Here is a 72,089-nt window from a genome sequence, read left to right as displayed (position 1 = left end):
AGAAGGGTCAGAGAGTGTTACAGTAATTGAACGAGCTGTAGGGGATGGGACAGGCTATCTGGAGAAGTAGACAGACGTGCAGTGTCTAAAGCAGGTTACTGGAAGATACAGGGAGATTTGCAGGAACTGAATAAGGCAAAGGAAATAGAGAGTTGATAGTTCGTTTTTGACGGAGCTTTGTCGAGTCTAAAGGGCTTTTTGTGAACTGCTAAGAGAGATAGAAAGACTTCAACGAATACAAATTGACAGCCAGGAAGCGTTTTAAGGTACTGGACACTGCTGGAGTTACAGAGTTAGAAGACTTATAATACCTGGGGGGATATAGATCATTGGAGCACTGTTGGTATTCAAGGACCCTCAGGATATGTAGAGGTGCAGATAACGGGAGCATTCCGAAATGGTGGGATTGTAGGGGCTGGACGAGGTGAGGTGGATAAGGAGGGTGAAAAGTGCGAATGAAACACATCCAGCCACTGTAATTCATAGAGATTTAAGGAGGGGAACCTGTGTTGTAATTTGTAACCGTGATATGGAGGGATACAGATATTGAGAGGTTACAAATTTAAAAAGGAAGAATGGTGATCAGAAGTTTAAACAAGAATAAAAACAATTTTCAAGATCAACAGCGCAGACGCGAATGGAGGAGGTGAGATATTGTGAGGAACTATAAGAGTTGTACGTAGAGGAGTATGTCATCCATAAAGGGAGAGCTGCATTGTCTGTATGCAGTTACAGTGGCACATGTGTGATACGCTACAGACATGAGGAGTGTTGCAGCGCCTGCTGGAGGTTACACAGATAACAACAGTTCCAACGGCTGGTGAAGTCACTCAAGAAGGAAGCTCACCACCATCTTCTCAGTGACAACTCAAAATTAATAAAAAATGCTGACTCAGCCAACAATGCACATGTACATGAATGAATGAAGGAAGGAATTTGTAGAAAAATCAACAAGCAGCACTGAGGTCACTCAGGAAGGCGCTTTCAGCAGCCCTTCACAAACCCGGAACCACTATTCCCTGGAAGGGCAGGAGCTTCAGGTGCATGGGAACACCAGAATTTCCAAGGAGCCCTCCAAGTCACGTTCCATCCTACCAGCAATGTGTCTGTCCTTACACCCAAAGGACTGCAATGGGTCAGGAAGACAGCTGACCACCACCTTCACCAGGGAATTACAGATGGGAAAGTAATGATGGCCGAGCAACTGATGACCACGGTACATCATTGAATTTTAAAAAAGGGAAATTCACAGACTGTTCATGTTCTCTTTGCTTCCTCCATACAACCCACATTCCCAGCTAATTTTGTGTCACCAACAAATGTGGAACATTAGATTTTGTCCGACCATCAAACACATCAAATCCATTTGAACTTAGTTGGATGTTAAGCACTAATCCATTTTCTTCCACTTAATTTTCTGTCCATTATAGAATTCCCAATCCATGCCAGTACATTCCCTCCAATCCCACATGTGCCAATATTGCTTATCCACCTCTTCACTGGGACCTTGTTAAAAGGTTTCTGAAAATTCCAATAAACCATTCCTCCCTTTTATCTACTCTGTCGTCTACAGCTAGACAGGAAAACAAAGCCAGCAGTGTTTATGAAATGACATCTCGCTTTGAGAACAACCTGCTGGCACTGTCAGAAGACAGCGAGCAGATATAAAGTAGTCAGCCAGTGACAAGTGGAGTTTCACAGGGGTAAGCGTTGGGACCACACTAAACATGCTGTACATTAACAGTCTGGACAAAGGATGTGAGGGGGTACGGGAAACAGATTTCCCAGAAAGATCCCAGAGATGAAATGCTTGTCACATGAGGAGCAATTGGAGATTCTGGGTCTACACTCGATGAAGTTTAGGCAGCGGTGGCAGAATATGATTCAAACGTACAGAATACTGAGGGACCTGGATAGAGTGGACGTGGGAAAGATGGTTCCATGATTCGGAGAGACTCGGGCCCAAAGAGCGAGCTTCAGAGTGAAGGGACGCCCCTTTAGAATAGAGATGTGGAGCAATTCATTCAGCCAGAGGGCGATAATCTGGGGAGCTCACTGCCTACGGGGGGCTATGGATCAGAAGTAATTCAGTGTATTAACTCAGAGATAGATAGGTTCTTGTCAGGGATGTTGTGTTGCAAAAGAACAGCATCACAGGCAGCATCCGAGGAACAGGAGAATCGACATTTCTGGCAAAAGCCCTTCATCAGGAAAGGAGTGATGAAGGGCTTTTGCCCGAAACATTGATTCTCTTTCTCCTAGGATGCTGCCTGACCTGCTGTCCTTTTCCAGCACCACACTCTGAACTCTAACCTCCAGCATCTGCAGCTCTCACTTTCGCCTGATAGATAGGTTCTTAATGAGTAAGGGGATGAATGGTTACAGGGACTAGGTGAGAGAAACAATCCCACCATCATCGAATAGTGGAATAGACTCGATGGTCCAAGTGGCCTCCTTCTATATCTGATCACAGAAACCCGACAGTGTGGACAACGTTCCACGGCCACCTCTCCTAACCTGCACATCTTTGGACTGTGGGAGGAAACAGGAATACCTGGAGGAAACCCATACAGACACAGGGAGATCTCCACACTGCCAATCGCCCGAGTCTGGAATCGAAGCCTGATTCCTGTTGCTGTGAGGCAGCAGTGCTAACCACTGAGCCACCACGCTGCCTCCGTGCCATCGAGATGGGCTTACGGGACGTGTTTATTCTTCTGCTTTTGAATTGTGCAGTTATCATTTCTGCCATATCGTTTACCATACATTCCAACACTTTCCTGATTATTACCGTCACCTCTTGGTTTCAGATAGACTGCAGAAAGCTACATCACAAAGTAACTTGGAAATTCTCGTGTATAAATCTCAGAACAGTGGTTTACAGGATCATCAGGTCATAGAAAGGGCAAATGGAATGCTGGGGTTGACTCCAAAGGGAATGGAGAATAACAATAGGGAAGGCTTGTAATAACTATCGAGGGTTACAGTCAGCTCACAATGAAAATACTGTGAATAGATGTGGGCCCATATCTCGAGGGAAATGTTCTTGCATTGGAGGCAGTCCAGCCAAGGTTTGACAGACTGTCCCTCAAAATGAAGAGATATTGATGAGAAAAGCTGGAGAATGTTGAATTTGAACTCATGAGAATTTAGAAAATGAGGCAAATTTAATGACACATCGAAGATCCTTTGGTCTTCTTACAGAATCTGTACTGAGACATTGCTTCCCTGAGCAAGGATCTGTAACCGGAGATAAAGGCGAATGTAGGCACTCGGGAAGCTTACAGAGAAAATCAGGGTTGTAGAGACTGGAGGATGTTACAGAGTTGGGGTAGTTTGAGGTCACTGTTGGTAGTTAGAGATCAGACAGGTTGTTGGGATGAAAAATGTCACAGAGAGGTGCAGGGTTATCAGTCCTGAAGAAGTTACAAAGATAGTGAGGGTGGTATTTGGAGCTGTAGGGAGGGTTGTACGGCCTCGGCAATAAACTGATAAGGATGTTCGTTAGCTCTGCAGGCGTTTACTGAGTTAGGAAGGTTCAAAGGGGCTGGATCAGTTCAGAGCCAGGGAAAATTGTAAGGATTGAGGAGCCACAGATACTAAGGGTTGTAAGGCTGCAGGAGTTCAGACAGTTATTGAGGGCTGTGAAAACAGGTTTGCAGCATTCCCATCCATTACACACAGAATGCTGTATGGAGGAGGTTACAGAAAACGATAAGGTTGTAGATGTTGGATGGTATTACAAAGACAGTGACAAAGCTGTAGTATTTGAGGAGGTTACAGCGACAGGATGCATTGAGGGATTGGAAGTTGCTTCAGGTATTAAACATGCTGCAAGGGATCAATAACCTTACATCGATCAGGGGGATTGGAAGGTCTGGAGAAAAAGAACGAGAATTGCAGGGATTGAAGAATATCACAGAGATGGAGAGTAACATGAGTATGAGGAGTTATAACAAGAGATGAGCTGTAGGTAACGGAGTCAGGGAAGTTAAAGGGAGATCCGAAGGGACTACAGGTGATCAAAATGACAGTGAGGCTTCTCAGTGCAGGATGGGGGAGATTACGCAGACAGGGAGTATTTTATAGAATGGTGCAATTTACAGAGACTAAGAGATTTGTATAGAATTGAGGCACTATATCACAAGGCTGCAGTGGATGATATAGATGCTGAGGTTCTGGAGATTACGTCAATGAGAAGGCTGGAGACTATGGCAGAGCTTACAGACACAGGAACAGCAATAAGGCCTGGAGACACTTACACGGATAGAGAGCATTGCACAAACTGGAGGAGGTTCCTGCGGTGGGGAGGGTTGTAGGGGAGGGTGATGTTTACACAGACGGGAGGGGTAAGAACTGGAGAAGGTGATGGAGATGAGTAGATGGATGGAAATACTGGAGGAGCATACTTTGACATGGTGGATATATATATATATATATATAGAGAGAGAGAGAGAGCGAGAGAGAGAGAGAGAGTTACAGATATAGGGAGATTTTTGGGACAGTAATACGGAACGCAAAGTGAGAGTTGCCAGGTCAGACAAAAAGAGAGTGTTTGAGGTGATGGAGGGAGAGGAGGAGCAAACAGAGATGTGGATTGTTGCTGCAGCTGGAGAAGTACTCTGAGTACAGAGAGACTTTCAGGGCCTGGAGCAGGTTATTGAGGCAATGGTCTCCACAGTCTGTGAGGACTGGAGTACGCCTGACAGATAGGGAGTGATATAGCTGCTGGTGTAGTTATAGAGTAGGCTTGCTAGATGGGGAGTAATATCACTGGTGCAGTTACAAAGTTGGGGAGACGGGGTGTGATGTCGCTATTGAAGCAGTTAGAGTAGCCTTGGCAGATAGGGAGTGATAGAGCTGCTGGAGCAGTTACAGAGTGAGCCTGACAGATGGCTATTGACATAGCGGCCAGAGCAGTTACATAGTAGACTTGACAGATGTGCAGTGACATAGCTACTGGAGAAGATACAGAGTACGGTTGACAGATGGGGAGTGATATAACTGCAGGAGCAGTTACACAGTTGGCCTGACAGATGGGGAGTTATATAGCAGCTGCAGCAGTTACAGAGTTGGCCTGACAGATGGGGAGTGATATAGCTGCTGGAGTAGGTGACAGATTTACGGAGGGCTCTGGAGGCTGGTGTAGATTGCAGAGACATGGTGGACCGATGAACGTCAGAAGTTCATACCGACAGGGAGGTCTGTGGTTGCACGAGAAGGTAACAGAAACAGTGAAGGTTTAAGTGTTGGAAGTGGATTCAGTGTGTGGGATAATGTCACAGAGGCAGGCGCCGCCATAGTGATTGGAGGAGCACACAAACGGAGGGATGCTATCGGATATGATATTCCAGAGATAGGGAGTGTTCCAGCGGATAAAGGAAGTTACAAAGGTAGCTGGGGTTATCGGTTTCGGAGGGTTGGAGAGGCTGGAAGAGATTGGATAGATGGGGAGTATCCAATGGTCTGAGAAAATTCCAGTGATTGATGATTGTGTAGTTTACACAGATAGTGGGGATAGTGAGGACTGACAGAGATTCAGAGCCAGGGAGTGCTACACAGAAACATAGGAAAGAGGGGCAGTTGTAGGCCATTCTGCCCAACCATGAGAAGGTCAGCTCTGCAGATGATGGAGATCAGAATCAAGAGTGTGTTGCTGCATGATCCACTTTTCTTTTCCAGCATCCGAGGATCAGGAACGCAGACGTTTCGGGCCGGATGGGGTACAGAGATAAGGAGGAACTGGAAGAATTTACTACGATAGTGAGGTTTGTGGTGATGGTTTTTGCGATTGGATGAAGTCAGTAATACAGAGTGGTGTAGACACTGGATGGTTCTTCAGAAAAAAAGGAGGTTACAGAACGTGAGAACTGTAGGAACTGGGCTTGGATACAGCAACAAAGAGGGTATTTCATGTACATGGATGGTTTTAGTGACCTCGTGGTTACAGAGGTAGGAAGGCTGGTAGTGACGATAAGGGTAGAGCTATGGAACAGTGTCGTGACGGGAGAAGGTCACAGTGATAGAGGAGATTACAGACATTGGGAGGGTTATTGTGGTTTCAGGACACTGTTCACAGGGAGGGCTGCCGAGATGGGAGCAGGTTACACAGGCAGGAAAGGCTGTAGGGACTGGAGGAGTTTATTCAGATAGAGAGGTCTGTAAGGATGGTGGATAAATTAGAGGCCGTGTGATGGTGTAGGATTGGACAGGAATGTTATAGGGATTGAAGGTTACAGTGATATCATGTGCTGTACGGGCTGGAGGAGGTAACGCAAAGGATCGAGGCTATAGGATGTTACAGAGACAGGATGGGCTGGAGGTATTGTGCAAGATGACAGAAAGAGAGATTATTGCAATGATGGGAGGAGGAGATTCCTGAGATTTGGCATGTCATCCAGACTGCAGCATTTTACAGTGACATGGTGATAGTCAGCATTGAAGTAGGTTTTAAATTTGCAGAGGGATTGTAGGGAGGGGGTGAGGTTACAGAGATAGAAACTGTTCTCAGAGTTAGAAGTATTCAAGGCACTAGCTCAGATGAGTTGGACTGAAGAGTCTGTTTCCTGACTGTATGACTCTATGGTGCGACAATAGAGCATGTTGGAGTGTAAATAGAGAACATAAAGATCCCAGGCTTCAATAGCAACTTCTCGTGGTCGGCCTGCTTTCCCCTCCATTGTTCTGATGCTCGCTAAGACAGCATTGGCCTGGATTGATAACTGTGACACTCCCGATGCTGTCTCAGACAGGCTCAGTACAGCAGAGCTGAAAGTAATCCTCTCACAAAGGATGGGGATTGAACCTAGGAGCTTTATGCTCTGTGTTCACCGTTCATCACTGTATCTATGTAATGTCTTGATGGCGAATGTTTCGAACTATTTGCTCTCTGCTCTGTTCCCTGTGAATGATCTGACCTCACTGCAGGAATTATTGAGGACTCCAGATCTCCCTGCCCTTTGTCTCTCTGGTTGACCGACCATCTTCAATGTGGTGATGAATGAGACACCCAGCAGTTAGGAAGTCTATTGGGTCAGGAGCTTCCTGATTACCTACAGGAGAGAGAGAATTAGACAGAATGGGAAATTAGACTGATGCAGTCTAATTTCCCAGTCTAATTTCTAAGATCTGGGAAATCCAAGACTCCACCCCTGGCCTGTGCTGCTGCGTCTCTCTGCAGTGGAGAATTCTGTTGGCTCAGGATCTGGAGTAGCTGCAAGAGTGAGAGACATTTACAGAGGCAGCAATTAGACTCACAGTGAGGGATATCAAATGGAGAGATACTGAGTGATATCACCAGAGTGCAGGAATGATTTCAGGATCAAGCAATGGGCATGATGAAAGTTTTTTGATTCATGGTGCAGTAGGATCAGTACTCAGTGACGATTGAGCTACGAGTGGGAGAGGTGATGGCCTCGTGTTATTGTCACTAGACTGTTCATCCTGAATTTATTGCTGGTTTAAGCTATAACCATCTAACTGCTTAATATCCTTTAAGGAAGGAAATCTGTTATCGACAGCAGGTCTGGCCTACATGTGACTCCAGATGCAGAGCAAGGAGGTTGACTCTGAACTTCCCCCTGAAATGATCCAGCAAACCACTCACTTCAAGGGCAGCCCCGGGGGAGGTGGGGGGGGGGGCGGGGGCGGAGGGAATACACGCTGGCCAACCAGAGAGGGCAACATCCTACGAGTGAATTAAAAACAACTCTGCTGGGAGCAGTGTCCTGGCCAGTCATGTCGGAAGGTATATAGACAGGGCTTTAAACTGACAGAGAGGAGGCAGGGACAGGGATCAGGTGAAAGGAGCTTTCCAAATCCAAATAGAAAAGGTGAATCATCGGAACAGCATGGAATGTGGCTGAAAACAATCAGAAAGGAACAGGAAGGGACAGAGTTTAACTATAACTGTATATCAGTGAATTAGGCTGTGACAGGACATTCTGGGAATAAGTAAATTACAATGTTCTTTCTTTGGAATGAGGTCTCTGCAACAAGGTAATAGACGTGTGACACAGAGATAAATAATATTTAGTCACCAGAAAGATGTGGTTGCAGGAGAAACAAAAGGTGGAACATAAATATTCAATTCCACATATCCTTGAGGGGTCTCAGGGAATGCAGGATGGGTAACCCTGACAGTAATGGGTAACAAAGGCATGAGAGAGAACGCGTTTGGCCTCAGATGATGCAGCGGAATCAGCCTGGATGCAGATTCTGGGTAACACGTGTCAATATCATAAGCAGGAGAATGTTTTTCAGGCTGCCTGACAACGTTTCACTATTCAACACTGTTACACATTCAAATGAATTCCTGTATAATGCAAAAGCACTGCGATAATTTTGGGAGACTTCAGACTTTGTCAAAAGTGATATTCTCTAAACTCATCTTGGAATGTTTTTGTCAGTATTTCTTTCAATAACACATTGTGTAAATGGCCAGGGATGTGACTATCTCAGATCGACCATTGGGTGATTATACTGAGTGAAGGAGTAATGTCACACTGAGATATCCTCTGGGAAATTGTATTGCAGTGGAAGTCAGTGAGATGATGGATTGTTAAAGTGACCATAAAGCACACCCTACAATCACAACCAAAGCCATTTATATGTGTTTGAGAGGAGAACTGACCAAGGTAAGCAGGGGAAGCAGTGAAATGTGTGGCTGTAAATGGACAGAGGAAAACATTTACAGTCATAGAGATTTACAGCACAGAAACAGAGCCTTCCGTCCAACTCATCCACGCCACCCACATATCCTAACATAATCTCGTCTTACTTGCCAGCACTTGGCCCAAATCCCTCTCAATCCTTTCTGTTCGTGTACCCATCCAGATGCCTTTTAAATGCAATAAGTGTACCAGCCTCCACCACTTCCTCTAGCAGTTCATTTCATACACACATCACCCTCTGCCTGTAAAAGTAGTCCCTTAGTTTCCTTTTGTATCTTTTCCCTCTCACCCTGAACCTAGGCTGGTTCTGGGCTGCACTACCTCAGGGAAAAGACCTTTTCTGTTAAACCTATCCATACCTCTCTTATAAATCTCTATATGGTCTCCCCTCAGCCTCAAATAGCCCCAGCCCATTCAACCTCTCCCTGTAGCTCAAATCTTCCAATCCTGGCAACATCCCTGTAAATCTTTTCTGAACGCTTTCTATTTACACTTCATCCTTCCGATAGGGAGGAGACAAGAATTGCATGCAATATTCCAAAAGGGGTTTATCCAATGTCCTATACAGCCAGAACATGACCTCCCAACCCCTCTACTCAATGCTTTGATCAGTAAACGCAAGCATACCAAACACCTCCTTCACTATCCTGCAATTCCACTTTCAAGGAGCTATGAACCTGCATTCCAAAGGTACTTTGTTCAGCAACACTACCTAGTAATATACCATTACGTGTGTAAGTCCTGCTGAGATTTGCTTTTCCAAAACGCAGCACTTCACATTTATCTAAATTAAACTCCATCTGCCACACCTCAGCCCATTGGCCCATCTGATCCAGATCCCGTTGTAATCTGAGATAACGTTCTTCGCTATCCACAACACCTTCAATTTTGGTGTCATCTGCAAACTTATTAACTACACCTCCTATGTTCACATCCAAATCATTTATATAAATAACAAAAATAGTGGATCCAGCACCGAACTTGTGGCACTCCACTGGTCACAAGCCTCCAGTCTGAAAAACAACCCTCCACCACCACCCTCTGTCTTCTAGCTTTGAGCCAGTTCTGTATCCAAATGGCTGGTTTTGCCTGTATTTCATGAGATTTAACCTTGCTCACCAACCTCCCATGTGGAAACTTTCAAACACCTTATTGAAGTCCATATCGCTCACGGTCAGGTTGGTGGTGGGCAATGTGTGTGATGGTGCTGGTGAGTGGGGTGGGGGGGGGGCGTGACAGTAAAGGTGGTGTGGTGCAGTGTTTGTGATGGTAGTGGAGTGTGTGGGGGTGAGCGTGACCGTGAGGGTGGTGTGGGGCTGTGTGTGATGATGGTTGAGTTTGTGGGGGTGAGCGTGACGGAGAGGGTGGTTTGGGGCAGTGTGTGTTTGATGGTGGTGGATTGTGTGGTGGTGAGCGTGATGGTGAGGGAGTTGTGGGGCAGTGAGTGTGATGGTGGTGGAGTGTGTGGTGGGGAGCATGATGGTGAGGATGATGTGGGGCAGTGAGTTTGATGGTGGTGGAATGTGTGGGGGTGAGTGTGACGGTGAGGGTGGTGTGGGGCAGTGTGTGTGATGGTGTTGGAGTGTGTGGGTCTGAGCGTGATGGTGAGGGTGGTTGGGGGCAGTTTGTATGATGGTGGTGGACTGTGTGGGGGTGAGCGTGATAGTGGGGGTGGTATGGTGCAGTGTGTGTGATGGTGGTGGAGTGTGTGTTTGTGAGCGTGACGGCGGAGGTGGTGTGAGGGTATATGTGTGATGGTGGCGGAGTGTATGGTGTTGAGCGAGACGCTGAGGATGGTTTGGGGGCGTATGTGTGATGGTGAGGGAGATTGTGGGTGTGACTGTGATGTGGGGCAGTGTGTGTGATGGTGTTTATGTGTGTGGCAGTGAGCGTGATGGTGGGGGTGGTGTGGGGCATTGTGTGATGGTGGTACAGTGTTTAGGGGTGAGCGCGACAGTGACGGAGGTGTGGGGCTGTGTGTGTGATGGTGGTGGAGTGTTTTGTGGTGAGTGTGACGGTGGGTTCATTGTGGGGCAGTGAGTGTGATGGTCGTGGAGTGTGTGGGGGTGAGCGTGACGGTTGGGGTGGTGTGGGCAGTGTGTGTGAGAGTGGTGGAGTGTGTGTTTGTGAGCGTGACGGTGGGATTGGTGTGACACAGTGTGTGTGATGGTGGTGGAGTGTGTGGGGTGAGTGTGACAGTGCGGGTAGTTGGGGGCAGTGTGCGTGATGGTGGAGAGTGTGGGGGTGAGTGTGAAGATGGGAGTGGTGTGTGGCAGGGTCTGTGAGGGTGATAAAGCGTGTGTGGGTGAGCGAGATGCTGGGGGTGGTATGGGGCAGTGTGTGTGATGATGGTGGAGTGTATGGTGGTGAGTGTGACGGTGAGGTTGGTGTGGGGATGTGTGTGTGATGATGGTGGCGTGTGTGGGGGTGAGCGTGACGGGGAGGGTGGTGTGGGGTTGTGTGTATGATGATAGTGGTGGATTGTGTGGTGGTGAGCGTGACGGTGAGGGTTGTGTGGGGCAGTGAGTGTGATGGTGGCGGAATGTGTAGGTGTGAGTGTGACGGTGAGGGTGGTGTGGGGTAGTGTGTGTGATGGTGGAGTGGAGTGTGTGGGGGTGAGCGTGATGATGAGGGTGGTGTGGGACAGTGTGTGTGATGGTGGTGGAGTGTGTGGTGGTGAGCGTGACGGTGATGGTTGTGTGGGGCAGTGTGTGTGATGGTGGTGGATTGTGTGGAGGTTAACGTGACAGTGAGGGTCGTGTGGGGCAGTGTGTGTGAAGGTGGTGGAGTGTGTGGTGGTGAGTGTGACGGCGGGGGTGGTGTGGGGCAGTGTGTGTGATGGCGGAATGTGTCACACTCACTCCATCACCCAAACCCTGACCCCTCGCACTCAATCCATCACTGTCAACTTGACCATCTCAGACACACTCCATCACCGTCTTCCTGACACCCTCACACTCACTCCATCACTGTCACACTCACCCCATCACACTCACTCCATCACCGTCACCCTGACACCCTCGCACTCACTCCATCACCGTCACCCTTACCCTCTCTCACACTCACTCCATCACCTTCACTCTGACCCCCTCAATCTCACTCCATCACCGTCACCCTAACCCCCTCACATTCACACCATCTCCGTCACCCTGATCACATCACACTCACTCCATCACTGTCACTCTGACCCTGTCCGAATCACTTCATCACCGTCACCCTGACTCCCTCGCACTCACTCCATCACCGTCACCCTGACCATCTCACACTCATTCCATCATCGTCACCCTGACCCCTTCACACTCACTCCATCACGGTCTCACTGATCACCTTGCACTCACACTCACTCCATCAAAGTCACCCTCACCCCCTCACATTCACTCCATCACTGTCACACTGACACCCTCACACTCACTCCATCACCGTCAACCTGACCCTCTCACACTCACTCCATCACCGTCACCCTGACACCCTCGCACTCACTCCATCACCGTCACCCTTACCCTCTCTCACACTCACTCCATCACCTTCACTCTGACCCCCTCAATCTCACTCCATCACCGCCACCCTGACCCTCTCACACTCATTCCATCTGAGTCAATCTGTCCGCCTCGCACTCACTCCACCCTCCTTTCTTCCAGCCCATCACACATGGCTGTCAATGGTACCTTTGCTCAGGGCTCCACAATTTCTTCCCTAGCATCCCACAATGTCCTGTGATACATTAAATCAGGTCCTGGGGCCTTCCATGCCTTTGTGTTTTAAAACCTCCAGCACCACCTCTTCTATAACATGCACTGTTTTCAAGTCAAATAGAAGTACAGCATGGAAACAGACCCATCGGTCCCCAACTCGTCCAGTCTGACCAGAAGATTTAAACAAATCCATCCCATTAATCAGCATTTGACCCATTAACCGCTAAACACTGACTATTCGTATTCCCATCCAGATACCTTTTAAATGTTGTCATAGTATCAGTCTCTGTTACTTTCTCCCTCCGCTTGTTCCATACCCATGTCACAATGTGCATGAAAAAGCTGTCCCTTCGGTCCTTTTTAAACCTTTTCCCTCTAACCTCAAATCTATGCCCTCTAGTTTTGGAGTTCCCAACCCCTGGGAAAAGACCTTGAACGTTTACCCAATCCATGCTCCTCATCTTTATATAAACCTCTGTCAGGTCACCCCTCAGTCTCTGATGCTCCAGGGAAAATAACCCCAGCTTATTCAGCAACTACCCTGGCAACATCTTGTAAATCTTTTCTGAGCCGTGTCAAGTTTCACAACATCCTTCCTTTAGCGGGGATACTGAAATTGCAGAGAACTCCAATTGTGGTCTAACGTATTACTCTTGTTCCCCGAGTTCCCCAGTTTTTGTCAACAGTAAGTTCTGGACTGCAAAATGTGTTTAGTGTCTTAGCCATATCCTACAGTTCCACATATCAATTGATCTTTAAAGGCCCCTATTTTGTCTCGAGTTACTCTTTTACTCTTAACATATGTATACAATCACTTTTGGAGTCTCCTTATCCTTCTCTGTCAAAGTTATTTCATGTCACCTTTCTGCATTCCTGATTTCCACCCAAAATATATTCCTACAGCCCCTATTCTCCTCAGGGATTCCCTTGATCCAGCTGGCTAGAAGTGACATGTCCCCCTTTTCCTTGACCAGACCCTCAATAGACAGCCAGTGTTCCCGAATGCTGTCAGCATTGAGCTGCACACAAACAGGAACATGCTGGCGCTGATCGCTAAATTTAACTCACTTTAAAAATACTCTCACTTGCCATACTTCCCTTTCCCTGCAAATAGACTCCCCAGTCCTCTTTTGAAAGTTCCTGGCTGATACGATAAAGATTGGGCTGGCCCCATTTCATAACTTGCACTTGTTGACCAGGCCTGCGCTTTCCATCGCTGTTTTCAAACTAATAGAATTGGAGTCACTTTGGCGAAATGCTACCCCACTAATACCTCAGTCCCTTTCCCTATCTTGTTTCCCAAGGGGAGGTCAGATTTTGCCCCTTTCTCCAGTCGGGCCATTTATATACTGTTTGGGAGTTTTCTGGAACGCAATTACGAAATTTCTCTGTTCCTAACATTGAATCGTGGCAATGCCAATCTCGGTTTGGAAAGTTTAAAAACGCCAACCACAACAGTCTTATTATTATGATTGATATTTGACATCTCCCGACATATTTGTTCCTGGGTCTGCCATGGATTATTCAGGGTCAGTCCACTCGTATCAAAGTGATGACCCATTCTTATTTCACAGTTCCTCTAACACAGTAGGTGATCCCACAGGAATGGCCTCTCTAAGTATTGCTGTGATGTTTCATGCAATCAAAACCGACCACCACGCGTCCTTCCCCTCTCGCCACCCCTGCTGCCATTCTTGAACAAAGGACCCACATTAGATATCCTCCTGTCATTTGACACTTCACCTGTGGCCAGCAAAGTATTAAATATATCCACCAGGGCCACAACAATCTCCTCCCTTACCTCCCATAGCAGTCTAGGATACATTTTATTGGGCACTGGGGATTTCTCCAGCTTTATGCCTGTGAAAACATTTAATATCTCCCTTTATCGATCTTAATATGTTCTGGAGCCTCACCATCCCAACTGAAATCCCAGGCTACAATGTCTTTCTCTTGTGTGAATACAGATGGGAAGAATTCATTGAAGACCTCACCTACTTCCTCTGGCTCCATGCACGGATTGTCCCTTTGGTTTCTATCAGGCCTCACTCTTTCCCCAGTAATCCTCTTAATCTAACTATACTGATAAAATACCTTGTGGCTTTTCCTTTATAGTATCTGGCAAGGATATTTTGTGGTCATTGTTTTCCCCTCATTTCTAAAGACCCCCTTGCAGGCCCTAAACTTTTGGATGGCTTCGCCCGGTTTTATTACAGTGTATTTTCTTTATCAATCACGATATCACTTGATCAGTATTCGCTGGACTTTCTGCCTTTACTATTCCCTCGTCAGGAACACACTGGCTCTGAATTCTCACTGTATCACTTTAACATACTCCCACTTTCCTAATATAGACCCAACTGCAGATAGTCCTCCCAGTCCACGTTTGCCAGATCCTCTCTAATGATCGTGATTCTGATAGGAGATTCAATTGTGAGGGGGGCAGATAGGAGATTCTTTGGCTGCAGAAGACATCCCAGGATGGTGTGGTCTCTTCCGGGTACCAGGGTCAAGAATGTCTCTGATGAACATTCGAAAGGGGAGGGTTATTAACGATTGGTCACTGTGCACATCATGTGGTAGGCAATGGGATGAAGTGCTGTGAAATGAGTATCAGGAGTTAGGTGAGAGGTTTAAAAGGACGACCTCAAGGGAAGTGATCTACAGATTATGCCTAGTGCCACTTGCCCCGTTGAGGACTGAAATAGAAAGATAGGCTAGATAGATGTGTGGCTGAGGAGCTGGGGGCTGGGGTAATGTTTGGATCGTTGAGATCTCTTCTGGGGTAGAGGTGACCTATACAAGGGGGAACAGGTTTGACTTAAAACAGAGGGGCACCAGGATCACTGCGAGGGAGATTTGTTAGTGTTACCTGGGGAAGGTTTAAACTAGGTTGGCAGGGACTCTGAGTAAGAGAGGTACCATCGGCCAGTCAGGGGAAAAATACGTCAGCCACCGACAACAAATTTCCTCTTCTGGATATCCTGGGGCACAATCAAGGGAGGGAAAAGACTACTGGTTTAACGTGCATTTACTTCAACACACGAGGCCTGACTGGTAAGGCAGACGATCTCAGAGCATGGATTGGCTATGGGGACTGGGATATTGTAGCCATAACAGAAACATGGCTGAGAGAAGGGCAGGATTGGCAGCTCACTGTTCCAGGATACAGAAGCTACAGGTCCGACAGAGTGAGTGAGATGGGAGAGTTGCCCTTTTGATAAGGAGGGCAGAACAACAGTGCTTAGAAGGGATACTCTTAAGGGATCATCAAATGAGGTCATATGGTTAGAAGTTAGAAACAAAAAGGGGATGGACTCTGTTGGGACAGTGTTCCAGATTCCCAAAGAGTCGGCGGATACTAGAGGAGCAGATGTGTAGAGAGATTGCATGTACCTATAGAAATAATAATGTAGTATTGGTTGGAGATGTTAACTTCCCCTGTTGGACTGCAAGCTGGTGTTGTGTGATTTTTAACATTGTCCACCCCAGTCCAACACCGGCTCCTCCACATCATGATTACCATCGATTGGGTGAGTCCGTTTGAAGGAAAAGGAATGACTGGCAAACGGGAGGGTTTTAAAAGTGTGATCTCAAGAATCCAGGGCCAGTATATCCCTGTTAGAGTGAAGGGAAAAGCTGGCAGGTTTAGGATTCCCTATCTGCTGAGTGATATTGAGGCTCTGTTCAGGAAAAAGAAAACAGCATGCATTGGGTTTAATCAATCCATATCTTTTACCAGTCCGAAAGACACGATCAATCTGTGGAGACCCTGCAATCCTCTCAGGTCCCTGCTGCAGTCAGAATCTGTAGAACTCACTCGAATGCCTGATACTCTCCTGATCCAGTTCCGAAAAGACTCACTATCTGTGTAACATCCTCCTGTGGCTATCTCCCACCCTGTCAATGCAAGCTCCTTCAGTCTCTCCATCCACCTACTCATCTCCATAACCTTCTCTAGCTCTTACACTTCTACCTGTGTAACTGCCACCCTCCCCTACAAACCTTCCCACTTTGACTAAACTGCAGGAGGTTTAAACTTCCTTATCTGTGAAACGTTCTCCAACCATCCCATCCTACCAACATCCTTGTGCCTGTAAACTGCTTCATCCCTCCCAACCTCCCCATCTCCATGAACTCATGCAGACCCTATAGCTCTGTAACCTCTTGTGGATCTATGGTCCTCCCTCCCTGTGAAACTCCCTCCTGTCCTCTCACCCCTCCCAGTCTGGTTCGTCTGCTCCAGATCAGACCGTTGCTGTCTCTGTTACCCTCGACAATCTGAGCACACCTTCCTATTTGTGTCTCTTCATTCAGATCCCATCCTCTCCAGCTTTCGGAAACCTCTTTGTGCCATTGTGACTCTCGATATTTAGAACGTAGAACAGTACAGCACAGCCCAGGCCCTTTGGCCTCAATGTTGTGCTGACCCTACATTTTACTATCACTAATTTGCCTATCTAAGAATTGCTTAAATGTCCCTAATATATTGGACTCTGCTCCCAGTGTTGGCAGTGCATTCCACGCACCCGCTACACGATGTGTAAAGAACCCACCCCTGACATCTCCTATAAACCTTCCTCCAATCACCTTCAACTTATGCCACCTCATCATTTCCATTTTTGCAATGGGAAAAGTATGTGGTTATCCTCTCTATCTAAGCCTCAAATCATCTCATTCACCTCTATGGAATCACGTCTCATCCTTTTTCATTCCAATGACAAAAGCCCTAACTCCCTCAAATATTCTTCGTAAGATCTCCCCTCCACTCCAGGCAGCATCCTGATAAATCTCCTCTGCACCCTCTCTAAAGCTTCCACATCTTTCTGATAATGAGGCAACCAGACTTGAACGCAATAAACCAAGTGTTGTCTGACCAGGGCTCGATAAAGCTGCAGCATAACCTCATAGCTCTTAAATTCAATCCCCCTGCTAATGAAAGCCAGCACATCACATGCCTTCTGAACAAGGCTATCAGCTTGAGTACCAGCTTTGAGGGATCAATGGACGTGGACCCCAAGATTCTTTTGTTCCTCCACACTCTCAAGAATTCTGCCTTTCTCCCTGTAAAGGTTTTCTGTACAATCCTTCAATCTTAAACCCTCCCTATCTTGGTAACCTGTTCCAATCCCTCCAACACTCGTAAACTGGGAAACCTCTTCAAGTCCCGACAATCCTCCTTACCTCTGTAACCTGCCTTATTAGGATCTTCCCTCAAAATTACTGAACCCTCTATTTGCCACAGCAATACTCCTGATATCTGCATAACTCTCCAGAATGGCTGTGCACAGCTTCAGGTTCCCAGGCTGGGCGATGTGAGTTCAGATGTGAATCTATTTGCCCACTCTGTCTTTGTGCCTGATACTGACCTGGTGCTGCTCAGGTAGAAAGCACTCTCCGTGCATGTGGTAACCTCCAGATCTATGTTCCTGTCCAGAGCTCACCTCATCGAGGCCTTCCTTTGGAAAGTTCTTTATTTTGTCATTATTGTCAAGCAGCGGTTTCGCGAGATGCAGGAATTGGGGAGTTGCCATTTTGAGAGAATGAAACGTTTAACATTGGGAATTGGGAAGCCTTTAAAAATGAAAATGGCAGTCCAGAGACAGTGTACAGTATTCCTGTTAGGGTGAAAGGAAAAGCTGCTAGGTGCATGGAATACTGGATATGGAGAGAAATTGAGGTTTCAGTGAAGAAAAAGAAGTAAACATATCTCAGGAGAGAGAGTGAATCCTGAGAAGATTATAAAGGCAGTAGGAGTGTACTAAAGCGGGAAATCAGGAGGGTGAAAAGCCGGCACGAGATAGCTTGGGCAAATATTGTTAAGGAGAATCCCAAGGTTTTTTATAAAAACATAAAGGACAAAATGGTAACGAGGGAGAGAATATGGCCCATGGAAGATCAACAAGGCAGCCTGCACGTGGAGCTGCAGGAGATGGGGGAGATACTAAACAAGTGTTTTACATCAGCGTTTACTGTGAGGAGGATATGGAAGATGTGGAATGTAGGGACATAGATGGTGTCAACTTGTGAAATGTCCATATTACAGAGGAGGAGGTGCAGGATGTCTTGAAATACATAAAGGTGGATAAGTCCCCAAGACTTTATCAGGTCATAGAATCATAGAGATGTACAGACTGGAAAAAGACCATTCGGTCCAACCCGTCTTCGCCAACCAGAGATCCCTACAGAACCTACTCCCACCTGCCAGCACCCAGCCCATATCCCTCCAAACCCTTCCTATTCACATACCCATCCAAATGCCTCTTAAATGTTAAAAATGTACCTGTCTCCACCACTTCCTCTGGCAGCTCATTCCATGCCCGTATCACCCTCTGTGTGAAAACGTTGCCCCTTAGGTCTCTTTTATATCTTTCCGCTCTCACCCTAAACCAATACCCTCCAGTTCTGGAAGCCCCAACCCTTGGGAAAACACGTTGTCTATTTATCCTGTCCATGCCCCTCATAATTTTGTAAAACTCTATAAGGTCACCGCTCAGCCTCCGATGCTCCAGGGAAACCAGCCCCAGTCTCTTCAGCCTATCCCTGTAGCTCAAATCCTCCATCCTTGGCAACATCCTTGTAAATCTTTAACAACATCTTTCCGATAGGAAGGAGACCAGAATTGCATGCAATATTCCAACAGTGGCCTAACCAATGTCCAGTACAGCCGCAGCATGACCTCCCAACGTCTGTACTCAGTACTCTGACCAATATAGGAATGCATACCAAATGCCTTCTTCACTATCCTATCTACCTGCGACTCTACTTTCGAAGAGCTATGAACCTGCATTCCAAGGTCTCTTGATTCAGGAACACTTCGTAGGACCTTGTCAGGACCTGATCAGGTGTACCCTAGAACTCTGTGGGAAGCTAGGGAAGTGATTGCGGTGCCCCGTGCTGAAATATTTTTACCATCGATAGTCAGAGGTGAGGTACCAGAAGACTGGAGGTTGGCTAACGTGGTGCCACTGTTTAAACAAGATGGTAAGGAAAAGCCAGGGAACGACAGACCGGTTCACCTGACGTCAGTGGTGGGCACGTTGAAGAAGGGAATCATGAGGGACAGGATTTCCATGTATTTGGAAAGGCAGTGTGTAATTAGGGATAGTCAGCATTGCTTTGTGCGTGGGAAATCATGTCTCAAGAAATTGTTTGAGGCTTTTGAAGAAATAACAAAAAGGATTGATGAGGGCAGAGCGGTCAGTGACCGTCACACTCACCCCTACAAACTCCGCTACCATCACACGTACACCCCCACACCACCCACACCGTCACGCTCACCACCACACACTCCACCACTATCAAACAGTCAGCTCCACACCACCCGACCGTCACGCTCACCCCCACACACACCGCCACAATCACACATATAGCCTGACACCACCCCCACCGACACGCTCACAACCACACACTCCAACACCATCACACACACTGCCCCATACCACCCAAACATCACGCTCATCCCCACAAACTCCACCACGATCACACACACTACCCCACACAACCCCCACTCTCCTGCTAAATCCCACACATTCCTCCACCATCACACACACTGCTTCACACCACCCCCGCTGTCACACTCACCACGACACACTCCACCACCATCACACACACTGCCCCAAACCACCTTCACTCACGCTAACCTCCACACACTCCATCACCCTCACACACACTGCCCCACACCACCCTCACCGTCACACTCACAGCCACAATCTCCCCCACCATCACACATACGCCCTCAAACGACCCCCACCGTCACGCTCAACACCACACACTCCACACACCATCACACATATACCCTCACACCAACCCCGCCGTCACCCTCACAATCTCACTCCACCACCATCACACACACTGTCCCATACCACCCCCACCATCATGCTCACCTCCACACACTCCACCACCATCACACATATACCCTCACACCATCCCCGCCGTCACCCTCACAAACTCACACTCCACCACCATCACACATACTGCCCCATACCACCGCCACCATCACGCTCTCCTCCACACACTCCACCACCCTCACACACACTGCCCCACATCATCCCCACCGTTACGCTCACCCCACACTCTCCGCCACCATCACAGATATACCCTCACACCACCCACGCCGTCACGCTCACAAACTCACACTCCACCACCATCACACACACTGCCCCATACCACCCCCACTATCACGCTCACCTCCACACACTCCATCACCATCACACACACTGCCCTACACCACCCTCTCCATCACGCTCAAGCCCACACACTCCACCACCATCACACTCACTGCCCCACATCACCCTCACCGTCACGCTCACGCCCACACATGCCACCATCATCACACACAGTCCCACACCACCCTCACCATCACGCTCAATACCATACACTCTACCACCTTCAAACACCCTGCCCCACACTACTCCCACCGTCATACTCACCCCCACACACTCCATGACCATCACACAAACACTGTCCCTCAACACACCCACCGTCACACTCACCGCAATACACTCCGCCAGCATCACATCCTGCCCCACACCACTCCCACCATCACGCTCAGCAACACACACTCCGCCACCATCACACACACTGTCCCACACCACCCCCATGGTTCCGCTCACCCCACACACTCCACCACCATCACACACACACTGCCCCACACCACCCTCACCGTCACACTCACCCACACATATTCTGCCACCATCACACTCACTGCCCCACACCACCCTCACCATCACGCTCACCATCACACACTCCACCACCGTCAAACACACACTGCCCCACACCACCCTCTCCGTCACGCTCAGCCCCACACACGCAACCATCATCACACACACAGCCCCACACCACCCTCACCGTCACGCTCACCCCCCCCCACACGCCACCATCATCACACTCACTGCCCCATACCACCCTCACCGTCACGCACACCATCACACACTCCACCACCATCACACTCACTGCCCCACAACACCCTCACCGTCACGATCACCACCACACACTCCACCACCATCAAACACACACTGCCTCACAACACCCTCTCCGTCACGCTCACTCCCACACACTCAACCATCATCACACACACAGCCCCACAGCACCCTCTCCATCACGCTCACCCCCACACACTCTGCGACCATCACACACACTGCCCCACAACAATCTCACCGTCACGCTCACTGCCCCACAGCCCCCTCTCGGTCACCCTCACCCCCACACACGCCGCCATCATCCACACAAAACCCCATACCACCCCCACCATCACACTCACCCCTATACACTCCACCACCATCACACACAATGCCACACACCATCCTCACCATCACGCTCACCCCCACTCACTCAACCATCATCAAACACACAGCCCCACACTACCCTCACTGTCACGTTCACCACCACACACTCCATCATCATCACACACACTGCCCCACACCACCCCCAGCATCACGCTCACACCCTGACACACCCTGCCCACACCACTCCCACCGTCACACTCATCCCCACACTCTCCAACACCATCACCCACATTGCCCCAAACCACCCCCACTGCCTCACTCACCTCCACAAACTCCACCACCATCACACATACTGCCCCACACCACCCCCACCGTCACGCTCACACCCACATACTCCGCGACCATCACACACACTGCCCCACAACAATCTCACCGTCACGCTCACGCCCACACACTCCACCACCATCACACACACTGCCCCACACCACCCCCATGGTTCCGCTCACCCCACCCACTCCACCACCATACACACACTGCCCCACACCAACCCCTTGGTCCCACTCACCCCCACACACTCCACCACCTTCACACAGACTGCGCCCCACCAACCCCACCTTCACACTTCAACCCCACATTCCACCACAATCACGCAACCTGCCCCACACCATCCCATCGTCATGCTCACCCCCCCACACGCCACCCCGACCTTCACCCTCACCCCCACACTCTCCACCACCATCACACACACTGCCCCACACCTCCCCAATGTCACGCTCGCCCCACACACATCACCACCCTCATAGACCTGCTCCATAGGACCCCCACCATCACGCTCACCCCCACACAATCCACACAAAAACACACACTGACCCTCACCACCTCACAGTCACGATCGCCCCCACATATTCCAACAACATCTCACACACTATCCCACATCTCCCCCACCGTCACGCTCACCCTCATACACAACACCACCTCACACAACATGCCCCTCACCACCCCACCTTCACTCTTACGCCCACACTTTTCACCCCCCTCACACACACTGCCCCAGACAGCCCCCATCATCAAGCTCACCCCCACACACTCCACCACACTCACACACACTGCCCCACACCACCCCCACCATCACACTCACCCCCACACATTCCACCACCGTCACATTCACTGCCCCGCACGATCCCCACCGTCAAACACACCACATGACACTCCACCACCATCACACAATGTGCTACACACCACCCCGACCTTTACCCCAATGTAACGCTCGCCCCACACACACCACCACCCTCACAAAACCTGCCCCACACCACACTCACCGTCACGCTCACACCCAAACACTCCACCACTCTCACACACACTACCCCGCAACACCCTCAACATCACGCTCACCCTCACACACTCCACCACCATCAAACACACAGCTCCACACCACCCCCACCGTCACACTCACGCCCACACACTCCACCAGCATCACACACAATGCCCCACACCACCTCCACCATCAAGCTCATCCCCACACACTCCACAACCATCATACACAATGCTCCACACCACACCACCATCACGCACACCCGCACACACTCTACCACCCTCACACACCCTGCCGCAGACCACCCCCAATTGTCACGCTCGCCCCTCACACTTCACCACCATTACACACACTGCCCCACTCCACCCTGACCATCACGGTCACCCCCACACACACCATCACCAATACTCACACTGCCACAAACCACCGCCATGGTCACGCTCACCCCCACACACTCCACCAACATCACACACACTGCCCCACACACTCCGCCGCCATCACAAACATTGCCCCACGCCACACTCAACAAATCACTCTCCCCACACACACCACCGCCAACTCAAACACTGCCCCACACCACCCTCACCGTCACACTCACCCCCACACATTCCGCCACCATCAAACACACTTCACCACACCACCCTCACTGTCACACTCACCGCCACACATTCCGCCACCATCACACACACTTCACCACACCACCCTCACTGTCACACTCACCCCCACACATTCCGCCACCATCACACACACTTCACCACACCACCCTCACTGTCACACTCACCCCCACACACTCCACCACCATCACACACACTTCCCCACACCACCCTCACCGTCACGCTCACAACCACACAAACCACCACCATCACACACCCTGCCCCACACCACCCCACCGTCACACTCACCACCACACATTCCACCACCATCACACACACTAGCCCACACGCCCCCACCGTCACGCTCACCGCCACACATTCCACCACAATCAGATAGATTGCGCCACACCAACCTCACCATCACGCTCACCCCCACACTATCCACCACCCTCACACACATACCCCACACCACCCACACAGTCACACTCACCACCACTCACTCCACCACACTCACACACATAGCCCCACACAACCCCCACCCTTCGATCACAACCACACTCTCCAACTCCGTCACACAAACTGCAGGATCCACCCTTACTGTCACGCACGCCCCCACACACCACCACCATCACACACATTCCCCACACCCCCCTCACCGTCACGCTCGCAACCACACACTCTACCTCCGTCACACACACTGTCCCATAACACCCTCACCGTCTTGCACGCCCTCCACACATCACCACCCTCACACAACCTGCCCCACACCACCCAAATGTCATGCTCACGCCACACACTCGACCACCCTCACACAAACTGCCCGACACAACCCTCACCTTCACCCTCACTCCCACACACTCCACCACTCTCGACCCAGTGCCATTCCACACTCCCACCATCACGCTAACCCCCACCCACTCCACCACTAACACACACACTGCCCCACACCACCCCCACCGTCACGCTCACGCCCACACAATCCACCACCAACGCGCACACTGCCCCACACTACCCCACCATCACGATCTCCCCCACACACTCCACCACCAACACATACACTGCCCCACACCACCCTCACTGTCATGCTCACTGCGACACATGCCACCAACATTTCACACACTGCTCCACACCACCCCACCGCCACGCTCTCACCACACACTCTACGATCCTCACACAAACTGCCCCTCACCACCCCCACTTTCATGCTCACGTCCACACTTTCCACCACCATCACACACACTGCCCCACACCAACCAAACCGTCACTCTCAACCACACACACACACCCATCACACATACTACCCCACACGATCTCAGCGTCACGCTCACCACTATAAACTCCACTACCCTCACACACACTGCCCCACACCACCCCCACCGTCACGCTCACCCCCAACACACTCCACCACCATCACACACATTGCCCCACACCATCCTCACCATCATGCTCACCACCACACACTCCACCATCCTCACACATACTGCCCCACACCATCGCCACCGTCATGCTCACCTCCACACACTCCACCACCATCACACACACTGCTCCACACCAGCCTCACCGTCACGCTCACCCCCACACACTTCACCACCTGCACACACACTTTCCCACACCAACCAAACGGTCACTCTCAACCAGACACACACATCACCATCACACATACTGCCCCACACGATCCCAAGCGTCACGCTCACCCCCACAAAATCCACTACCCTCACTCACACTGCCCCACACCACCCCCACCGTCACGCTCACCCCCAACACACTCCACCACTCTGACACATACTGTCCCACATCATCCCCACCGTCATGCTCACCTTCACACACTCCACCACCATCAAACACACAGCTCCACACCACCCCCACCGTCACACTCACGCCCACACACTCCACCAGCATCACACACAATGCCCCACACCACTCCCACCATCAAGCTCATCCCCACAAACTCCACAACCATCATACACAATGCTCCACACCACACCACCATCACGCACACCCACACACACTCTACCACCCTCACACACCCTGCCGCAGACCACCCCCAATTGTCACGCTCGCCCCCTCACACTTCACCACCATTACACACACTGCCCCACTCCACGCTGACCATCACGGTCACCCCCACACACACCATCACCAACACACACAACGCCACAAACCACCGCCATGGTCACGCTCACCCCCACACACTCCACCAACATCACACACACTGCCCCACACACTCCGCCGCCATCACAAACATTACCCCACGCCACACTCAACAACACACTCTCCCCACACACACCACCGCCAACCCAAACACTGCCCCACACCACTCTCACCGTCACACTCACCCCCACACACTCCGCCACCATCCCGCATACACCCCCACGGCACCCTCACCATCACGCTCGCTCCCACACATTCCACCACCATCACACACATTTCACCACACCACCCTCACTGTCACACTCACCCCCACACACTCCGCCACCATCACACAAACTTCCCCACATCATCTCCACCGTCACACTCACCCCCACACACTCCACCACCATCACACACACTTCCCCACACCACCCTCACCGTCATGCTCACAACCACACAAACCACCACCATCACACACCCTGCCCCACACCACCCCACCGTCACACTCACCACCACACACTCCACCACCATCACACACACTAGCCCACACGCCCCCACCGTCACGCTCACCGCCACACACTCCACCACAATCAGATAGATTGCCCCACACCAACCTCACCACCACGCTCACCCCCACACTATCCACCACCCTCACACACATACCCCACACCACCCACACAGTCACGCTCACCACCACTCACTCCACCACACTCACACACACAGCCCCACACCACCCCCACCCTTCGATCACAACCACACTCTCCAACTCCGTCACACAAACTGCAGGATCCACCCTTACTGTCACGCACGCCCCCCACACCACCACCATCACACACATTCCCCACACCACCCTCACCGTCACGCTCGCAACCACACACTCTACCTCCGTCACACACACTGCCCCATAACACCCTCACCGTCTGGCACGCCCTCCACACATCACCACCCTCACACAACCTGCCCCACACCACCCAAATGTCATGCCCACGCCACACACTCGACCACCCACACACAGACGGCCCGACTCAACCCCCACCTTCACCCTCGCCCCCACACACTCCACCACTCTCGACCCAGTGCCATTCCACACTCCCACCATCACGCTAACCCCCACCCACTCCACCACTAACACACACACTGCCCCACACCACCCCCACCGTCACGCTCACGCCCACACAATCCACCACCAACGCGCACACTGCCCCACACTACCCCCACCATCACGCTCTCCCCCACACACTCCACCACCAACACATACACTGCCCCACACCACCCTCACTGTCATGCTCACTGCGACACATTCCACCAACATTTCACACACTGCTCCACACCACCCCACCGCCACGCTCCCACCGCACACTCTACGATCCTCACACAAACTGCCCCTCCCCACCCCCACTTTTATGCTCACGTCCACACTTTCCACCACCATCACACACACTGCCCCACACCAACCAAACCGTCACTCTCAACCACACACACACACCACCATCACACATACTACCCCACACGATCCCCAGCGTCACGCTCACCACTACAAATTCCACTACCCTCACACACACTGCCCCACACCACCCCCACCGTCACGCTCACCCCCAACACACTCCACCACCATCACACACATTGCCCCACACCACCCTCACCGTCATGCTCACCACCACACACTCCACCACCCTCACACATACTGCCCCACACCATCGCCACCGTCATGTTCACCTCCACACACTCCACCACCATCACACACACTGCTCCACACCAGCCTCACCGTCACGTTCACCCCCACACACTTCACCACCATCACACACACTTTCCCACACCAACCAAACGGTCACTCTCAACCAGGCACACACACCACCATCACACATACTGCCCCACACGATCCCAAGCGTCACGCTCACCTCCAAAAACTCCACTACCCTCACTCACACTGCCCCACACCACCCCCACCGTCACGCTCACCCACAACACACTCCACCACCATCACACACATTGCCCCACACCACCCTCACCGTCATGCTCACCACCACACCCTCCACCACCCTCACACACACTGCTCCACATCAGCCTCACCGTCACGCTCACCCCCACACACTCCACCACCATTACACACACTTCCCTATACTACCCCGACCGTCACGCTCACCCTCCCACAATCCACCACCATCATACACACTGCCTCACACCACCCTCGCCGTCAAACTCACTCCCACATACTCCACCACCATCACACACACTGCCCCATACCACCCTCATCGTCTCGCACGCCCTCCACACATCACCACCCTCACATAACCTGCCCCACACCACCCAAATGTCATGCTCACGCCACACACTCGACCACCCTCACACAAACTGCCCGACACAAACCCCACCTTCACCCTCGCCCCCACACACTCCACCATTCTCGAACCAGTGCCATTCAACACTCCCACCATCACGCTAACCCCCACCCACTCCACCACTAACACACACAATGCCCCACACCATCCCCACCGTCACGCCCACGCCCACACAATCTACCACCAACGCGCACACTGCCCCACACCACCCCCATCATCACGGTCTCCCCCACACACTCCACCACCAACACATACACTGCCCCACACCACCCTCACTTGTCATGCTCACTCCGACACATTCCACCAACATTTCACACACTGCTCCACACCTCCCCACCGCCACGCTCCCACCACACACTCTACGACCCTCACACAAACTGCCCCTCACCACCCCCACTTTCATGCTCACGTCCACACTTTCCACCACCATCACACACACTGCCCCACAGCACCCTCACCGTCATGCTCACGACCATACACTCCACCACGCTCACACACATGGCCCCACACCGCCACCACCGTCACGCACACCACCACACACTCCACCACCCTCACACATACTGTCCCACACCATCGCCACCGTCATGTTCACCTCCACACACTCCACCACCATCACACACACTGCTCCACACCATCCGCACCGTCATGCTCACTCCCACACACTCCTCCACCCTCACACACACTGCCCCACACCACCCCCACCGTCACGCTCACCCCCAACACACTCCACCACCCTGACACATACTGCCCCACACCATCCCACCAACGCGCACACTGCCCCACACCACCCCCACCATCACGGTCTCCCCCACACACTCCACCACCAACACATACACTGCCCCACACCACCCTCACTGTCATGCTCACTCCGACACATTCCACCAACATTTCACACACTGCTCCACACCACCCCACACTCCACCACCATCACACACACTGCTCCACACCAGCCTCACTGTCACGCTCACCCCCACACACTCCACCACCATCACACACACTGCCCCACACCACCCCGACCGTCACACTCACTCCCACACACTCCACCACCATCACACACATTGCCCCACACCGCCACCACCGTCACGCACACCACCACACACTCCACCACCCTCACACATACTGCCCCACACCATTGCCAACGTCATGCTCACCTCCACACACTCCACCACCATCACACACACTGCTCCACACCAGCCTCACCGTCACGCTCACCCCCACACACTTCACCACCATCACACACACTTTCCCACACCAACCAAACGGTCACTCTCAACCAGACACACACACCACCATCACACATACTGCCCCACACGATCCCAAGCGTCACGCTCACCCCCACAAACTCCATTACCCTCACTCACACTGCCCCACACCACTCCCACCGTCACGCTCACCCACAACACACTCCACCACCATCACACACACTACTCCATCCCACCCCCACCGTCACGCTCACGCCCACGCACTCGACCTCCACCACACACACTTCCCCACACTACCCCCACCGTCACTCAAACCCCCACACTCTCCAAAACCATTACACACATTTCCCACACCGCCCTCACCGTCAAGCGCATACCCACACACTCCACCATCAATACACACACTGCCACACACCACCCTCACCGTCACGCTCATACCAACACACTCCACCATCAATTTACTCCATGCCCCACACCACCCCTACCGTCACACTCACTACCACACACTCCACCACCATCACACACAATGCCCCACACCACCCCCACCATCACGCTCACCACCACACATTTCACCACCCTTACACACACTGCCCCACACCACCCTCATCATCAAGCTCACCACCACAGACACCATCACCCTCACACACAATGCCCCACACCACCCTCACCGTCACACTCACCCCCACACACTCCACTACCCTCACAGACACTGCCCCACACCACCCTCTCCGTCACGCTCACACTCACACACACCACCACGCTCACACACACAGCCCCAAAGCACCCTCACCATCACACTCACACCCAACAGACTTCATCACCCTCACACACACTGCCCCACACCACCCCCACCGTCACACTGACCCCAACACACTCCACCACTATCACACACACTGCCCCACACCACCCCCACCGACACGCTCGTCTCCACACATTCCAACACTATCACACACACTGCCACACACCACCCCCACCGCCACGCTCACCACCACCCTCACACAAAATGCCCCACACTACCCCCACCGTCACGCTCACCCCCACACATTCCACCACCAACACACACACTGCCTCACACCACCCCCACCCTCACACTGACCCCAACACACTCCACCACTATCACACACACTACCCCACACCACCCCCACCAAACGCTCACCTCCACACACTTCAACACTATCTCACGCACTGCCCCACAACAACCCCACCGCCATTCTCTCCCCCACACACTCCACCACCATAACACAAACTGCCCCACACCACTCCCACCCCGTCATGCTCATCCCTGCACAATCCAACATCATTGCACTCCCTGCCCTACACCACCCCCACTATCACGTTCACCCCCACACACTCCACAACTATCACACACACTGTCCCACACCACCCGGACCGACACGCTCACCTCCACACACTCCAACACTATCACCCGCACTGCCACACACCACCTCCACCACCACGCTCTCACCCACACACTCCACCACCATCGCACACACTGCCCCACACCACCCTCACCAACATGCTCACCCCCACACACTCCACCGGCATCACACACACTGCCCCACACCGCCCTCACCGTCACGCTCATACCCACACACTCCACCATCAATTTACTCCATGCCCCACCCCACCCCTACCTTCACACTCACTACCACACACTCCACCAACATCACACACAATGCTCTCCCCCACACACTCCACCACCATCACACACACTGTCCCACACCACCCTCACCGTCACACTCTCCCCCACACACTCCACCACCATCACACAAACTGCCCCACCCCACTCCCACCCCGTCATGCTCATCCCCACACAATACAACACCATTGCACTCCCTGCCCCACACCATCCCCACCGTCACCCTCACCCTCACACACTCCACCATCATCACACTCCCTGCCCTACACCACCCCCACTGTCACGCTCACCTCCACACACTCCAACACTATCACACGCACTGCCACACACCACCCCCACCGTCACGCTCACCCCCACACACTCCACCGGCATCACACACACTGCCCCACACCGCCCTTACCGTCACGCCCACTCCCACTCACTTCACCACGATCACACACACTGCCCCACACCACGCCAACCGTCACGCTGACTCACACAAACTCCACTACCATCGCACACACTGCCCCACACAACTCCACCGTTACATTCACACCCACACACTCCACTACCATTACACACATTGTCCCACACCACGCTCACCGTCACGCTGACCCACAAACAATCCACCACCATCACATACACTGCCCCACACCACCCCCACTGTAACGCTCACCCCCACACATTCCACCACCCACACACACTGCCCCACACCACCCTCACCGTCACACTCTCCCCCACACACTCCACGACCATCACACAAACTGCCCCACGCCACCCCCAACCCGTCATGGTCATCCCCGCACACTCCAACACCATTGCACTCCCTGCCCCACACCATCCCCACCGTCACCCTCACCCTCACACACTCCACCCCCATCACACTCCCTGCCCTACACCACCCCCACCATCACGCTCACCCCCACACACTCCACTATCATCACACACACTGCCGCACACCACCTTCACCATCACGCTGGCCCCCACACACTCCACCAACATCACACACACTGCCCCACACCACCTCCATCGTCACACTCACCCCTACACATTCCACCACCATCACACACACTGCCCCACACAACCCTCACCGTCACGCTCACCCCCAGGCACTCCACCACCGTCTCACACACTCCCCCACACCACCCCCACCGTCACGCTCATTCACACACACTCCACCACCACCACACACGCTGTCCCACGCCACCCCCACCGTCACACTAACCCCACCTTCACACTCACTCCCACACACTCCACCATCACCCACACTGCCCCACAGCACACCCACCGTCAGGCTCACACCCACACTCTCAACCACCATCACACACACTGCCCCACACCACCCTCACCGTCACGCTCACCCCCACTCACTCCACTACAATCACGTTCACTCTCCTGCACAGTCACCCACCATCACACTCACTCCTCCACACAATGCCCCACTGTCATGCTCACTCACCCGGCACAGAGCCTCACCGTCAGACTCAATCAAACACACTCTCCCCGTTGCATCGCTCATTCTCCACACACAGCCACACCTTGATTCTCAGACCCTGTGCACTCCCCTACTATCACGCTCACCCTCCCACAATCCACCACCATCATACACACTGCCTCACACCACCCTCACCGTCAAACTCACTCCCACATACTCCACCACCATCACACACACTGCCCCATACCACCCTCATCGTCTCGCACGCCCTCCACACATCACCACCCTCACATAACCTGCCCCACACCACACAAATGTCATGCTCACGCCACACACTCGACCACCCTCACACAAACTGCCCGACACAAACCCCACCTTCACCCTCGCCCCCACACACTCCACCATTCTCGAACCAGTGCCATTCAACACTCCCACCATCACGCTAACCCCCACCCACTCCACCACTAACACACACAATGCCCCACACCACCCCCACCGTCACGCCCACGACCACACAATCTACCACCAACGCGCACACTGCCCACACCACCCCCACCATCACGGTCTCCCCCACACACTCCACCACCAACACATACACTGCCCCACACCACCCTCACTGTCATGCTCACTCCGACACATTCCACCAACATTTCACACACTGCTCCACACCACCCCACCGCCACGCTCCCACCACACACTCTACGACCCTCACACAAACTGCCCCTCACCACCTCCACTTTCATACTCACGTCCACACTTTCCACCACCATCACACACACTGCCCCACAGCACCCTCACCGTCATGCTCACGACCATACACTCCACCACGCTCACACACATTGCCCCACACTGCCACCACCGTCACGCACACCACCACACACTCCACCACCCTCACACATACTGCCCCACACCATCGCCACAGTCATGTTCACCTCCACACACTCCACCACCATCACACACACTGCTCCACACCATCCGCACCGTCATGCTCACTCCCACACACTCCTCCACCCTCACACACACTGCCCCACACCACCCCCACCATCACGCTCACCCCCAACACACTCCACCACCCTGACACATACTGCCCCACACCATCCCACCAACGCGCACACTGCCCCACACCACCCCCACCATCACGGTCTCACCCACACACTCCACCACCAACACATACACTGCCCCACACCACCCTCACTGTCATGCTCACTGCGACACATTCCACCAACATTTCACACACTGCTCCACACCACCCCACCGCCACGCTCTCACCACACACTCTACGATCCTCACACAAACTGCCCCTCACCACCCCCACTTTCATGCTCACGTCCACACTTTCCACCACCATCACACACACTGCCCCACACCAACCAAACCGTCACTCTCAACCACACACACACACCCATCACACATACTACCCCACACGATCTCAGCGTCACGCTCACCACTATAAACTCCACTACCCTCACACACACTGCCCCACACCACCCCCACCGTCACGCTCACCCCCAACACACTCCACCACCATCACACACATTGCCCCACACCACCCTCACCATCATGCTCACCACCACACACTCCACCATCCTCACACATACTGCCACACACCATCGCCACCGTCATGCTCACCTCCACACACTCCACCACCATCACACACACTGCTCCACACCAGCCTCACCGTCACGCTCACCCCCACACACTTCACCACCTTCACACACACTTTCCCACACCAACCAAACGGTCACTCTCAACCAGACACACACATCACCATCACACATACTGCCCCACACGATCCCAAGCGTCACGCTCACCCCTACAAAATCCACTACCCTCACTCACACTGCCCCACACCACCCCCACCGTCACGCTCACCCCCAACACAGTCCACCACTCTGACACATACTGCCCCACATCATCCCCACCGTCATGCTCACCTTCACACACTCCACCACCATCAAACACACAGCTCCACACCACCCCCACCGTCACACTCACGCCCACACACTCCACCAGCATCACACACAATGCCCCACACCACTCCCACCATCAAGCTCATCCCCACAAACTCCACAACCATCATACACAATGCTCCACACCACACCACCATCACGCACACCCACACACACTCTACCACCCTCACACACCCTGCCGCAGACCACCCCCAATTGTCACGCTCGCCCCCTCACACTTCACCACCATTACACACACTGCCCCACTCCACGCTGACCATCACGGTCACCCCCACACACACCATCACCAACACACACAACGCCACAAACCACCGCCATGGTCACGCTCACCCCCACACACTCCACCAACATCACACACACTGCCCCACACACTCCGCCGCCATCACAAACATTGCCCCACGCCACACTCAACAACACACTCTCCCCACACACACCACCGCCAACCCAAACACTGCCCCACACCACTCTCACCGTCACACTCACCCCCACACACTCCGCCACCATCACGCATACACCCCCACGGCACCCTCACCATCACGCTCGCTCCCACACATTCCACCACCATCACACACACTTCACCACACCACCCTCACTGTCACACTCACCCCCACACACTCCGCCACCATCACACAAACTTCCCCACATCATCTCCACCGTCACACTCACCCCCACACACTCCACCACCATCACACACACTTCCCCACACCACCCTCACCGTCATGCTCACAACCACACAAACCACCACCATCACACACCCTGCCCCACACCACCCCACCGTCACACTCACCACCACACACTCCACCACCATCACACACACTAGCCCACACGCCCCCACCGTCACGCTCACCGCCACACACTCCACCACAATCAGATAGATTGCCCCACACCAACCTCACCACCACGCTCACCCCCACACTATCCACCACCCTCACACACATACCCCACACCACCCACACAGTCACGCTCACCACCACTCACTCCACCACACTCACACACACAGCCCCACACCACCCCCACCCTTCGATCACAACCACACTCTCCAACTCCGTCACACAAACTGCAGGATCCACCCTTACTGTCACGCACGCCCCCCACACCACCACCATCACACACATTCCCCACACCACCCTCACCGTCACGCTCGCAACCACACACTCTACCTCCGTCACACACACTGCCCCATAACACCCTCACCGTCTGGCACGCCCTCCACACATCACTACCCTCACACAACCTGCCCCACACCACCCAAATGTCATGCCCACGCCACACACTCGACCACCCACACACAGACGGCCCGACTCAACCCCCACCTTCACCCTCGCCCCCACACACTCCACCACTCTCGACCCAGTGCCATTCCACACTCCCACCATCACGCTAACCCCCACCCACTCCACCACTAACACACACACTGCCCCACACCACCCCCACCGTCACGCTCACGCCCACACAATCCACCACCAACGCGCACACTGCCCCACACTACCCCCACCATCACGCTCTCCCCCACACACACCACCACCAACACATACACTGCCCCACACCACCCTCACTGTCATGCTCACTGCGACACATTCCACCAACATTTCACACACTGCTCCACACCACCCCACCGCCACGCTCCCACCACACACTCTACGATCCTCACACAAACTGCCCCTCACCACCCCCACTTTCATGCTCACGTCCACACTTTCCACCACCATCACACACACTGCCCCACACCAACCAAACCGTCACTCTCAACCACACACACACACCACCATCACACATACTACCCCACACGATCCCCAGCGTCACGCTCACCACTACAAATTCCACTACCCTCACACACCCTGCCCCACACCACCCCCACCGTCACGCTCACCCCCAACACACTCCACCACCATCACACACATTGCCCCACACCACCCTCACCGTCATGCTCACCACCACACACTCCACCACCCTCACACATACTGCCCCACACCATCGCCACCGTCATGTTCACCTCCACACACTCCACCACCATCACACACACTGCTCCACACCAGCCTCACCGTCACGTTCACCCCCACACACTTCACCACCATCACACACACTTTCCCACACCAACCAAACGGTCACTCTCAACCAGGCACACACACCACCATCACACATACTGCCCAACACGATCCCAAGCGTCACGCTCACCTCCACAAACTCCACTACCGTCACTCACACTGCCCCACACCACCCCCACCGTCACGCTCACCCACAACACACTCCACCACCATCACACACATTGCCACACACCACCCTCACCGTCATGCTCACCACCACACCCTCCACCACCCTCACACACACTGCTCCACATCAGCCTTACCGTCAAGCTCACCCCCACACACTCCACCACCATCACACACACTGCCCCACACCACCCCGACCGTCACGCTCACCCCCACACACTCCACCACCATTACACACACTTCCCTATACTACCCCGACCGTCACGCTCACCCTCCCACAATCCACCACCATCATACACACTGCCTCACACCACCCTCGCCGTCAAACTCACTCCCACATACTCCACCACCATCACACACACTGCCCCATACCACCCTCATCGTCTCGCACGCCCTCCACACATCACCACCCTCACATAACCTGCCCCACACCACCCAAATGTCATGCTCACGCCACACACTCGACCACCCTCACACAAACTGCCCGACACAAACCCCACCTTCACCCTCGCCCCCACACACTCCACCATTCTCGAACCAGTGCCATTCAACACTCCCACCATCACGCTAACCCCCACCCACTCCACCACTAACACACTCAATGCCCCACACCACCCCCACCTTCACGCCCACGCCCACACAATCTACCACCAACGCGCACACTGCCCCACACCACCCCCACCAACACGGTCTCCCCCACACACTCCACCACCAACACATACACTGCCCCACACCACCCTCACTGTCATGCTCACTCCGACACATTCCACCAACATTTCACACACTGCTCCACACCACCCCACACTCCACCACCATCACACACACTGCTCCACACCAGCCTCACTGTCACGCTCACCCCCACACACTCCACCACCATCACACACACTGCCCCACACCACCCCGACCGTCACACTCACTCCCACACACTCCACCACCATCACACACATTGCCCCACACCGCCACCACCGTCACGCACACCACCACACACTCCACCACCTTCACACATACTGCCCCACACCATTGCCAACGTCATGCTCACCTCCACACACTCCACCACCATCACACACACTGCTCCACACCAGCCTCACCGTCACGCTCACCCCCACACACTTCACCACCATCACACACACTTTCCCACACCAACCAAACGGTCACTCTCAACCAGACACACACACCACCATCACACATACTGCCCCACACGATCCCAAGCGTCACGCTCACCCCCACAAACTCCATTACCCTCACTCACACTGCCCCACACCACTCCCACCGTCACGCTCACCCACAACACACTCCACCACCATCACACACACTACTCCATCCCACCCCCACCGTCACGCTCACGCCCACGCACTCGACCTCCACCACACACACTTCCCCACACTACCCCCACCGTCACTCAAACCCCCACACTCTCCAAAACCATTACACACATTTCCCACACCGCCCTCACCGTCAAGCGCATACCCACACAATCCACCATCAATACACACACTGCCACACACCACCCTCACCGTCACGCTCATACCAACACACTCCACCATCAATTTACTCCATGCCCCACACCACCCCTACCGTCACACTCACTACCACACTCTCCACCACCATCACACACAATGCCCCACACCACCCCCACCATCACGCTCACCACCACACATTTCACCACCCTTACACACACTGCCCCACACCACCCTCATCATCAAGCTCACCACCACAGACACCATCACCCTCACACACAATGCCCCACACCACCCTCACCGTCACACTCACCCCCACACACTCCACTACCCTCACAGACACTGCCCCACACCACCCTCTCCGTCACGCTCACACTCACACACACCACCACGCTCACACACACAGCCCCAAAGCACCCTCACCATCACACTCACACCCACACACTTCATCACCCTCACACACACTGCCCCACACCACCCCCACCGTCACACTGACCCCAACACACTCCACCACTATCACACACACTGCCCCACACCACCCCCACCGACACGCTCGTCTCCACACATTCCAACACTATCACACACACTGCCACACACCACCCCCACCGCCACGCTCACCACCACACACTCCACCACCCTCACACAAAATGCCCCACACTACCCCCACCGTCACGCTCACCCCCACACATTCCACCACCAACACACACACTGCCTCACACCACCCCCACCCTCACACTGACCCCAACACACTCCACCACTATCACACACACTACCCCACACCACACCCACCAAACGCTCACCTCCACACACTTCAACACTATCTCACGCACTGCCCCACAACAACCCCACCGCCACTCTCTCCCCCACACACTCCACCACCATAACAACACTGTCCAACACCACCCTCACCGTCACACTCTCCCCCACACACTCCACCACCATCACACAAACTGCCCCACACCACTCCCAACCCGTCATGCTCATCCCTGCACAATCCAACATCATTGCACTCCCTGCCCTACACCACCCCCGCTGTCACGTTCACCCCCACACACTCCACAACTATCACACACACTGTCCCACATCACCCGGACCGACACGCTCACCTCCACACACTCCAACACTATCACCCGCACTGCCACACACCACCCCCACCAACACGCTCTCACCCACACACTCCACCACCATCGCACACACTGCCCCACACCACACTCACCAACATGCTCACCCCCACACACTACACCGGCATCACACACACTGCCCCACACCGCCCTCACCGTCACGCTCATACCCACACACTCCACCATCAATTTACTCCATGCCCCACACCACCCCTACCGTCACACTCACTACCACACACTCCACCAACATCACACACAATGCTCTCCCCCACACACTCCACCACCATCACACACACTGTCCCACACCACCCTCACCGTCACACTCTCCCCCACACACTCCACCACCATCACACAAACTGCCCCACACCACTCCCACCCCGTCATGCTCATCCCCACACAATACAACACCATTGCACTCCCTGCCCCACACCATCCCCACCGTCACCCTCACCCTCACACACTCCACCATCATCACACTCACTGCCCTACACCACCCCCACTGTCACGCTCACCTCCACACACTCCAACACTATCACACGCACTGCCACACACCACCCCCACCGCCACGCTCACCACCACACACTCCACCACCCTCACACACACTGCCACACACCACCCCCACCATCACACTCACACCCACACACTCCACCACCCTTACACAAAATGCCCCACACCACCCCCACCGTCACGCTCACCCCCACACACTCCACCGGCATCACACACACTGCCCCACACCGCCCTCACCGTCACGCCCACTCCCACTCACTTCACCACGATCACACACACTGCCCCACACCACGCCAACCGTCACGCTGACTCACACAAACTCCACTATCATCGCACACACTGCCCCACACAACTCCACCGTTACATTCACACCCACACACTCCACTACCATTACACACATTGTCCCACACCACACTCACCGTCACGCTGACCCACAAACAATCCACCACCATCACATACACTGCCCCACACCACCCCCACTGTAACGCTCACCCCCACACATTCCACCACCCACACACACTGCCCCACACCACCCTCACCGTCACACTCTCCCCCACACACTCCACGACCATCACACAAACTGCCCCACGCCACCCCCAACCCGTCATGGTCATCCCCGCACACTCCAACACCATTGCACTCCCTGCCCCACACCATCCCCACCGTCACCCTCACCCTCACACACTCCACCCCCATCACACTCCCTGCCCTACACCACCCCCACCATCACGCTCACACCCACACACTCCACTATCATCACACACACTGCCGCACACCACCTTCACCATCACGCTGGCCCCCACACACGCCACCAACATCACACACACTGCCCCACACCAACTCCATCGTCACACTCACCCCTACACATTCCACCACCATCACACACACTGCCCCACACAACCCTCACCGTCACGCTCACCCCCAGGCACTCCACCACCGTCTCACACACTCCCCCACACCACCCCCACCGTCACACTCATTCACACACGCTCCACCACCACCACACACGCTGTCCCACGCCACCCCCACCGTCACACTAACCCCACCTTCACACTCACTCCCACACACTCCACCATCACCCACACTGCCCCACAGCACACCCACCGTCAGGCTCACACCCACACTCTCAACCACCATCACACACACTGCCCCACACCACCCTCACCGTCACGCTCACCCCCACTCACTCCACTACAATCACGTTCACTCTCCTGCACAGTCACCCACCATCACACTCACTCCTCCACACAATGCCCCACTGTCATGCTCACTCACCCGGCACAGAGCCTCACCGTCAGACTCAATCAAACACACTCTCCCCGTTGCATCGCTCATTCTCCACACACAGCCACACCTTGATTCTCAGACCCTGTGCACTCCCCTACTATCACGCTCACCCTCCCACAATCCACCACCATCATACACACTGCCTCACACCACCCTCACCGTCAAACTCACTCCCACATACTCCACCACCATCACACACACTGCACCATACCACACTCATCGTCTCGCACGCCCTCCACACATCACCACCCTCACATCACCTGCCCCACACCACCCAAATGTCATGCTCACGCCACACACTCGACCACCCTCACACAAACTGCCCGACACAAACCCCACCTTCACCCTCGCCCCCACACACTCCACCATTCTCGAACCAGTGCCATTCAACAATCCCACCATCACGCTAACCCCCACCCACTCCACCACTAACACACTCAATGCCCCACACCACCCCCACCTTCACGCCCACGCCCACACAATCTACCACCAACGCGCACACTGCCCCACACCACCCCCACCAACACGGTCTCCCCCACACACTCCACCACCAACACATACACTGCCCCACACCACCCTCACTGTCATGCTCACTCCGACACATTCCACCAACATTTCACACACTGCTCCACACCACCCCACCGCCACGCTCCCACCACACACTCTACGACCCTCACACAAACTGCCCCTCACCACCCCCACTTTCATGCTCACGTCCACACTTTCCACCACCATCACACACACTGCCCCACAGCACCCTCACCGTCATGCTCACGACCATACACTCCACCACGCTCACACACATTGCCCCACACCGCCACCACCGTCACGCACACCACCACACACTCCACCACCCTCACACATACTGTCCCACACCATCGCCACCGTCATGTTCACCTCCACACACTCCACCACCATCACACACACTGCTCCACACGATCCGCACCGTCATGCTCACTCCCACACACTCCTCCACCCTCACACACACTGCCCCACACCACCCCCACCGTCACGCTCACCCCCAACACACTCCACCACCCTGACACATACTGCCCCACACCATCCCACCAACGCGCACACTGCCCCACACCACCCCCACCATCACGGTCTCCCCCACACACTCCACCATCAACACATACACTGCCCCACACCACCCTCACTGTCATGCTCACTCCGACACATTCCACCAACATTTCACACACTGCTCCACACCACCCCACACTCCACCACCATCACACACACTGCTCCACACCAGCCTCACTGTCACGCCCACCCCCACACACTCCACCACCATCACACACACTGCCCCACACCACCCCGACCGTCACACTCACTCCCACACACTCCACCACCATCACACACATTGCCCCACACCACCACCACCGTCACGCACACCACCACACACTCCACCACCCTCACACATACTGCCCCACACCATTGCCAACGTCATGCTCACCTCCACACACTCCACCACCATCACACACACTGCTCCACACCAGCCTCACCGTCACGCTCACCCCCACACACTTCACCACCATCACACACACTTTCCCACACCAACCAAACGGTCACTCTCAACCAGACACACACACCACCATCACACATACTGCCCCACACGATCCCAAGCGTCACGCTCACCCCCACAAACTCCATTACCCTCACTCACACTGCCCCACACCACTCCCACCGTCACGCTCACCCACAACACACTCCACCACCATCACAAACATTGCCCCGCACCACCCTCACCGTCATGCTCACCACCACACACTCCACCACCCTCACACACACTGCTCCACATCAGCCTCACCGTCACGCTCACCCCCACACACTCCACCACCATCGCACACACTGCTCCACACCACCCCGACCGTCACGCTCACCCCCACACACTCCACCACCATCACACACACTTCCCTATACTACCCCGACCATCACGCTCACCCTCCCACAATCCACCACCATCATACACACTGCCCCATACCACCCTCATCGTCTCGCACGCCCTCGACACATCACCACCCTCACACAACCTGCCCCACACCACCCAAATGTCATGCTCACGCCACACACTCGACCACCCACACACAAACTGCCCGACACAACCCCCACCTTCACCCTCGCCCCCACACACTCCACCACTAATACACACAATGCCCCACACCACCCCCACCGTCACGCTCACGCCCACACAATCCACCACCAACGCGCACACTGCCCCACACCACCCCCACCATCACGGTCTCCCCCACACACTCCACCACCAACACATACACTGCCCCACACCACCCTCACTGTCATGCTCACTCCGACACATTCCACCAACATTTCACACACTGCTCCACACCACCCCACCGCCACGCTCCCACCACACACTCTACCACCCTCACACAAACTGCCCCTCACCAGCCTCACCGTCACGCTCACCCCCACACACTCCACCACCATCACGCACGCTGCCCCACACCGCCACCACCGTCACGCACACCCCCACACTTTCCACCACCATCACTCACACTGCCCCACACCATCCCCACCATCACGCTCACCCCCCCACACTTTCCTTCACCATCACACACACTGCCCCACACCACCCACACCATCACAGTCACCACCACACATGCCACCACCCTCACTGCCAATCACCACCCCCACCGTCAATCTCACCCCACATACACTCCACCACACTGCCCCACACCACCCCAACCATCACGCTCACCCCACTAACTCCACCACCATCACCATCACACACACTGCTACACATCACCCGCACCATCACCCTCACACCCACTAACACCACAACCATCACACACTCTAACCCACACCACCCGCACAGTCAGGCTCACCCACACACACTCATCCACCATCACACACACTGCCCCACACAACCCCCACCAACACGCTCACCTCCACACACTCCACCACCTTCACACACTCTACCCCACACCACCCTCACCGTCACGCTCGCACCCACACATTCCACCATCATCACACACACTGCCCCACACAACCCCCACCAACACGCTCACTCCCACACACTCCACCACCATTAAGCACGCTGCCCCACACCACCACCACCGTCACGCACACCCCCACACCATCACACACACCGCCACACATGCCACCACCCTCCCACACACTGCCAATCACCAGCCCCCCCATCAAGCTCACCCCAAATACACTCCACCAACACATACACTGCCCCACCCCACCCTCACACAAACTGCCCCTCACCACCCCCACTTTCACGCTCACATCCACACTTTCCACCACCATCACACACACTGCCCCACACCACCCCACCGTCATTCTCAACCACACACTCCACCATCACACATACTGCCCCACACAAACCCCAGCGTCACGCTCACCCCCACAAACTCCACCACCCTCACACACACAGCCCCACACCACCCCCCACCGTCACGCTCATCCCCACAAACTCCACCACCCTCACACACACTGCCCCACACCACCCCCACCGTCACGCTCACCCCCCCACAAACTCCACCACCATCACACACACTGCCCCACACCTCCCTCACCATCATGCTAACCCCCACACACTACACCACCATCATACACACTGGCCCACACTACCCCGACCGTCACGCTCACCCCCACACACTCCACCACCATCACACACTCTGCCTCACACCGCCCTCACCGTCACGCTCATACCCACACACTCCACCATCAATTTACTCCATGCCCCACACCACCCCTACCGTCACACTCACTACCACACACTCCACCAACATCACACACAATGCTCTCCCCCACACACTCCACCACCATCACACACACTGTCCCACACCACCCTCACCGTCACACTCTCCCCCACACACTCCACCACCATCACACAAACTGCCCCACACCACTCCCACCCCGTTATGCTCATCCCCACACAATACAACACCATTGCACTCCCTGCCCCACACCATCCCCACCGTCACCCTCACCCTCACACACTCCACCATCATCACACTCCCTGCCCTACACCACCCCCACTGTCACGCTCACCTCCACACACTCCAACACTATCACACGCACTGCCACACACCACCCCCACCGCCACGCTCACCACCACACACTCCACCACCCTCACACACACTGCCACACACCACCCCCACCGTCACACTCACACCCACACACTCCACCACCCTTACACAAAATGCCCCACACCACCCCCACCGTCACGCTCACCCCCACACACTCCACCGGCATCACACACACTGCCCCACACCGTCCTCACCGTCACGCCCACTCCCACTCACTTCACCACGATCACACACACTGCCCCACACCACGCCAACCGTCACGCTGACTCACACAAACTCCACTATCATCGCACACACTGCCCCACACCACTCCACCGCTACATTCTCACCCACACACTCCACTACCATTACACACATTGTCCCACACCACGCTCACCGTCACGCTGACCCACAAACAATCAACCACCATCACATACACTGCCCCACACCACCCCCACTGTAACGCTCACCCCCACACATTCCACCACCCACACACACTGCCCCACACCACCCTCACCGTCACACTCTCCCCCACACACTCCACGACCATCACACAAACTGCCCCACGCCACCCCCAACCCGTCATGGTCATCCCCGCACACTCCAACACCATTGCACTCCCTGCCCCACACCATCCCCACCGTCACCCTCACCCTCACACACTCCACCCCCATCACACCCCCTGTCCTACACCACCCCCGCTGTCACGTTCACCCCCACACACTCCACAACTATCACACACACTGTCCCACATCACCCGGACCGACACGCTCACCTCCACACACTCCAACACTATCACCTGCACTGCCACACACCACCCCCACCAACACGCTCTCACCCACACACTCCACCACCATCGCACACACTGCCCCACACCACACTCACCAACATGCTCACCCCCACACACTCCACCGGCATCACACACACTGCCCCACACCGCCCTCACCGTCACGCTCATACCCACACACTCCACCATCAATTTACTCCATGCCCCACACCACCCCTACCGTCACACTCACTACCACACACTCCACCAACATCACACACAATGCTCTCCCCCACACACTCCACCACCATCACACACACTGTCCCACACCACCCTCACCGTCACACTCTCCCCCACACACTCCACCACCATCACACAAACTGCCCCACACCACTCCCACCCCGTCATGCTCATCCCCACACAATACAACACCATTGCACTCCCTGCCCCACACCATCCCCACCGTCACCCTCACCCTCACACACTCCACCATCATCACACTCACTGCCCTACACCACCCCCACTGTCACGCTCACCTCCACACACTCCAACACTATCACACGCACTGCCACACACCACCCCCACCGCCACGCTCACCACCACACACTCCACCACCCTCACACACACTGCCACACACCACCCCCACCATCACACTCACACCCACACACTCCACCACCCTTACACAAAATGCCCCACACCACCCCCACCGTCACGCTCACCCCCACACACTCCACCGGCATCACACACACTGCCCCACACCGCCCTCACCGTCACGCCCACTCCCACTCACTTCACCACGATCACACACACTGCCCCACACCACGCCAACCGTCACGCTGACTCACACAAACTCCACTATCATCGCACACACTGCCCCACACAACTCCACCGTTACATTCACACCCACACACTCCACTACCATTACACACATTGTCCCACACCACACTCACCGTCACGCTGACCCACAAACAATCCACCACCATCACATACACTGCCCCACACCACCCCCACTGTAACGCTCACCCCCACACATTCCACCACCCACACACACTGCCCCACACCACCCTCACCGTCACACTCTCCCCCACACACTCCACGACCATCACACAAACTGCCCCACGCCACCCCCAACCCGTCATGGTCATCCCCGCACACTCCAACACCATTGCACTCCCTGCCCCACACCATCCCCACCGTCACCCTCACCCTCTCACACTCCACCCCCATCACACTCCCTGCCCTACACCACCCCCACCATCACGCTCACCCCCACACACTCCACTATCATCACACACACTGCCGCACACCACCTTCACCATCACGCTGGCCCCCACACACTCCACCAACATCACACACACTGCCCCACACCAACTCCATCGTCACACTCACCCCTACACATTCCACCACCATCACACACACTGCCCCACACAACCCTCACCGTCACGCTCACCCCCAGGCACTCCACCACCGTCTCACACACTCCCCCACACCACCCCCACCGTCACACTCATTCACACACACTCCACCACCACCACACACGCTGTCCCACGCCACCCCCACCGTCACACTAACCCCACCTTCACACTCACTCCCACACACTCCACCATCACCCACACTGCCCCACAGCACACCCACCGTCAGGCTCACACCCACACTCTCAACCACCATCACACACACTGCCCCACACCACCCTCACCGTCACGCTCACCCCCACTCACTCCACTACAATCACGTTCACTCTCCTGCACAGTCACCCACCATCACACTCACTCCTCCACACAATGCCCCACTGTCATGCTCACTCACCCGGCACAGAGCCTCACCGTCAGACTCAATCAAACACACTCTCCCCGTTGCATCGCTCATTCTCCACACACAGCCACACCTTGATTCTCAGACCCTGTGCACTCCCCTACTATCACGCTCACCCTCCCACAATCCACCACCATCATACACACTGCCTCACACCACCCTCACCGTCAAACTCACTCCCACATACTCCACCACCATCACACACATTGCACCATACCACACTCATCGTCTCGCACGCCCTCCACACATCACCACCCTCACATCACCTGCCCCACACCACCCAAATGTCATGCTCACGCCACACACTCGACCACCCTCACACAAACTGCCCGACACAAACCCCACCTTCACCCTCGCCCCCACACACTCCACCATTCTCGAACCAGTGCCATTCAACACTCCCACCATCACGCTAACCCCCACCCACTCCACCACTAACACACTCAATGCCCCACACCACCCCCACCTTCACGCCCACGCCCACACAATCTACCACCAACGCGCACACTGCCCCACACCACCCCCACCAACACGGTCTCCCCCACACACTCCACCACCAACACATACACTGCCCCACACCACCCTCACTGTCATGCTCACTCCGACACATTCCACCAACATTTCACACACTGCTCCACACCACCCCACCGCCACGCTCCCACCACACACTCTACGACCCTCACACAAACTGCCCCTCACCACCCCCACTTTCATGCTCACGTCCACACTTTCCACCACCATCACACACACTGCCCCACAGCACCCTCACCGTCATGCTCACGACCATACACTCCACCACGCTCACACACATTGCCCCACACCGCCACCACCGTCACGCACACCACCACACACTCCACCACCCTCACACATACTGTCCCACACCATCGCCACCGTCATGTTCACCTCCACACACTCCACCACCATCACACACACTGCTCCACACGATCCGCACCGTCATGCTCACTCCCACACACTCCTCCACCCTCACACACACTGCCCCACACCACCCCCACCGTCACGCTCACCCCCAACACACTCCACCACCCTGACACATACTGCCCCACACCATCCCACCAACGCGCACACTGCCCCACACCACCCCCACCATCACGGTCTCCCCCACACACTCCACCACCAACACATACACTGCCCCACACCACCCTCACTGTCATGCTCACTCCGACACATTCCACCAACATTACACACACTGCTCCACACCACCCCACACTCCACCACCATCATACACACTGCTCCACACCAGCCTCACTGTCACGCCCACCCCCACACACTCCACCACCATCACACACATTGCCCCACACCACCACCACCGTCACGCACACCACCACACACTCCACCACCCTCACACATACTGCCCCACACCATTGCCAACGTCATGCTCACCTCCACACACTCCACCACCATCACACACACTGCTCCACACCAGCCTCACCGTCACGCTCACCCCCACACACTTCACCACCATCACACACACTTTCCCACACCAACCAAACGGTCACTCTCAACCAGACACACACACCACCATCACACATACTGCCCCACACGATCCCAAGCGTCACGCTCACCCCCACAAACTCCATTACCCTCACTCACACTGCCCCACACCACTCCCACCGTCACGCTCACCCACAACACACTCCACCACCATCACAAACATTGCCCCGCACCACCCTCACCGTCATGCTCACCACCACACACTCCACCACCCTCACACACACTGCTCCACATCAGCCTCACCGTCACGCTCACCCCCACACACTCCACCACCATCGCACACACTGCTCCACACCACCCCGACCGTCACGCTCACCCCCACACACTCCACCACCATCACACACACTTCCCTATACTACCCCGACCATCACGCTCACCCTCCCACAATCCACCACCATCATACACACTGCCCCATACCACCCTCATCGTCTCGCACGCCCTCGACACATCACCACCCTCACACAACCTGCCCCACACCACCCAAATGTCATGCTCACGCCACACACTCGACCACCCACACACAAACTGCCCGACACAACCCCCACCTTCACCCTCGCCCCCACACACTCCACCACTAATACACACAATGCCCCACACCACCCCCACCGTCACGCTCACGCCCACACAATCCACCACCAACGCGCACACTGCCCCACACCACCCCCACCATCACGGTCTCCCCCACACACTCCACCACCAACACATACACTGCCCCACACCACCCTCACTGTCATGCTCACTCCGACACATTCCACCAACATTTCACACACTGCTCCACACCACCCCACCGCCACGCTCCCACCACACACTCTACCACCCTCACACAAACTGCCCCTCACCAGCCTCACCGTCACGCTCACCCCCACACACTCCACCACCATCACGCACGCTGCCCCACACCGCCACCACCGTCACGCACACCCCCACACTTTCCACTACCATCACTCACACTGCCCCACACCATCCCCACCATCACGCTCACCCCCCCACACTTTCCTTCACCATCACACACACTGCCCCACACCACCCACACCATCACAGTCACCACCACACATGCCACCACCCTCACTGCCAATCACCACCCCCACCGTCAATCTCACCCCACATACACTCCACCACACTGCCCCACACCACCCCAACCATCACGCTCACCCCACTAACTCCACCACCATCACCATCACACACACTGCTACACATCACCCGCACCATCACCCTCACACCCACTAACACCACAACCATCACACACTCTAACCCACACCACCCGCACAGTCAGGCTCACCCACACACACTCATCCACCATCACACACACTGCCCCACACAACCCCCACCAACACGCTCACCTCCACACACTCCACCACCTTCACACACTCTACCCCACACCACCCTCACCGTCACGCTCGCACCCACACATTCCACCATCATCACACACACTGCCCCACACAACCCCCACCAACACGCTCACTCCCACACACTCCACCACCATTACGCACGCTGCCCCACACCACCACCACCGTCACGCACACCCCCACACCATCACACACACCGCCACACATGCCACCACCCTCCCACACACTGCCAATCACCAGCCCCCCCATCAAGCTCACCCCAAATACACTCCACCAACACATACACTGCCCCACCCCACCCTCACACAAACTGCCCCTCACCACCCCCACTTTCACGCTCACATCCACACTTTCCACCACCATCACACACACTGCCCCACACCACCCCACCGTCATTCTCAACCACACACTCCACCATCACACATACTGCCCCACACAAACCCCAGCGTCACGCTCACCCCCACAAACTCCACCACCCTCACACACACAGCCCCACACCACCCCCCACCGTCACGCTCATCCCCACAAACTCCACCACCCTCACACACACTGCCCCACACCACCCCCACCGTCACGCTCACCCCCCCACAAACTCCACCACCATCACACACACTGCCCCACACCTCCCTCACCATCATGCTAACCCCCACACACTACACCACCATCATACACACTAGCCCACACTACCCCGACCGTCACGCTCACCCCCACACACTCCACCACCATCACACACTCTGCCTCACACCGCCCTCACCGTCACGCTCATACCCACACACTCCACCATCAATTTACTCCATGCCCCACACCACCCCTACCGTCACACTCACTACCACACACTCCACCAACATCACACACAATGCTCTCCCCCACACACTCCACCACCATCACACACACTGTCCCACACCACCCTCACCGTCACACTCTCCCCCACACACTCCACCACCATCACACAAACTGCCCCACACCACTCCCACCCCGTTATGCTCATCCCCACACAATACAACACCATTGCACTCCCTGCCCCACACCATCCCCACCGTCACCCTCACCCTCACACACTCCACCATCATCACACTCCCTGCCCTACACCACCCCCACTGTCACGCTCACCTCCACACACTCCAACACTATCACACGCACTGCCACACACCACCCCCACCGCCACGCTCACCACCACACACTCCAACACTATCACACACACTGCCCCACACCGTCCTCACCGTCACGCCCACTCCCACTCACTTCACCACGATCACACACACTGCCCCACACTACGCCAACCGTCACGCTGACTCACACAAACTCCACTATCATCGCACACACTGCCCCACACCACTCCACCGCTACATTCACACCCACACACTCCACTACCATTACACACATTGTCCCACACCACGCTCACCGTCACGCTGACCCACAAACAATCCACCACCATCACATACACTGCCCCACACCACCCCCACTGTAACGCTCACCCCCACACATTCCACCACCCACACACACTGCCCCACACCACCCTCACCGTCACACTCTCCCCCACACACTCCACGACCATCACACAAACTGCCCCACGCCACCCCCAACCCGTCATGGTCATCCCCGCACACTCCAACACCATTGCACTCCCTGCCCCACACCATCCCCACCGTCACCCTCATCCTCACACACTCCACCCCCATCACACCCCCTGTCCTACACCACCCCCACCATCATGCTCACCCCCACACACTCCACTATCATCACACACACTGCCGCACACCACCTTCACCATCACGCTGGCCCCCACACACTCCACCAACATCACACACACTGCCCCACACCACCTCCATCGTCACACTCACCCCTACACATTCCACCACCATCACACACACTGCCCCACACAACCCTCACCGTCACGCTCACCCCCAGGCACTCCACCACCGTCTCACACACTCCCCCACACCACCCCCACCGTCACACTCATTCACACACACTCCACCACCACCACACACGCTGTCCCACGCCACCCCCACCGTCACACTAACCCCACCTTCACACTCACTCCCACACACTCCACCATCACCCACACTGCCCCACAGCACACCCACCGTCAGGCTCACACCCACACTCTCAACCACCATCACACACACTGCCCCACACCACCCTCACCGTCACGCTCACCCCCACTCACTCCACTACAATCACGTTCACTCTCCTGCACAGTCACCCACCATCACACTCACTCCTCCACACAATGCCCCACTGTCATGCTCACTCACCCGGCACAGAGCCTCACCGTCAGACTCAATCAAACACACTCTCCCCGTTGCATCGCTCATTCTCCACACACAGCCACACCTTGATTCTCAGACCCTGTGCACTCCCCTACTATCACGCTCACTCTCCCACACACTCCCCCACCATCATGCTCACTCTCCCACACACTCCCATTGTCCCGTTCACTCCCCAGCACACGCCCCCACCATCAATCTCACTCACCTTTACAATTCCCTATCATCAGGCTCATTCTCCCACACTCTCCCATTGTTCTATTCACTCCCCGCAAATGCCCCCACCGTCACTCTCTCTCCCCGTACACTTTCCTACCATCATACATACTCCGTCGCACACTACCCCACCATCACCCTCACTCTCTCATACAATTCCCCACCATCACACTCACTCCCTCGCACACCTCCCTACCATCACGCTCACTATCCGACACACTCCCATTGTCCCGTTCTCTCCCCTGCACACGACCCACCGTCACGCTCTCTCCCCATACACTTCCTTACCATCAGGCACACTCCCTCACACGCTTCCCTGCCGTCACACTCACTCTCCCACACACTTCCATTGTCCTGTTCACTCCCCTGCACACGCCCCCCATCGTCACTCTCATTTCCCTACACTCTCCCCCACCATCACGCTCTCTCCCCCACACAATCCCCCACCACCATCACACTCACTCTCTCGCACACTCTTCCTGCGTCACGCTCACACACCCACGCTGTCTTCCATCATCGCACTCCTCACACACCTTAAACTGAGCTCCTGCCTATGAACACCGACCCAGTTGATCCCCTCTGAGTGGCCTTTAACCCCATCCCCATTCTATTCCCTGAGTAACAGACAGTGGGTCCCAAACAATGTGTTCTGTTTGTGATATCCTGTTGTACCAGTCTCAGCCACAGCCTACGGTGCCAGCCACAGCCTACGGTGCCACTCCACCTATTACCCCCTAGTAACGGCTGGTGTTCTCACACTCAGTTTGTCCCTGAGCAATGGCGTTTGGCCCTAGCTCCATACTGTTGCCCTGGCAATGGCCTGACATGTCGTCCCCACCTCTGTTCCCTAACATTGGCCGGAAGATCGACAACCCTCTTCTGTTAACCCAGCACCGAAGGATTCCAGGAAGACAGTAACATTGGGAGGTTATGATTGCAAGATGGAGAGAGAGTGAATGAGACTGGAGAAGGCAAGGACAGTGGAATTGAGTGTGGAAGTGGGAAAAGGAGAGAAAAAAAGCAGAGCAGTGTGAGAGTGGGAGGGGTATATGGAGGGAGAGTGACAAAGGGAGCAAGGTGAATTCTGCTGAGAGCCAAGTTGGAGTGGGAGACCCAGAGGTGAAAGCAGGGACAGAGGGAGTTAAACTCAGCTCCTGAGCTCAGGGCGCGGTGCCCTCCCCTTCCCTGAGGACCAGGACTTGGGGCTGGGTTTGTCTCTCTCCAGCTCAGCTTCTCCAACACAAAGACACACAACAACATCAGTCACTCTGTGGCTCAGCACGCTTTAATGTACATTTCTATTGTTTACAAATGGAAGTGATGGATACAGTCAGTGGGATGGTGCCTTTTCTCACTGGCCCCTGAGTTGTGAGAAACATTGAAATGTTTCCCTGTAACCGTCCCTCACCCCCCCCCCCACTCTCCCCGTGGGATAAGGATGGACAAACCAGCGCTACCCTCAGTCTGTTACCATAGCGACAGACTGCTCCATTGCTGAAACGCTGAACTGAAATGAGAAAATCCCGGATGGATTGATTAATGAGTGAATTTGATTGATGGATGGATTTGGGTGAAGGGCTATTTCAGCACATTCTTCAGCTGCTGCCTGAACTTAGTCTGGGTCACGGCATAAATCGCGGTGTTTGTGCAGCAACTGAGGAGCTACAGCATGAAGCTCAATTTCCGCACAAAGAGATGGAGATACAGATGGGGTAGACTCAATATACGCCATCCGGCTCCATATAGAATACAGCATTAATGTTGACCATAACAGGATGAAATTGATCGAGATCATAAACAGTAAAATGATGGATTTTTTTCGGTTCCTCATTTCTGTGTCAGACTGAGTGTCCTCATTGGTGTGAGCGCGGAGTCTCCTGCGGACTCTGCTGGTCACTAAAATGTGTCTGACGGTGAGAACATTGAGCAGCAGAATCAGGAGAAATGGGACACACGGGGTTAGAATGTGGTGGAGGGACTCGATTGTGATCCAGACACTGGAGAATAGAACAGCGTCTGTTACATCACAAAACCAAGGGGTGTTCACCAGCCGATAACGAGCCGTGAGCATAAAATACCAGGAAATGTTCTTTAAACAGCTCAGCACAGTCACTGCTCCTGGAACCACAGCCGCCGTTTTCTCACTGCAATATTTACTTTTCAGCTTCTGGCAACAAATGACCACAAACCGATCAAAGGTGAAATTGACGGTGAACCAGACAGAGCAGTCAGTGGCTGCATAAATCAGGACGGCGTTGATATTACACACGGGGACGGAGTACAGGAAATAAAACTGTTCCCAATAAAAATGTGAATGTGTCTCAGGATCAGGTCGAGGATAATGACTAGGAGATCCGCCGCTAGCATGGCCCCCAGGTAACGTATGACACGTGGAGACAGCCCACAATCCTTATAAAGCAGGACGTAGATGGTCACTACGTTAACTGTGAGGAAGGAAAACAAACCCATTATCCATCAGCCTGGAGACAAAGGGACCCGTTTGATTGGGGACCCAGTGAGATTTTCAAATGGGTCCCTGTATTCAGGGATTTATTAAAATAATTCGAGTTGGAATAACAAATGGGAAGGTCGGAATTACTGACAAAAATGTCAGTTTTGGAATGTTGGGGGCAGAACGTCCAGGATCTCCTTCAACTGTCCATCACCTTTCCCCTCTAACCACCCCATCAACGTGATGTACTGTGCACAGGCTACATATCTGTCCAACACGGGGAGCTGTGGAGAGCACAGCAGGGCACTAATGTGTGAACCTGAAACAAATTTCCATCCAGCATAAGGAACTACACAAACCACATCATTGCATTATCTATAAACCTCAACCGTAAGTCTGACCAGCACAGCGACCTGTGCAGTGATCACCCGTGAATTAATCTGTAAACCAGGAGCAGTTACCCTCCCTGCCTGTAGGACTGTGTACACCACCCCAGTGCATGGATCTGTAACCCAGGAGCACTTACACTCCCAGCAGGTAGGACTGTGTACACCACCCCAGTGCACTGTTCTGTAACCCAGGAGCAGTTACCCTCCCAGCATGTAGGACTGTGTACACCACCCCAGTGCATTGATCTGTACCCCAGGAGCAGTTACCCTCCCAGCATGTAGGGCTGTGTACACCAACCCAGTACATTGATTTGTAAACCAGGAGCAATTACTCTCCCAGCATGTAGGAGTGTGTACACCACCCCAGTGCATTGATCTGTAAACCATGAGCAATTACCCACCCAACATGTAGGACTGTGTGACCACCACCCCAGTGCATTGATCTGTTATCCAGAGCAATTACCCTCCCAGCATGTTGATCTCTGTGCACCAACCCACTGCATTCCTCAGTAACACTGTGTTAGATCCCAGCGCAGTGTGGTGAAACTTGCAGCCCATGCTGCAAGTGACAGGATGTGCAGCTCCCACCCATTTACAGCTCCATATCTCCATTGTGCCATGAACAGGGGGTGCTGTGGGTGTGAACATCACTGCCAGAGAGAGATGGCGGGGGAATCAGTTTAAATATCACCACATGGGAGGGGTTTGGGGTATAGACAGAGAGAGGGAGACTGAGAGACTGTGTCATGGAAGGATGTGTTCCTAGATTTCAGAATGCTGAAATGTAGACACTTCGATGACATCCTGTAACATGAGCCAGTCTTCCCAGGAAAGACGGGAGAAAGGGATATTGGTGTGAGGCCAGATGAGCATTTGTTCTGCATCTTTGTTACTGGAATTACTTTGAACCGAATCTATGACTTTTTGGGCAGATTCTACCAATAATTTATCTTTGTTTGATTTTCCTTGAGTGTGACAGAGGGATCGTCCGCACGAAGCTGAGATAGTTTCCTGGTGCTATCGTATCGGAATCACCTCATTAACTATCCACCCCACCGTATGATGTCCCTCTCATTAAATACCAGCCCGATTCTCCCAACCATCATAGCGGGTGGTACTCACCATCGCCCGGATATCCCTTGATATTGCGTGAACCCTGGCACTGGTGCCACCTTTAAAAGGCCAATGGGCACATGGTTGAGCTTTCTCAGTTCGGAGCTGCCCTGCACAGTTTACCTCGAGCATGGCAGATAATGGGCAATTACACTGCGGTTTGTCGACAGGGGCACGGAGGTCCTGGTGGATGAGCTCGTACAGAATGAGACCATTCTCGTTCCAGAGGAGGCCACACCACCAGACCCACCAAGCATGGTCTGAGCTCACCACCTACCTCAGTGCGGTATCTGCGGTCTGAAGAAATGTCCAGCAATACAGGACATGCTTCAATAACCTTCCCCGCTCTTTAAGGATAAGGGTCACCGTATTCTCTCTGCTCCCTCACACTCACTGTATATCTGTTATTGCACCGATCCCGAACAAGACTCATGCTCCACCACTCTCACTGTCGCATGCTGCAGCTTCTCTCTCTCTCTCTCTCTCTCTGTCTCTCTGTTTCTCTCTCTCTCTCTCTCCCCCCTCCCTCCACTTCACCCCCACACTAATAACACTGCATGGATACAACACTGTGGACTGACTCCCTCCAGAAACCTCACCATGATACCGTCCCCCACCTACACCAACACTAACAGCAGGGCCACCCACTCCCACCCTCACGCCCTCCCTTTCTCACATTCCAGGAGAAACAGTCTGGAATAGGACAGAAAGGGCCAAGCCGGGTGGTGGAGTGCCGGTATCCGTTCCCTCACCCACCCCACCCCCGCCATGTGGGGAGGACCCTGGTACGAGCCGGAGAAGACCTGGATGCCTCGTGTAGAGATTCTGAAACATCCACATCCCACCAACCGAGTAAGAAGCAATGTTCAGTGAAGAGTAATTCCCACTTTAAACCCACTGTCAGCTCCGTTTCCCCCCCTCCCCCGGCACATGTTAGTAGCCATGGCCCTGATGCCATCTCCCTTTTGTGTCGAGCTGGTACAAATGGAATCCCCACGGTTTCGGTGCGCAGGAGGGTGGGCTCACAACAGATCGTCACCACCACCTGCCAGGAAGGGAGCACGGAGACTCCCTCCTGCACCGCCTCCTGTAAACAGCTCAGATACTGAAACTAATCTGTGATAGTTACTGCTCTCCCCACTTGTCCTGACATCTTTAACAATCTGTGCCAATATTCACGCTGCGCTCTCTGCTCCTGCATTCCCCTATTTAACGGTACGGCCTGTTTTAAACTGTCTTTCATTGTCTTTCCTACCAAAGTGTATCACCTCACACTGCTCTGCACTGATCCCCATCTGCCTTACACCTGAACACTACACCAACGTGTGATGTCCTGTTACAGTTCCACACTGTCGTCCATAGACTTCAGAGTTCTTCCAGGTTCGGTGCCATCTACCAACATTGAGATTGTCATAGCATCACAGTCCGCATGAATCAACTGAAATCCTGCCCCACACGCAAGAGTGCGAGCAAGTGAAATACTGCTATATTCCCACGGACAGAGTCGACATACTGTCAATGAGCAACAAAAATCCTGACATAGACACGACAGAGTCGATGAAATATTGACAAACTGCTGAGCAAGAGAAATCCGGATAGGTTCCACTTATCTATATTCATCATGGTATAATGTGATGAAGTTGAAAGTGTGTACTGTACCTTTAAGAGAGGTGAATGCTGTTCTGAACTGAGAGCTTACATGCTCCTGTGATATGAAAGGATGGCAGACCCAGAAACAGTGTATTGCTGTAGAGCTGTAGTCGGGTAATAAGTAGTTAAGAGAAAGTGGGTCCCAGAGTTGTGAATAGTTGATGGAAAATGTTCACTTTCAGAGTGAAAAAAATAAATTGATGTTTTTATTTAAACAGTGGAATTTGGCAGATCTGTCACTCATATTTTAACAGTTTACGAGGCGAATTGAGCATTTCTTTATGTTTCATTTAAGTTATCAGATGAGCTTCACGCCGTGTCCTAACCATCCCCGTGTGTGTTTCTGTGTGTCGCTGTGTGGGGCAGGTCTGGAAGTCTCTGTGGTGCTTAAAGTGACACAATGCTACCCTCTGCTGGCCTCCACACGCCACTGCACAGGCATTGGCAGAGGCTGAAAACCAACAGAGATTCATTCAGAGAGGGGGAGGGAGCGGGCAGCTGCTCACAGCACCATCCAAACTGATGTCTCATCCATGTACTGATCTAAATGTCCTTTAAATGTTGTAACTGTCCCTGCTTTCATCACTTCCTCTGGAAGTTCATTCCACACATAAGCCAGCTTCTGTCTATAATAATTACCTCTCATGACTTTTGTAAATCCTTTTCTTCACACCTTAAAATATCCCTCAGTTTTGAATCCCCAACTCAAGGGAAAAGACATCTGCCCTTCAGCTTATCGGTACCCCTCATTATTTTGTAAACTTCTGTGAAGTTATCCCTTAACCTCATACTCTCCAGTGAAAAGAGTCCCAGCCTATCTAGCCTCTCCTTATAGCTCACTCCCTCCATTCCCAGCAACATCCAGGTTAATCTGTTCTGAACCGTCTCCAGCTTAATAATGTCAAGGTCAGTAATATCAAAGTGAATATTCAAGGTATTTTCTAAGTGTGGGCGAGACCAAAACTAGAGGGCATAGGTTTTAAGCTGAGAGGGGAAATATTAAAGCGACCTAAGGGGCAGCTTTCTCACCCAGAGGGTGGTATGTCTATGGAATGTGCGGGCAGGATGACCAGACTGGACACAGTATTCCAGAAGAGGTCTCACCAATGTCCTGTACATCCTCAATATGACGTCCCCATTCCGGTACTCAAAGGGTCTGACCAATGAAGACAATGAAGTGGACGGCACGGTGGCACAGTGGCACAGTGGTTAGCACTGCTACCTCACAGCGCCAGAGACCCGGGTTCAATTCCCGCCTCAGGCGACTGACTGTGTGGTGTTTGCACATTCTCCCCGTATCTGAGCACCTCCGGGTGCTCCGGTTTCCTCCCACAGTCCAAAACTGTGCAGGTTAGGTGAATTGGCCAAGTTAAAATTGCCCGTAGTGTTAGGTGAAGGGATAAATGTAGGGAAATGGGTCTGGGTGGGTTGCACTTCGGCGGGTCGGTGTGGACTGGTTGGGCCGAAGGGCCTGTTTCCACACTGTAAGTAATCTAATTGTGTGAAACACCTTCTTAACCACACTATCTGTATGAGAAACAAATTTTAAAGAATTATATCTGACCGCCTTGGTCTCTGTTCTCCAACACTGCCAAAGGCTCTACTTTTAATTGTATAGGTCCTGCTCTTCTTTGATTTACCAAATTTACCTCGCATTATTCCAAACTAAACTCCATCTGCCACCCCTCAGCCCAGTGTGTGATATTACTGCCACCTCACATTCCCCCTTCAATTTTAAAATGCCCATCCCTCTCCAGGATGCCTGCATAAACCGGCCTTGATTTTCACAAAGACCCTGAGCTTGGTTTGCCTTGTGTTGTTAGAGGGAGGACGGACAGATTGCAGACACAGTCAGTGGGGAGGAGAGGCTGGACAATAATCAGCGGCCAGGAAGAGGGGAGTCGCATGTTAGAATTGGGTAGGAGTGATCGGTGTTTTGTGACCAGAAATTGAGCTCTTCCTTCGTCTCTGGTGTTCAGTAATAAATATCCATTTGAGACCCTTCATTGGGCAGTGTGTATCTGCAGGATTTCTGATAATAGCGATTAAAGATGTTCATAGTTAATTTCGATAGCACACCACATACACTCAACATCCTACAGTTGAGACAAATATCTTGCATTTGTTTAACAATACAAAGTGTTTTGTGTAGTTCCAGTAATGGTAACCTGATTATAATAAATCCACACTGAGCTGAAGGTGGGCACTAAAATATGACTCAAAATCTGGGTATGGTAGTGTAGTGGGTAGTGTCACTGCCTCTGAGCCAGAACTCTAGATTTGATTCCAATTCCTGAACTTGTGTGGTAGTGTTCCTAGCTCTGGACTAATAGGACTGGATTCAAGTCCTGCCTGTTGCAGAGGTATGTCACAGCATGTCAGAACAGGCTGATGAACAAACACACAGGAGAATAATGTTACAGCTTTATGGGTATTGCCCAGTGATGCTAGTGTCCCTCCCTCCGAGCACAAAGGTCTCGGTGTAAATCGCATAGAAGTGTCTCATGATACATCTGAACAAACTGATTAAACTGGTTGTAGAATTGTGACCTGATGGAGAAACAAGTGTCAGAATTGAATTTCAGAATTCAGGCCCGGAATGACTGAAGGCAAAGCTATTCGTGTTGATTGGAGTCACATCTTGCAGCAGTAGTGGTTTATAAAATCAGAATGGTCATGGATAGGGTGAGTAGTTAGGGTTTTTCCCCCAGGTTAGGGGCGTTCAAAACTAGACGGCATTGGTTTAAAGTGAGAGGGGAAAGGTTTTGAAGAGGCCTAAGAGGCACCTTTTCCTGCAGAGGGTGGTGTGCGTATGGAATTAGCTGCCAGAGGAAGTGGTGGAGGCTGGTACAACTGCAGCATGTAAAAGGTATCTGGGTACTGACATGCCTGCCAAGCTTTACCAGCAATTTCTGTATTTCTTTTAAAAATGCATTCATTTTAACACAGGTATTCTAAATACATTATTTTTTTTATTTTTTTAATGACGCAGGGGCATATAAACATATTTTCAAATTGACCAAGACCATTTTCTGCTAAGGGTATGGCTCTGTGCGAGATGGCAACAATGATGCATCGACATGGAACAGGGAATGTGATGGAGACATAGTTTGGACATTATACAAGGAGACTTCACATGATCCAGTTTGGGAGAGGATGACATTATTGTGTGATTCAACTCAGAGAGGGAGACAACGTAATCTTCCTGAGAAGAAATGGCCTATTACACTCTCTCTCTCCCTCATTATTCCTCATCACAGCAATGTGTGTGAGCTAAAAAAAAAATAAACACCTGTACGGTCATCATTACCATTCTCATTTTTAAAGAATTCATGTAGTGTGGAAACAGGCCCTTCGGCCCAATAAGTCCATACCAAACTTCCAAACAGTAACCTTGCCAGGCCCGTTCCCTTAGATTTACTTTTCACGAATGCACCTAACCTAGAAATCCCTGAATACGACAGACAACTTAGCATGACCAATCCACCTAATGTACACAGTTTGAGCTGTGGGAGGGAACTGGAGTACCTATTAGAAGCTCACGCAGTCAAAGGGAGAATGTACAAACCCCACACAGATAGTCGCCCGAGGCTGGAATAGAACCCCTGTTCCTAGTGCTGTGAGGTAGCATTGCTAACCACTGAGCCACCGTGCTACCCTTTGGGTCATTACTGACCAGAATTCATTGGAATCTTCTCACTGCCTAATGCAAAGGGAATTCAGCCAAATCCAACTGTCCCAGGATGAAATCCCATTGCTAGTAGCTTGTGTGAGTAGAATATCTTCAGAAGCTGAATCACATTTTGGACAATCTCTCATTTTTTTCCTTTTGTCATAAGGTACACGAATATTTGGACAAAGTTCTTTCAACTTCAAATTGCAGAGATTGTGTGTGTGTGTCTCAGCATTTTAAACAGGGAAGTATTGATTATATATTTACAATACTCAAACAGTTTGCCATTCATCTTTCATCATAGTTTGAGTAACATTGCTCTGGATCATAAACGTGCTATTTGAGCAGATTAAAGAAACTAGCCTGACTTATTCCTAAAACTGACCCTAAACCAGTCTAAGACCTTTATCATCTGCCATGTCACCAACCTGGTCACATTTAACATTTGTTGTGAGCAGTGGAGGAGTGGGATGAGAAAAGGAAACAGTGTCCCAAAAAGCCGGGGAACTATAGGCGGGTGAGCCTGATGTCAGTGGTGGGTAAGTTGTTGGAGGGGATTCTAAGGGATAGCATTTACATACATTTGGGAAGGCAAGAGCTGATCGGGTTAGACATGGGAAATCATGTCTCATTAATTTGGTTGAGTTTTATGAAGAGGTAAAAAAGAAGATTAATGACAGCAATTTGGTAGATATTGTCTATATGGACTTCAGCAAGGTGTTCATAACATTCCAATTGGTAGACAGATTAAAGGTTCGGTCACATGGGATACAGAAGAAGCTAGTCACAATTGGCTTGAAGGAAGAGGGATATTTTTCAGACTGGAGGCTTGTGACCAGCAGTGTGCTGCAAGAATCAGTGCTCAGTTCACTGCATTTCATCATTTATGTAAAGAACTTAGATGTGGATATAGGGGCCATAGTTAGTACGTTTACAGATGACATCAAAATGTGGTGTAGTAGATTATCTCAGATTACAACGAGACCACAATTAGATGGGACAAAGGGGCAAGGAGTGACAGATGAAGTTTATTTAGATAAATATAAGGTTTTGCATTTTAGGAAGAAATTATACACTTAATGGTCAGGTCCTGGGGCATGTTGTGAAACAAAGGGACATAGAGCTGCAGGTACATTGTTCCTTGAAAGTGGAGTCGCAGGTCGACAGTGTGGTGCAGAACATATTTGGTACATTTGCCTTAATCAGTCAGAGCATTGAGTATAGGGTTTGTGGTGGCATGTTGCATCTCCACACCGTGTTGGGAAGGCCATTTTAAGAAAATTGCATACAACCCGGTTATCTGCAGAAAAGATTTACACAGATGTCCCAGGGAGAGGTTGATTAGGTTTAGGTGTTTCTCCCTGGAGTCTCAGAGGCTGAAGGGTGACATTATAGATGTTTACAAAATCATCAGGGGAATGGATACTCTGAACAGCCACGTTCTGCTCTTCAGGGTAGGAGAGACAAGATTCAGAGGCATAGATTGAAGGGGAGAGGGCGAATGATTTAGACGGGACCTGAAGATAAATGTTTCACACAGAGAGTGGTGTGTGTACAGAAAGTGCTGTCAGAGGAAGTGCTGAAGGCGGTTACAATCACACATTTAAAAAGTATCTGAAAGAGGAGCGATATTGGCCAAATGCTGGCAAATGGGACGAGATCAGATTTGATATCTGATCGGAGTGAACAGGTTGGACTAACGGGTCTGTTTCCGTTCTGCAGGACTCTCTGATTCTATAAGAAGGATGACGAAAAATTCTAAAATTACCTTTCAAGTGGGAATTCTCTTCACTGGAAATTTATCGTGCCTCTATGTTCACATTGATTGAAATCTGCATTACTAAATATTTGACAGGGAAGCAAGTCAAGGATATTGGGATACAGACAGGAAAGTGGGGCTGAGTCCACAACCTGATCAGCCACAATCGCAGTTCCTGGTGGAGAATGCTCAAAGTCTCTAACGACCCACTCCTGCTTCTCAGTCCCATGTTTCTGTGCTCCATTCAGCACCTCATACCGCTAGACAGGGGCAGTTGGAGGCCATTTACTCCGATAATCTGGTGCACAGAAACAGAGGAGACCATTCAGCCTCTCAAGACTGTCACACACGCTTTGAAGTGATTTGGGAAATGTAATTGGAAAATCCAGGCACAGGTATGAAAGAGGCCCCTCATCTCTCTTCACAGAGCTTTCCCTCTCAGCAACTTGTGCTTCATTTGTTGGTCATGCTGTAGACGCAGATTGACTCTGAATACATCCCATATACTCACCAGAGATGGCTCACAAAATCATCTGGTCTCCCTGACTGCAATATTCAGTAATTGCACATTTATGACAATAACATCCACTAACTCTCCAATAACAGAATGTGAGAACATCAGAAACAGAGGCATGTCTTTCACTCCCCCAAGCCTGGCTTCCCCTTCACTAAGGTCATGACTGATCTGCTCTTGGTCTCAAATCCTCTTTCATACCCAATTCTTCATCGCCCTCAACTCTCTGTCAGGTCAATAACCATCTACCTATTCTTCAAATACTTTCAGTTATCTCGCTCCCTAACATTCTTGAGAAGAGAAACCCTGACATTCAATACCATTTGTTTGAAGAAAACACGTGTTGTTTTTCTACCATGGCCTATTGATATGGACAAAAGAGGTTGGCTCAAGGGTTCAGATAAAAATGATTGGCCCTGATATCAAGGCAGTGGTTGGCTTTTGTTGACATCAAGGAGCTTAACAAAACTGAACTTAATGGGAATCAGACTAAACTGTCCAGTGTTTGGAGTGAAACATGGCACAAAGGAAGATGTTCACCATCTCAGACCTGGGTCACCTCTGTGGGAGATCCTCAGGGTAGCTTCCTCTTCACAAACAGCTTTAGCTGCTTCGTCAATGTCTCCCCGCCCCCACCCTCCACAACATAAGATCAGAAGTGGGGATGGTCACTGAAGATTCCCCAATGTTCAGAACATTTGTCGTCCGTCAGCTCCTGAACCGGTCTCTGTCCATGTGCAGCAGGACCCAGACACCAGTCAGGTTTGTGCTGTTAAATGGTCCGTAACATTCATGTAACAGCACTGCCTGGCATTGCACATTGCCACAGTGAAATAGAGTTCATTCAGCAGCTCACGCTGTTTTCACAGGAATATGAGGAAGTCATTCAGCCCATTGACAGTATTAGAGTAGAACAGGGACAGCCCATTCAGTGCCTCCAGCCTATTACTCAGGAAGGAGAGGAGTCTAGTGTGATGGACCACACCAGAGCCCTCGAAAACATTTGAAGACGGTAACCTAGACTCTAATGTTTTTGTATTTTAAAGGAAATGTAAAGTGTCTGTTCCAGATGCAATGTGAATGGTCAAACTACTCGGTCTGAAGCAAACACCATTTATTTAAACACGGAAGATAAAATGAAACCAAAGAAAGAGGAATTTAGAATAACGTAATTCTATTGGACAAGTTAACAGAATAATAGATCGTGGAGCGATTACTAATGAACTGTTCCAATATAGGAAAATCCCATAAACACAGCCCTTGGCAAAAAGGAATATTCAGACACAGAATGTCACAAACATTTCTCCAACCCAGGAATTGAAAACAGCAGCAAGAGAAAATTCAGAGAGAGTAGCAGCCAGGAGACATTCACTGAAGCTTCCAACTCTGTGTAGACCCCAAATTTTCTGATGTTACTGAGAAACGAAAACCCAGAGATTCTAATCTGTGAGAGTTGGCCACACCCATTCAAGCTGCATTAAAATAAACCCTAGGCTTCCCTCGCTGTTTATCCAGTGGTCTTAACTAGCCAGCTCCTTCAATCTCTCTCTTAAAACAAACCAGGACCAAATAACCTCTTAAAGTTGCAGCATCATCACACTTGTCAGCACATCGAGCTGTCAAACAGGAACGAAGGGTAACCAGTCAGGCCCTTGGCCTTGTCCAACCGGAAAGGGAAGAAGTCAGTCAGTCCTTTGAGTCAATTACACAGAAACAGAATGAGCCCATTCAGCCCATTGAGCCACTTATTCAGGAACAGGAGGAGGCTATTCAGTCAGTTGAGCCACTTATATAGGAACAGTAGGAGGTGATTCCAACCTCAATGCACTTACGCAGGGGCAGAATAGGATAACTGTTGCTGATCCTGATGAATGGCTTATGTCCAAAATGTCGACTCTTCTGCTGTGCTTTTCCAGCAAACCACTGTCTACTCTGATCTCCAGCATGGGCAGTCCTCACTGTCTCCTAATTGATGCTCTAACATGACGAACAATTGGAGCAGAGGCTGCACAGACAGATTGCTCTACGTTGTACCTCGTAATACACACGTGGGACTTTAACGTGATTTACTCGCGGTGAGGAGGGAAGCCATATGTCTTGTGTGAAGTCTCAAGAAGGCATGTTCCATCTCCGAGGTGTCAGCCTGGTGTTCTCTATGTAGGGCGGAAACTGGTGAGAATGGCTACCTGTTTCAGATGGAAGGCATTGTGGCTGCTGTTAGGGATTGTGAACATCATAACGTTCGGGTTCATACGCCGATTAGGCTAGATTACTTACAGTGTGGAAACAGGCCCTTCGGTGCAACAACTCCACACCGACCCGCCGAAGCGCAACCCACACAGACCCATTCCCCTACATTTACCCCTTCACCTTCCACTATGGCAATTTAACTTGTCCAATTCACCTAACCTGCACATTTTTGGACTGTGGGAGGAAAGCGGAGCACCCGGAGGAAACCCACGCAGACACGGGGCGAATGTGCCAACTCCACACAGAGAGTCGCCGGAGGCGGGAATTGAACCCGGGTCTCTGGCGCTGTGAGGCAGCAGTGCTAACCACTGTACCGCTGTGCCGACTTCGCATTCATGTGGGGAGAGTTAATTAAGGCATATAAACTATTAGGAAAGTCACGTTAGACTGATGAATGGACTCACTAAGTTCAAACAATGCTGATCTTATTCATGTTGATCTTGTCTCGTGCTTGTCCTGTTCAGTGTATCCTGTATGCCTTACTCTGTTCAAGTCTATTTCCACCCTATGATCTGCCTCCACTGCTCATAAATAAAGTGTTTCCCTGTACAGAGGTACATGCGGCAATAAATCAAACCAATCAATCCTGAGTAAAGTATGGAATTTCTCATCCTATCAATGTCTCTTTTGGAAATAAGTGATCGCTGCCACTCTTCGTGTTTCAGCATCGCCATTTCTTCGTCTCTCACAGTTCTACCGATTAAACACTCAGCCAATGAGCCAAAAGCCTTTTTCACTGCCCTGTCTACCTGTGACTCCACTCTTAGAGAACCGTGCACTGAACACCAAGGTCTCTCTGCCCACTACACCCCTTAAGACCCTCCCATTCACCATGAAACACTTACCTTGATTGAGTTTTCAAAATGCAAGACCTCACACGTCTGTATTAAACTCCATTTGCCATTTCTCAACCTACATCCCCACCTGATAAAGGTCAAGTGGAAATTTCTGATAAACGACCTTTAGCTGGCATCTGTGGCTGTACTTTCTATTCAGCAAAACCCGTTCTGTCTTAAAGTGACCGGACATGATTGGGGCTTCATAACACCTCCCCACTTCAGGAAAAAAAACATGAAACAACAGAATGAAAAGATGGCTTCATTTCTTTTCCTCTAATTCTTAATTCTTAATTCCAAAAATCGAAGCACCTCTTTCTTCGAGGATGGTCGTGGAAATTCCTCAAAGCCCTTCGTTTTTATGTTCCATGGGGTCAACCTTCCATGTCCAATGTAATGTCCCAAGAATGTCACCTCTGCCTTCGCGAATTGTGTTTTCTTTCAGTTCTGAACAATACTGTTTCAAAATTTCTGATCATTTTACACAGAAACATTCAGCTTTTTCTATTCTTACTGCAAATCACCTTCCAGAATATTCTTTTGCACCTGCCAATGTTTTCAATATCATTCACAAAACACTGACAGCAAAGTAGATGACATGATGGGATGTAGCAAACTGTTACACTCAATACCTTCATGTTGCTATGTAATAATATCCAGTCAGAAACCTGCCTTGGGTCAGGGACAAAACCTCCCTGGGTCTGGAAGTGGGGACTAGGCAGAGAACGGGGTTTTCGTCTGTCACTGAGTTAGTTTGGAAATCAGTGCTGCACATAGACATTTCTCCACATTATATTCAGTTTCTATGTGTGTGTGTGTGTGTGATGATTTGCAGCGTTGGATCAGAATCCTGCCTGGCTAGGCCTCAAACCCTAAACCCCTCAATGTGATTCCAGGCTGTAACTCACTCCGGGCTATCTGTTGTTCTGTATATAAACAACCCTGAACCCTGCGATTAGATTTCAGGCAGTAACTCACTCCGGGCTATCTGTTACTCTGTACATAAACCACCCTGAACCCCGCGATTAGATTCCAGGCTGTAACTCACTCCTTGTTATCTGTTATTCTGCATGTAAACCACTCTGAACCCCTCGATTAGATTCCAATCTGTAACTCACTCTTGGCTATCTGTTATACTGTATATAACTCACCCTGAACCCCGCGATTAGATTCCAGGCTGTAACTCACTCCTGGCTCTCTGGTCTGCCGTATATAAACTATCACGAACCCCTCAATTAGATTCCAATCTGTCGTACCACTCTTGGGTATCTCATATGCTTTATGCAAACCACCCTGAACCCCTCGATTAGATTCCAGTCTGTCCCTCACTCCTGGATATCTCATATGCGGTATGTAAACCATAAACCCCTCAATTAGATTCCAGTCTGGAACTCAATCCTGGGGATCTGTTATTGGATCTGTGAAATGATCCTTGTTGGATGTTAGACTGAAGACCGGATAAACTAAATGGTCAAATGTTATATTGGGAGCAGGAACACAGAAAGCTGTTGTTTCATTTCTGTCCTGTTACATATCTCCAAGTTTCAGATTGGGGCTGAATTTCTGTCACAATGGGGAAAGTCTCAAAAGCTTTTGACTGTCCTGCATGAATGCATCATCATAACATGAATTCCCTTGCTAGATAGGAAATGGAGACAGCTTCTGGAAGGTGTCTGTATCACTGTGTGTGTGATTCTGTGTGTCTGTGATTCTGTGTGCATGTTCAATGTTTTATATATTTTCAAACTGTATTGATGTTGCCAGTCTCTCTTGCTTTTCCTTATATATAAACTCAATGTCATCGTTTTGCTGATATAAAATGGTGGCTGTGGACAAATCTAAAATGTCTGTCTGACTGATTTGTGACAGGAATAATTTCAGCAAGGGAGAGGGGGCAATGCGTCAAAAGCCATTTCCATTCATTGATGCTAGCAGAGATAGGAAATGGAGACAGCTCTTTGAAGGTGATTGAAATGCAAATCACAGAACCTGTTTACAGTGAATGCGGAGAAAGAATGTGACATTCCAGTAAGGTCTGCCTTACTTTCCAAGCTCCTAATATATGAGAGAAACATAATATACAAAACCTGAAAGAGCTCAGCCACTGAATTGTAGATTTGCAGCGTTTGATCAGGCTAGGCTAGGCTAGGCTTTATCCCAAATTGAAGTGTTTCTCAAATCCAACACTGACCTTCTGTGGGTTTAAATTGGGAACCCATTGACTAGATTCAAGGCTGTTAATCACTCCGGGCTATCTTTTTTATTCTGTAAATAACCACATTGAACCCCTCTATTAAATTCCAATCTGTAACTCACTCCGGGGTAACTGTTACTATGTATATAAACCACACTGAATCCCTAGATTAGATTCCAGGCTGTAAGTAACTCCGGGGTACCTGTTATTCTGTATATAAACCACACTGAACCCCTCAATTAGATTCCAGGATATAACTCACTCCGGGCTAGTGTTATTTTGTACATAATCCACCCCGACATCAGCGATTAGATTCCAGGCTGTAACTCTTTCCGGCCTTTCTGTTAGTCTGTATATAAACCGCCCTGAACCCCTTGATTAGATTCCAGGCTGTAACTCACTCCGGGGATTCTGTTATTTTGCATATAAACCACACTTAACCCCTCGATTATATTCCAGGTTGTAACTCACTCTCAGGTATCTGTGATGGTGAATAAAAACCACCCTGAACCCCTCGATTGGATTCCAGGCTGCATCTCATTCTGTGGCATCTGTTATTCTGTTTTTAAACAACTCTGAACTCCTCAATTAGATTCCAGGCATTAACTCACTCAGGGCTATCTGTTATTCTGTATATAAACAAGCCTGAACCCCTCAATTAGATTCCATGCCTTAACTCACTCGGGGGTATCTGTTTTCTGTATATAAACTACCCCGAACCCCACGAATACATTCCAGGCTTTAACTCACTCCGGGGTATCTGTTATTCTGTAACATAAACCAGCCTGAACCCCTTGATTAGATTCCAGGCTGTAACTCACCTGGGCTATCTGTTATTCTGTATAGAAACCACTATGAACCCCTCAATTAGATTCCATGCCTTAACTCACTCCGGGATATCTGTCATGTTGTATATTAACCACCCTGAACCCATTGATTTGATTCCACTTCCTGTCATGTTTAGCTCATGTTCCCAACACAGTCTAATCTCAATAATGATCAATGCATCACGGGTCCTCCTATCTGCTGGCACGACCGTCATGTTAACTTACTGATGTTTACGTACATGATCAGCTGTAGCATCTGAACAATACTGTTTCAGAATTTCTGATCATTTTACACAGAAACATTCAGCTTTTTCTATTCTTACTGCAAATCACCTTCCAGAATATTCTCTTGCACCTGCCAATGTTTTCAATATCATTCACAAAACACTGACAGCAAAGTAGATGACATGATGGGATGTAGCAAACTGTTACACTCAATACCTTCATGTTGCTATGTAATAATATCCAGTCAGAAACCTGCCTTGGGTCAGGGACAAAACCTCCCTGGGTCCGGAAGTGGGGACTGGGCAGAGAACGGGGTTTTCGTCTGACACTGAGTTAGTTTGGAAATCTGTGCTGCACATGGACATTTCTCCACATTATATTCAGTTTCTATGTGTTTGTGTAAGTGTGATGGAGAGAGTTTAAACTGAGTTTAACTCTGCGTTTCTGCTTAGGGATTCCCTGTCCTTCAGATATTTGACTGCAACATCATGGAAAGTGTGGGTATCTGCCTGTTTCTCTCCCATCTTTCAGAACACATGGAAACCTCCACATACAGCAGTTGAATCCTGTCTGGCTCAGCTCATTGTTGACTTGGTCCATGGTGGGTACTTTCTCCTCTGCTTTCTCTCCTCTCGTATCCCGTTGTTCTGTCTATAAATCGCCCAATACCCTCAATTTGAATGCAATCTGCAGTTCACTCCGGGGTATCTGTTATTCTACACATAATCATCCGGAATCCCCTTGATATAATTCCAATCTATAACTGACTAGCAAGTTTAAGGCGGCTCTGCACATTAGCCACCTCAATCCTTTGATTAGATTCCAGTCTGTATCACACTCCTGGGGATCAGTTAGTCTGTATATTAACCATCCAATCCAAACACTGCTAAAATTGCCCATGGTATTCAGGGATGTGTAGGTGAGTTGCATTAGTCAGGGGTAAATGTGGGGAAATGGATCTGGATGGATTATTCTTCTGAGGGTCAGTGTGGTCTTATTGGGCTGAAGGGCTTGTTTCCCCACTGTCGGGATTATATGAATCAACGGGAACCCTCTCGATTACATTCCAACGTGTAACTCGCTTCCATGTATGTGTGACTGGCATGTTTCAAAAACACCCCAAAACCTTCAATTCTATTCCACTTCGATAAACACGAGGTGCTGCATTTTTGAAAAGCAAATTTGAGCAGGATTGAGACACTTAACGGTCAGTTAAGAGGGAGAGTTGCTGAACAAAGAGACTTTGAAGTGCAGGTTCGTAGCTCCGTGAGAGTAGAGTGGCAGGTGGGTAAGATAATGAAGGCAGCGTTTTGTATGCTTTCCTTTATTGGTCAGAGTTTTAAGTATAGGCATTGAGAGGTCATGTTGCAGCTGGACTGGACATGGGTTAGGCCACTGTTGGAATATGGCGTGCAATTCTGGTCTCCTTCCTATCGGAAGGATGTTGTGAAACTCGAAAGGGGTCAGAAAAGA

The sequence above is a fragment of the Chiloscyllium plagiosum genome, unplaced genomic scaffold, assembly GCF_037043375.1.
Source record: "Chiloscyllium plagiosum isolate Xiang-an unplaced genomic scaffold, Cpla_swu_hap1 HiC_scaffold_36, whole genome shotgun sequence".
In the NCBI taxonomy this organism is placed as follows: Eukaryota; Metazoa; Chordata; class Chondrichthyes; order Orectolobiformes; family Hemiscylliidae; genus Chiloscyllium; species Chiloscyllium plagiosum.
Note: the sequence above shows the minus strand (reverse complement) of the source record.